The following is a 72,089-nucleotide window of genomic DNA, read 5'->3' as shown; positions in this document are numbered from 1 at the left end:
ATATAAATCCTAATTTCATTTTAAACTAGTGCTTATGCAACTTATTTGTGGAGCATGGCTTTTCAATTTTAGTAGCATCAAAACTCTATTTAGGGCTAATCAATGGAATTAAGATAATTAGCAAATAATTATAATATTTATCTTTATAACAGTTAGAAGACCCCAATCCAATATGATTCCTCTGTTAGTTTAAGGTGTAAACTAAAGTCTTAGAAATAATTAGGCACAAGTTTTAATGGTTAAAGTCTACCCAGCAGCTTTTTGATTTAATAATAGATAGTAAGGGATTTCTTTGCTGAAATCTTATAAGAGTTTGAAAAGTCTTGGCATCCCACTCATCTGCACACTCCTATTATTTTATATATCTTCACGTGTGCATGCATAGAATAACAAACCAATTAGAATTAAGTCATATATCTTCAAATGTGCAAGCATAGAATAACAAAAATATTAGAATTAAGTCAAATCACGGTCACATACTCCAATACATAAGCCAACTCTCTATCACACATGATTTGATTGAGATAAAAACAAAAGGGTAGTACAAATCAAATGAATCTTTTGGTTGAGATAGAACTTATCTTTTACTTTAGCCACCCCTGTATAAGGCTCATGTATTCCAAGCGTATACCCACAGAAATTTCAGAAAGCTTTTACTTAAAAAAAATAGATAGTCAAGTTAGAGAGAATGAAGCATTAAAGAGGGGTTTTCACGTGCATTTTTTTGGTCCATTACAACTTTTCAAATCAACGAGGTAAGATATTTTAAGTGCTAGTGTTTTTGTTTCTTTATGCGTTTATGTTCAATTAACGAGGTAAGATATATGTATACATATATGTATGTATGTATATATATATATATACATACATATATGTATACATATATGTATATATATATATATACATACATATATGTATGTATATATATATATATATATATATATATATATATATATATATATATATATATATATATATATATATATATATATATATATATATATATATATATATATATATATATATATATATATATATATATATATATATATGTATATATATATATATATATATATACATGTATATACATGTATATATATATATATATATACATACATACATATATGTATACATGTATATACATGTATGTATATATATATATATACATACATACATATATGTATACATGTATATACATGTATATACATGTATACATATATGTATACATATATGTATACATATATGTATGTATATATATATATATATATATATTTTATTTTTTTTTAAGACATGTTTAGTGTTATTTTTCAGATATAATTGCTATGTTTATTTTAAATTTATGAATGTCGCAGTTATTATTTATTAAAGAATTTTATTTTTATCTTTTCGCATGTAAAGTAAGCAAAAAAATGAATTTTTTGTAACACTCTAATTTTATGAAAATTTGGGGCTTTACAACTTGGTATCAGGACACCGTTTTGACTTTTCTATAGACTTATTTTGAAAAAATAATAATAATTTCGAAACAGTTCAGGTGAACAGTAAAAAAATTAAAAAAATGTTTTAAAAAAAGAGAGTAGAGAAATGTGAACAGTGTTTTTTACTGTTCACGTGAACAGTACACACACAAAAACTAAAAAAAAATTAAACTTTATGTGTACATATTTTTGTTTCTTTTCTCTTATTTTTTTTGAAAGTTAAATGCTTTTGTTTAAGTCAATTTTGAATTATAGTAGTTTAGAATTTAAATTGTTATGGTTTTATGACTATGGTTCAAATTTCACATGTGATAAAATTTTGCGCTTTTAACTTTAGCCATTGGGGATGTTTTAAAAATGGACCAACTTGAAAATTCATATTTTTAAGAGATTTCATGTTTGATTTATTGTTTGAGTTTTGTTGATTTGCATTATTGCAAAATTGAAAGGCTTGGTCGAAAAGACCTTTTAGTTGGGTGTTTTATATGTGTGTGTGTGTGAGGGGTCTATTTTTTTGGAAATTTTATTTTGAGAAGATCCTATAAAAAAGGGGGACTATTTTAGAAAACTTTTATATATACATGAATTATTATTATAGTTGTTTTTTTTAAACATTGGAAAAAAAAGAAATAAGTAAATAAAAATTAATTAATTAATTAAAGCCTTAGACGTTTATGAGTTAAGAATCATTGGCACGCTACGTTCACTACTTGACCACTCTCCAATTGATCCGATGTATGAAATGTAATGACATATTTATAGCGTGATTCATATTATGAAATGTATAAGCATATTCGCCTCGCATAATAAATTTGTCATTCTTTTTTTACATTTTACTAGAATATTGTTCATGCACTGAGAATAAAATAATATTGATAATGCAAGATTAAGCATAATTGAAATTATACTTGTCACGAGATTAGGATGACTAGGAATAGCCAAACAAACCTCCAGTGCCCTGAAATGGCCAGTGAGAACTACATAAATTATGAAGTAAGATGGGAGCGAACTTTTGTTGAACATGTTGAAGATATCCTTTCTAAGTGGGAACGAGCAAGATCATTTGGATATAATGAGGGGATAGACCTCTAGATATACCACTTTATAAGCACTATGCGACCTCAATGGAGAGACGTGGCTTACTTTGTGAGGGATATGTATTATGAGTTATATTTGGAAAAAGAATGGGATAAATTTGATTTCAAAGGATACTGCGAAGTTATCATAATTCTATGGAATCACAGATAACAAGCACCAGTGCCGAAACTCGAACCCAAACCCGAACCTGAACCCCAACCCGATCCCTAAAAGGACTCGGAGGAAGATATCGAACCAGAGCCGAAAGACCCTAAGCAAGAAATCCACCCACAAAATCTCATTGATTTGGTTGCAGATTTCAAGCAAGAATCATGCATTACTTCAGATGATGAGATGCCATAAAAAAAGGAGATTTTTTTTAAGACTCACAGGGATTTGAAATAAGTGTTTTTTATTTATTTAGGAAAAGTATAATTGTTTATTTATTTGATTTTAAGAACAAGTTACTATATGTAAGGATTTGGAAATTTATATTTCTTCGTTATTACAAAGATTATTAATAATACTAGATTGTTTTATCAAAGGTTCCTAAATTAAAATTTTATGTGTTAATAAAATGTCAAGACAACAACAAAACCAAGCTATGATCATCAGGGATTTGTTAAGGGCAGTACAAGATTTGTGTAGGCAACAAGCACAGGTTGTCCCCACAGTGCAAACGCTAACACCACCAGCTCAATTTGTGGAACAATTCTGTCGCTACAAACCCCTTACCTTCGATGGCAAGGCAGACCCACTAGCAGCTGAAGAATGGATAAGAGGAATGGAGTGAATCTTCAAACATCTATCTTGCACTGATGCTCAAAAGGTGTTATGTGCAGAATTTATGTTGATTGACGCTGCAAGCCACTGGTGGGAGTCAGCATCTCGCACTAGAACAGGAGCACAACAAGGTGCTCTAAATTGGACACAATTTAATGAGGAAGTGATGGGAAAATACTTTCCACAAGCCTTAAGAGATCAAAAGGAGGCAGAGTTCCTTCAACTTAAGCAAGGAAAGATGAAGCTTGAAGAATATGAGAGAAAATTTGAACAACTCTCAAGGTATGCATCACATCTAGTGGATACTAAAGCAAAGAAAGCAAGGAGGTTCAAACTAGGATTGCGTCCTAAAATTGGTGGAATAATGGCATCCCACCAATTCACCACCTATAGTCGAGTTATGCAAACTACCCAACCAATCTCAAATCGGTTGGAAATGGACCAAATTCCCCAGCAAAGGGCCGAGTCATCAGGAAAGAGGAAGTAGCACGGGTCTAATAACGAGAAAGGAGTAATTTCAAATCAACTTTTGGACAAGTCATTCCACCCTGTCCAAAGTGCAAAAAAATGCATAATGGTGAATGTCTGCTTGGGAAGTATGTGTGCTATCGATGTGGTAAAACATGTTACATTTCCAAAAATTGCAAAAAAAGACCCCTTGAAGAAGAATGATGAGCAAGAAAAGAAGGGAAACACCCGAGTTTTTGCTTTAGCACAGGAACAGACAATAGAGGACCCGAACGTAGGTAATTTTGAGGATGAAATTTTTAAGGAGGGGAGATTGTAACATCTCAAAAAAAAAAATTATATAAAAATTTATTTGTAGATATCATATTTGATTATATTTTGAACTATTATATTTTTGGGTCAAATAATTGGATTTTGATAGAGTGATGATAAGTATATCAATTTTTGAATAACTCGTATTTAATTATATATTTTAGGCTTGAATAAAGTTAATTTAGATAAGCTAGGCACAAGATATTATAGTTTAAGAATGTAAGTTTGTTATTAATTAAGTAGGTAAGTGATACAAATTTAAGCTTATTGCGGCCACGTGTAGACCATATTTATATGGGTTTAACAGTGATCTTAATTTGAATATGATATAATTTAATATAAATCCTAATTTCATTTTAAACTAGTGCTTATCCAACTTATTTGTGAAACATGGTTTTCAATTTTAGTAGCATCAAAACTCTATTTACGGTTAATCAATGGAATTAAGATAATTAGCAAATAATTATAATATTTATCTTTATAACAGTTCGAAGACTCCAATCCAATATGATTCCTCGGTTAGTTTAAGGTGCAAACTAAAGTCTTAGAAATAATTAGGCACAAGTTTTAATGGTTAAAGTCTATCCAGCAGCTTTTTGATTTAATAATAGATAATAAAGGATTTCTTTGCTGAAATCTTATAAGAGTTTGAAAAGTCTTGGCATCCCGCTCACCTGCACACTCCTATTATTTTATATATCGTGTACATGCATAGAATAACAAACCAATTAGGATTAAGTCGAATAATGGTCACATACTTTAATACATAAACCAACTCTCTATCACACGTGATTTGTTTGAGATAAAAACAAAAGGTTAGTACAAATCAAATAAATCTTTTGGTTGAGATAGGACTTATATTTTACTCTAGCCACCCCTATATAAGGCTCATGTATTCCAAGCATATACCCGCAGAAATTTCAAAAAGCTTTTACCTAAAGAAAATAGATAGTCAAGTCAGAGAGAATGAAGCATTAAAAAGGGGTTTTCACATGCATTTTTCTGGTCCATTACAATTTTTCAAATTAACAAGGTAAGATACTTTAAGTGTAAGTATTTTTGTTTCCTTATGCGTTTATGTTAGTAGACATTCCTTTTTTTAAAAGCAATATGAAATTCTACAGGATTATAAGAGAACCTAAGATAGGTGTAGCGCTTGGTCACCGATATACTCTATAAGATCAGATGGTATGAAATGTAATTTTTATTGTTATATAGATGTTTATGCAAACTGCACGTATTTTACTGGGTGTTCTTGAATACTCACTCTTACAAATTTTTACAAGTTGGTTTGGGTCAATTGGATTTGTGGTAGGGCGATTATGCGGGCTGCCAAGAGGATCGTAGTAAAACAGAATAAATTTTTTATTAAGTTTTTCTACCTTCATAATTATTTGTTAATTTATTTTGAGACATGTTTAGTATTATTTTTCAGATACAATTGCTATGTTTATTTTAAATTTATGAATGCCTCAGGTATTATTTATTAAAGAATTTTATTTTGATCTTTTCATATGTACAGTAAACAAAAAAAAGAATTTTTTGTAACGTTCCAGTGTTATGAAAATTTGGGGCATTACAAATTCAATCATTATTTTTTCTATTTTGGAATTAAACTAAATGTTGAATTTCGATTTGAATCAACTTTATTGGTAGATTATTTACTACTTTATGCTTTGTGTATATGGTCGATTCATAATCTTAGTCCAATAAGCATGTGTGGAAATGGTTTACAAAATCTAGATCCTAGGATTACAATTGAAATTTGATTGATCTTCATTGTTAAATCTTACAATTAGAGAGTTGGAATGAAAACCTCTAATTGAGTAAAAAGCCATGAATTATTGATGTTGATGATCCAATCCAATTGAAGGAATTCGGATGCTTCACATATTGATAATTAAATCTCATTCCAATCGTCAAATTATTTTCACATAATTCACAAAATCCTTGTTCGATAAATCTTTTAAACAATTCGTCCATCTCCCTGTAGAATCAACACCCCAAAGCTGGGCTACAATTATCGCGTTATTCTTTAGGCGTAATCATGGACCTATTAGTACTCAGGCTAGGAGAGAATATGAGTACTTCATCACCTTTACAAATGATTACTCTAGATTTGAATACATATATCTTATGTCTCACAAATCTGAAGTTTCGAAGAAATTCAAAGAGTTTCAGATGGAGATTGAGAAACAACTGGGTAAGAGTAGTAAGGCCCTTCGACTCGATCAAGGTGGCAACTATCTATCTAAGAATTTAAGGTCTACTTATTGGATAGTGGGATATCATACCGAGTATACCAAGAACTCCCCAATAGAATGGTATCTTGGAAAGAAAAAATAAAACTCTTTTAGATATGGTAACATCAATGATGAGTTATTCCTCATTACCTATTTTCTTTTGGGGATATGTACCACAAACAACCATTTATATCTTGAATTTAGTGCCATCTAAGTTAGTTCTCAAGATGCCTCTTGAATTGTGGAATGGACGCAAGCCTAATTTGCACAACATTCGAATATGGAGATGTTCGGCACACATGTTAAAGGGAAAGATAGATAAGATATAATAAAGATCAAAGGTTTATTTCTTTATAGGATATCCAAAAGGAATGAAAGGTTATTACTTCTATAGTCATCTTGATAAGAAGGTATTTGTTAGTACAAATGTAACCTCTTAGAGGACAAGTATATAGAAGAACACTAGTCTACTAGTAAGATTATATTGGAAGAGGTGTTAGAACATGGTTCAAACAGCCCAGTTCCAGATTTTTGCATAGAATCAAATAGTGATGATTTGGAACCTCCTACAGAACCAATGGTTGCTGATGATATAAGTGAGCAATTGATGCCCACTGACCCTCATGGACAAACAGAACTAGAGGTAGTAGAGAATGAGACACCCATTGTTGTACCTCCACATGCCCTTCTCAATGGGGATAATGAGGATTTTTATCTTAACCAAAGACAAGACCAAGCAGTGGAAGGAAAGGAAGGACATTTGGTCAGACTAGACAATCAGACACCTTCAACCATTACTCCTAGTGGGAAGGTTGTGAGACCACATTCTAGGTACTTGCTTTATGGAGAGTCCTATAAAGCCATCTCTACTGAGCAAGAAGAATATTCTACTCTGTTTAAGGAAGCAATGGAGGATGTAGACTTTGAATAATAGAAATCTACCATAAACTTAAAGATGGAATCTATATATTCCAACAAAGTTTGGGATCTTGTAGATATACCTAATAGGATAAAATCTATAGGGTGCAAGTAGGTCTATAAGAGAAAAAGAGGTATAGATGGAAAGGTTGAAACCTTCAAAGTAAGGCTAGTGGCCAAGGGTTTTACCCAAAGAAAAAATATCGACTATGAAGAAACCTTCTCATAGGTTGCCATCCTCAAATCTATTTGAATTCTTTTATCCATTGATGCTCATTATGATTATGAGGTTTGGCAAATAGACATCAAGAAAATGTTTTTAAATGAAAGTCTAGAGAAGATTATCTATATTTTTAAATGGACATCTTGAGGAGATTATATACATGATGTAAGGTGAAAGGTTTGTGAAAGAAGGTCATGAAAAGAAAGTTTGCAAGTTGTAGAGGTCCATTTATGGACTCAAGTAAGCATTCAGATCTTGGAATATAAGATTCGATCAAACTATTAAGACCTATAGTTTTGACCAAAATCTGAATGAACACTGTGTGTATAAGTCAATACAAGGGAAAAAAGTAGTTTTTTTTTATTCTTTATGTAGATGACATTTTACTCATTGGAAGTGATGTAGGGACATTGACATCTGCAAAGAAATGATTGTCACAACAGTTTGATATGAAGGACTTGGGAGAAGCCATATATGTTTTGGGAATCCAAATCTTATGAGATAGAAAAAACATAAGGATTCCATTATCCCAAACTTCATATTTTGACAAAATATTGTCTAGATTTGCAATGCAAAATTCCAAAAGGGGATAACTTACTTTTAGACATGGAATTCATCTATATAAGGAGCATTCTCCCAAGATTTTAACGGAGATAGATTACATAAGGAAGGTTCCTTATGCTTCTATTGTGGGAAGCCTCATGTATGATGTGCCTCGCACTAGATCGAATATTTGTTATGCTGTGGGTATTGTTAATTGTTATCAGTCTAATCTAGGACTAGAACATTAGGTAGCGGTGAATTGGAGAACAAGAGATTATATGCTTGTCTATTTAGGACATGATTTGAATCCTATTACAAACATTGATTCCAATTTTCAATCCAATCGTGACTCTAGGAAGTATACGTTGGGCTCAGTATTTACACTGAGAGGTAGAGCTGTGGTATAGAGAAGTATCAAGTAATCTTGCATTACTGATTCCACTATGGAGGCAGAATGCATCTGCTAAAGAAGTCGTTAGTTCAAGAAGTTTCTTTTGGATCTTAACATAATACCTTTGGCAATGGGACCTATAACACTTTATTGTGATAATAATTGAGCGGTTGCCAATGATAAAGAACTAAGGAGTCATCAGCATGGCAAGCACATCGAAAGGAAATATCAACTTTTTAGAGAGATTGTTCATCGGGAAGACGTGACAGTTAGGAAGATTGCATTAGTAGATAATCTTGTAGGTCCATTCACCAAGACCTTTTCAGATAAGGATTTTGGTGGGCATCTTGAGGGAATGGGTGTTCTTGTATGTCGCACATACTCCAAAAATGGTAAGTGCAAGATTGTTAGTTTAATACCCTTCTTTGAGTAGTATTTTGTATAAAGACATTATAAATTGATGTTTGTTTATTTGCTTGTTATAATTTGAAACAATTATCTAAAGTTCCACAATTATATAGGATGTCACAAATTGTATACTTGATGATTCGGGTATAGTAAGACATAATTCGTGATGTGATGATGCTTTATGTTAATAAGATTGCATTGTTCTTATTAAGATTTATCTAGATTTTGGAATAAGAACAATAATGTATTTCGATGCACATTGAACGGGACCGCATAGATGACTCATTTGTGACTGCTTGAAATGAGACTTTACTCGATTATCAAATAAGTCACCTAAATCCTAAGCGAGTAATGTACATTTGATTACTAGTTCAAGTTCTTTGAGATATCATTGAGTGAATTCTTTAATAAAATAATCTCGATGCTTTGGGTATCAGGCTGAATCAATTAGAGATCATATACTTGCGATAGTGGAATCCATTAATCAATAAAATGAGACGATCGTCACTTTAAGGTATTTTCCATAGGCAAATTGAACTTGAGCTCAGTATTTTGATGATGAGATCTTCGAACTTTATATTATGATTTGATCACAACAAATTTGCCATATGAAAATAGAACTTAGAAGGTAATACATGTTGAAGGGCAAAACGGTCATTTTGCCAATTTTAACATTTTGATGGTCAAATGGGGGTTAACTTGTAGAACGACAATAAGATGATATTGTTATTAGATCATAATTTGCTTCTATGACTATCACTCAACTCAAGAATGCAATTTCGATTTTTTGGTAGAATGAGCCGGGATTAACAGATGTATCTCAATTGATCAAGAGTTGATCCAATTAGAAATATCTATTGGAGCTTGAGTCACATGAGTCTGGTTGGGTCCCTCTCTTGGCTCCGATAAAGATGTGTGACTTAATTAGTCTACTACAATAAAGTCCAAGAAAATTTGTGTGATTTCCAAATCCTAATTGAGTATTATAAATATGCCACTCATGGTCACATTTTCATATGCTTTTAGGGTTAGCTACTTTTTTATTTCCCAAAAAGAGGGAGGCACCTAAAGGAGAACAAGGGAGAAAATCTAAGGGAGGAAGTATTTGACATCTTCCCTTTCATGTGTGAGAATTTAAAACATTTAATAATCTCATCTTTATTTAACATCTGTATTCGTATGGATTTAATCTTCAAAGGAAAATTAATTTTTGATTTTGATGATTAAATCCAGTAACCAACGTCCAACGGTAATCTTTTGATTACCATCAATAATTAATGATGATCATACTCACTTTTGGGGAAGGAAAAAAATCTCTCTCTCTCTCTCTCTCTCTCTCTCTCTCTCTCCCCCCTCTCTCTCTCTCTACTTGTTAATTGTCACTTCTTTTTTATGTGTTTATTTGTTTGAGTTCCCGACCACACACATTTTCCAACTAGATAAATCTCATGTTTGATGTGCCCAAAAATAAGATTTTTAGTAAATTTTTATAAAAATTGATGAAATATATGATTAAATAAAGTTGTTAGTTCTATAAAATGTGTGATTGAAAATGAATTTGAAATTAAAAATTTAAATGATGCCAAATAGGAGTATATTATATTTCTCTACAATATTATATACTATTGATGCTAATCACATGGAAAGATATGAGTGATAATTGGCGTATAGGGGTGCATTCACAAGGGACATACAAGTCAGAAAAAATGGGGTTTGTGGTTTAATTTTTGGCATTTTTTTATTCAGGTGGGGCCCACCTTTGTGAGTTATCTTGCCAAGTTCACAGCACATGAGGAAAATTCCGAAAGATATTAGGCCAAGCAAATTAGGCTCTTGCTTGGTGGGCAATGAAATAATTTTTTTAGTAGATTTTCTTACAAGTCGATAAAATCTTTATTTGCATCTCATTCTTTGGGAAAAATAGATTTTGGAATAGTGATCTTTTTAGAGAATATATGATTGAAAAGTAAGAAAAAGTTTTAGGATTTACATGTAATATTAATTTATTAAGAGAATATGTAGTTGAAAATGAGTTTGGAGAAAAATGTATTAATGAAAAGTGAGGTTCAAACAAGGGCGAATATATTGTTAAAAAGTCGTGGGTCTTATAGAATATGTAGTTTGTTGACTTTAATTTTGATAGAAATCTATATTTTAGTCCTCACCAAACAAGGGCTAAAACTTATTCCGGGTTAGAGGAATTCTATACCTCGAAATTAATAAAAAAATAACTTCTCTTCTACATGATAAAAAAAATTAATAAAAAATGGTGCAACTCTTTCGCATTTTTTTATGGCATAACAATTTCTTTACCTTCCTCAACGTCGTAATATCCCTTTCAAGTATCTTAATGGAAAGAAGCCATTAAGTTTAACAATGTCATGTGTAAGCTAGATTTCCGTGCATTAGGCTCATGTTTATAAACTATTTTAAATACGCAATTCACTTGTTATCCACGCTTGAATCACACGCAAGTATCACTCACTTATCCACCACTCATTTTTGTTTATTAACTATTTAAATTGTTTGTGAACATTTCCTAAACATTCTTTTTGTCATTGATCTAATTATGTTTGGCGAAGCTAAACTCCATTTAGGATCGACTAAAATGCTTAACTTCCGATTGTCAAAAAGCGAAAGTTAATTTAAGTTTTTAGTAAAATTAAGAACTTTGCATCATCTAATGACAAACATTGAAAACAAGCAAAACAGTCAAGAGTCTACTTTTAACTTCTCCGATTATCAATAACTAAAATACCAAGTTTAACACCAATTAATAAAATTTATTCTTTTTTTTTTTCCTACTATATAAACTATGCTTTTGTTTTGTAATTTAATAAATTTTGAGATTTACTAGATGTTAAATTTATTATTTTTTTTGTCATTTTAAAATAACACTGGTAAACACATTATATATTTTTAAAACGATAAAAATAAATTTTGTAATACTACCAAATATAATAATACAAATAGATATCATCTAATTGATATCCATTATATTAATTATATACAATTTCAACAATAAACCACTTCCGTTTAACAAAAGTTAAAATGTTGATTTTGAAACATACAACATTTCTGGACTAGAATAAAAGTTTACATTCTTTGTACAGTCATTTATTTGTCACAACAAAAGCTAAATCTCTTAAAATCACAACATGACAAAATTAAGCCTAACACGGGTGTAATGATCTTAAAATCTTTAATATGATAAATATGCTTGATGATTTTAGAATTATCCCTCAAGGTTAAAACCTATGAATTATATAGATTTTGGATCTTGCTCCAATGAGAAATCATTCTATTAGTCTCCATTTCATTGCATTTCTTGCAAGTTAATCCCCAGACTTTAAAAATGAACAAATTGATCACCATCATTTCATTGCTATTACACTTTAAGTTCTTACGGACATAAAATGTCCATTAAAACCCAGTACATATATGTTCCTAGCAGAATTTTGCAATATGATTCAACCTTGTGCATACATTCTATAACATGAGGAAGGATATTAACTTACCATATTCTTCAAGAACATGCATCATCTACACTGCATGCACCTTCAATTTAATATTTGGATTGTTTACATTAAGACAATTGTGGACGGAGATGAAAAAAGATCTTAGCGAGCCCAAAGTAAGCTTAATTGTATCACCCAGAACTAAAATCCAAATATGCTTAATTTGCTGTTTTCCGACTGAAGTACCAATCACCTATATTCTCTGCAATTGTCTGTTTTCCAAACAAGAATTAAATAGTTAATTCCTTTTACAGTAACAATAGGAGATAAGAGAACATAATAGTGGAGTTCTAATGTCGTGTTTAAATTTTGAATTTGCTTGATAATTCATAAAAAGTTCATGAGTAATTCAACTAAAACTAATTCTTTACTTATTATATGCTTGATCGATGTTTGTATGTACGGAGTCAATCTAATCATCATGAAAGCTTTGGTCAACTAATGATTTTTGGATGGAAACCATCCATTGGTTCTTTCTCCACAATTTTGAAAGCTTTGGATCCTTCACTACTGAAATTTAAAGATTTGGGTCTAATATGGACATTTTTTTAAAAATTTGGGACCTCCGATACAATTATCTCTAATATATTTGGGTAATAAGCACAACTTGTTGTAGTACTTTGGGTGAAGTTTCATTTTAATTATCAAACTTTAGGTATCAATAATAATTTTTCCTTAATAGAAATGTTTAACGAAACTTGATGATATTGTGAATTGGCTATTGACAATAGTTTGAATAATATAAAATCCCATTGATAGAAAATATATGAACATGGCTTTTAGGGGTGGTTATTAAGTTGTCTAATAGGAACTAATCAGGTGACGTAATTGAAACACATTCAAAATAGAATTACCATTTTAAAACTAAAAAAAAAACTTTGATGATTGATGTGAAATTTCTCTTAAACTGCACTGTCCAACTATGTTTCACCCATATATTAGTGTGAACAAGTTTGACTTTTGAATGTAAAAATCATCAACTTTAGGTGGTTTTCAATTTTTTGTACTTAAAATTTCAAATCGTGAGTGTATCAATCATCTTCCGCTTAATCTATGACATGGCAAACACATAGATTTTATATGAAAAAATCATTATTATATTGTGATTCATTCAATTAAACAAATTTTAAATTTAAACTCAAAAAAGAAAAAAAAGAAAAAAAAAAGGTCTATATAGGATCCTCTTCCAAATGAGCATAAAATTGCTAGTTTCAGAATCTTCTTGTTGCATAGGACTTCTTTGTATAATTGATTAAGAGCTCTTCTCTATCATAATCTCTCTTTTGGCTTTTAGTTTCTCTTTTATTTTGGTATTATCTTTAATTGTATTAGGAGTTCAATTGACAAACTAACATGAATAATGACTTTAAAAAAGCAATTAATTTTGAAAAAGAAATAAAAAGAGTATATTTTAATTGACACGCTTGCTACAATAAGTTTTAACTTTTTCTGTATAGAATCAATTGAACGTTTCATTTTCATTGTCAAGGTTTGATAAATTTTGTTAAAATTATTAAAATTAAACAAAACAAGCAAAATAGGCTTCCTCAAATTAGTACCTTTTTTTTTTTTAAGACTGTAAACATATAGTGATACAAAATAAAGAGGAAATTAAAGAAGTTTTTTATTTTTTCCATAGAAGGAATAAAACTTAATCCAACGGTGAAATTTCGCAATGGCTTGGAATTTGATTGGAAGCTCCCTAAAATCTGAACCGTTTATTTGTTCTTAATCCAACGATGTAATATGAAATTTACAAAAATAAGACTGTTATGTAGAACCTACTACAACCCCTAATTCTTCAAAGGGAGACTTGGGGTTTCTCGGCCAAGAGTGAGGCTTGGGGTTTCTCGGTCAAAAAGAACTAGACAAGGATTTCTGAAGATGGATTCCAGTACGATAATCATGTTCTTTATTCACGCATAGAAGAAGTCTCGAAGGATAGTTTCAGGGTTCTGTTCTTTGGTCCAACTGATGATCAAAATTTGGGTCACTGGTTTGTTTTTGTGAATTTCTCTTAGGGTTCTCATTTTATATGTGTTTATTTCAGAAATTATGTTCTCGGAGTGGCAATTTTCGCTCTCGTTTCTATAATTTCTTTATCTTTACAATAACATTTTTTGTTGGTTCATTATGATAATTAAAGAGATGATAAAATTGTGAATTCTCTTTTCTTTTCTTTATCTTGTGGGATTTTTTTCTGGATCAAAGTGATGATCAAAACTGTGAATTCTCTTTCTTTTCATTTTATGTATGGCACCGAGAATGATTTTTCCTGTAAACTCGAATTGATCATTTTCCTTCTGAGAAGTCGCAGAAATTTGAAACCCCAAAGCAGTGATTGATCATTAATGGTTGTGTTCGGTGTTCCCTTTACATTTGGATGGATGTTGATTAATTGTCTTTTGGAGTGATAGTTCATCTTGGGTTTTGCTGTATTTGTTTTCGTTCTGTGAATTCTATATGGGCTAAATCTTTAATTAAATTTTTGTTTGGTTTCAATATTAATAAGTTGTGTTTTGTTTTGTTTTTTTTTTCATTTTATTTACAGTTATTGCACCTATTACATTTCTAAGTGTGATAATGTTCTCTTTATTTATGTAATTGCCCTGTCTTCCTAGTCGCTTTCTTTTTGGTGCATTAAATGATGAATATTGAAGGACTTCTGGGGGTCTGCTCTCTGGATAATGATGAATATTGAATTTCACTGGATTTATTGATGTTACATTCTCCGTGGGTTGAACCTTTAATGTAATTCGTGTTTTTTTGTATTGGGTTTGTGGTTCCTTTTTCATTTTAAATATGTTTATTTTAGGATTTGTTCGTAGAGTATTTTTTTGTCTTTTTCATATATTTATTTTCTTTATAATCACATATTTTTTGGTGCATTTGGACGAATTTTGAAGGATCATTTTTCTTGACTTTGTTCTTTGGAGTGATGATCAATATTGAGTTTCTCTGGATTTGTTTTTCTGAATTTTTCTGTGATTGACTGTGCTTTTGTGTTATATTTGTGGTTCCTTTTCCAATTTATTTATGATTATGTTCTCAGAGTTTTCTCTGTTTCTATGTCTGTCATTTCACTGTTATGTTACATTCTTTGTCTTGGGATGATTATAGAAGATCTTTTCTAGGTTTCATTTTGGTCTAACTGATCATGAACTTGAGTTTCATCAGATTTGTTTCTGTAAACACTCTATGGTTTTTTCTGATCTTTGATGGAATATGTGCTTTTTATGTTTGATTTAAATCACCATAAGTTGTGTTTTCTTTTCAATTAAGTGATTTGTCATTCTCTTTTGCTTCAGTCAAATCTTGAATATCCATTATAATGCACGTGAGAAAAATCAGCTTTTAGTATCGAGTGACACTAGGTATTTTTTTTTTTTTGGGTCAGTATGAATTGATATGAAATCACTACTTGGTAGCTATGATTGATTTTGGTGTCAATAGCCATCTTGTTTAAACCATTTCTTAGTAGCCATTTCATTAATGAATTTTTGACTTTGTTTATTTAGTTTTCTATTTTTCTAATTCTGTAAAATTAGTAGTTTCTGTACATCTAAAAAGTTATATATGCAGAACCCTAATTCTATTTCCAAGTCTTGTATTCCTTCCCTATTTCAGAAGGGAGATGATTAACCCTTTCCAACAGGACTAGACAAGGATTTCTGAAGATGAATTCCAGTGCGATAATCACATTCTTTATTCATGCATAGAAGGAATCTTGAAGGACAGTTTTGGGGTTTTGTTCTTTGGTCCTACTGATGATCGAAATTTGGGTTCATTGGTTTGTAATTGCGAATTCTCTTAGGATTCTCATTTTATGTTTGTTTATTTCAGAAATTGTGTCTCAGAGAAACAATTTTCTCTCTTGTTTCTATAATTTCCTCTTTACAATAATGTTCTTTTGTTGGCTCATTAGGATGATTACAGAGATGATCAAAATTGAGAATTTTCTTTTCTTTTAATTATCTTAGGCAATTTTCAAAGCGAATATCATAATTGTGAATTCTCTTTTCTTTTCATTTTATGTATGGCACCGAGAATGGTTTTTCCTGTAGACATGAATAGATCATTTCACTTCTGAGAAGTCACATAAATTTGAAACCCCAAAGCAGTGATTTATCATTAATGATTGTGTTAATTAATTATTCACTACCCTAGGAGACTTCTGAGACTGATGTTTTTTAACCCTTTTTTGTGTATCATTGAATGGGTTTTTATGGAAATCAGATGAGTCCCTGCAAACACCTTTGTAGTTCTCTGGTTTCTTTAATCAAATAATACGAATCATTTCCTTCTAATTAGTAGGATTGTGTTAATACCCAGCATAAGCATTGAGAATTAAGAGCTGGAAGATTGCTGCTATATCTATTTCTCGTGAATGTCGTTGGGGAGACAAACTACTCGGTATGACAATTGAAGCCTATGTGTTGATATTTTTAGTTATATGCTAACAAAGACATTATGTGCTTTCCCAAATAAAAGGGTTCTGAGTACTGCTTCTCTCTTCACTACAATTATATGTATAAATTTAAAACAGTCTGGTGCTGTTTATTTATTTTTTGCTCCTAATTGTCATCCTCTTCCCTATGTTTTGTTTTTGCTCATAAGACTATATTAATTTTCTCTAAAATCAAATGTTTGAGACAATTCATTGACATTTGGTGGTGATAAACACCCATTTTTTTATACTTTATATGTCCCGATACTAACCTTCTTCAATGTTACATGTATGTAAATTAATGGACGCTTTATATACAAGTGGTGCTTGAAGTATTTGGAACGTGGTATTTCTGTAATATAAAGGAATTCACTGAAATGATGGATGTAGTATTAAACTTTTCACTTACACTTGAAGCCTTGGATACCATCATTTCATGCTTCAGTAAATTTTTTTATCCTGTTCAAGATCTCATTTAGAGTTCTATGGAAAGCTAGCACCAACAGAAGACACATGCCCGGTCAGATCATTTTCTTTTATTTTTTATATTTACATTAAAGTTGTTAGCAAGTATAAAGGTTTCTATATTGCTGTTACTAACTCAGCAGCAATTCGCATCTGATGTCTTCTTACTTGTGTTCAGTAAACTGAGTGAGTCTTCCTGTTTGCAGCTAATTTTTCAATATTAACTTGTAATGCTTTCAGTATTTAATTTTTGGGTGTCATAAGGCATCTGATTCCGCTCACTTCCAGTTAGTGTTTTGTCAATAGGGTCAGCAGATATGGGTTGTAGGGGAGTTGCTATACTGACATATCTATTATAAAATTCACTTATGGCAAGTGATTATTGATTGCCGTAGGAGACTTCGTTGGATCCATAAATTACATAGGACATTACGGACGGACTCCCAATTGGCTGGTGTGGCATTGACATCTAATTGATTAGGCCTATTTTAATTAAACAATTACATTTTGGGCTTGGCTCATTAATCACTCGGCCCATTTACATTTTTCTATATATATGTGATTTCATTTCATACGAAGGTATGTTTTCTAACCCTTACCATTTCCCTCTTCCTCTCTTGCATTCATATTATCTTTTGTTCGGCCATTGACTTGACCATAGGAGTGCAGATGGTCGTCGCACTTTTTTCTCGACCGACAGCCTTTGCCTTCTAATAACGTGTCCAGTGTTCACGTGATGTACCATTGCGAAAGGAGCCTTTCTTGACCTGGTTTTGCGAGATGTTTATTCCTCCCCACTTACTATCATCGAGCGTAGTTATAAGACATCGTCTATTTGAGGCTGCTTATTAGACTCCGATGGTTCAATGTTATTCCCCGTTAGATGCTCATTCCTCACTTTGCGAGATATTAGTTCTCACCTCTCACTACCGTCAAGCCTAGCTATAAGACCTCGTTATTCCGAGGCAAGTTTATAAGATGTATCACCATATGAGTTGTTGCATTATAGATGCCTCACCATGTGCCTCATCTTGCCTCTACATCAGCTTAGCAAAAGCTGCTTATATACTCAGAGCCATGTTTCTTCATTAGCAATAACATAGCTATATCTATATTCAGATAGCTCATCACGCCTCTGCATTACTTCTACATATCTTTCAGAACTTTGCCTCTACTTCAGTTATGTCACATTTGCATATTACCTATGAAGATTGCCTTCTATGGATGGATTTCACCATAGAGGAAGCCCTTGAATAGAAGACCTACCTCCTTGCAAGGAGGTAATAATTAAAAAAAAAAAAAATCCTCGACAAGGACAAGTGTGAAGCCTCTCACATGGAGCCACATTTTGCTACCTTAGAGGTCAACCCCTTCCATGGCTGGACTAAACACCATGAGGAAACCCTAGACCATGGATGCGCTTCCTCCATGTAAAGATGTCAGCATATCATAGCTATTTATGTCCAAATCATCACCTCTAGTACTCAATACATTCAGAACATCGCCTTTTCTACTTATATATCTAGAGTATCGCCTCTGCTACTTACATTCAGAGCATTATCTTTGCTACTCATATTTGAAGTCTCTCTGCATCAACTTTATCACTATGGCTTATATGTTAAGTCAAACTTGCATATAAATATCAAAAATTTATATCTATTATCACTAATCTTAGTATCATTACATTATTCTTAATAGCATTATATTATCGTTGCTAAGTACGCAGGAAACATTATTGCTAATGTATGCTAGTTATCTACATTATAAACATGTTACTTGCTTCACATTAGCAATAATGTTATCCTGAGCTGTGCAAGCATATGATTTACTATTATGCATGATCCCTTTGCATATTATATTTTGGAGAAATTTAAAGTACCACTATTTTTCTTCATTGTTATTATTTGGATGGGGCTAATGGACCCCAAATTTAAAAGTATATGTGCAGTACATATATTGTATTGTAATACAACTTTGTTTAGTCCATATTATAGAGGAGATGTCGAAATTTTGACAAATTATATGCGACATATTTCGAGGCAAATTCAGCCTAGCATAGATATTTTCAAGGTAGTTCATAAGTCCTCATTTATTGAATCGACTTATATTTTTAAGGTAGTTCGTAAATCCTTGCTGATTGGAGCTAGTCATATTTTGAGACGGTCTGTAAGACCTCACTTGACTGACTACTTATATTCCAAAATCTAACCTGCACATGAATGTACTACTCAAACTTCGGGGACTATTGTTATATCCATAAACTACATGGCATGCGCATGATGGAGGGAGTACCACATTGGCTGACGTGGCATGGACATCTAATTGATTGAGCCTATTTTAATTAAAAATTGCGTCTTGGGCTCGACCTATTAATCACTCAGCCGATTTAGATTTTCTTACATAAATTACGTGGCATGCACATGATGGAAGGAGTATCACATTGGTTGACATGGCATCAACATCCAATTGATTGGGCCTATTCTAATTAAAAATTGCATCTTGCACTCGACCGATTTAGATTTTCCTATATATATTCATTTCAAACGAAGGTATGTTTTCTAACTCTGACCAAACTCCTCTTCATCTTTTGCACTCATATTATCTTTCATCCCGTTGTTGACTCTCAACGGACCTTTTTCTCGACCCCGCGACCTTTGCTTTCCAATGAGGTGTTCAGTGTGCAGGTGATGTCTACATAGAGGGGACGATGTTGAGATTTTATTGGCTCATTTTTTAGGATAAACAATTCTAACCACCAAAGATTTTTTTCAACCCTTTCTGTGCTTATCTGCATTTACTCAATTCTAACTCATGGCAATTATGTCAATTTTCTGTTGCATTTTTTGATCTCTTATTTCTTTAATAAAATATAGTGGAAGCAGCCTGCATGTTCCAATTTCATTTTTAACGCTACTCCTATCAATCTAAAAGTGACTTTGTATGTCAAGAATTTATTAATTTCGATTTGGGTGAAAATCGTTGTGAATCAAAACTATATGTTTAACTCCATATAGTTATTTTGTTTATTAGAAGGTACCTACTATTACTACTTTTTGTGAATGTCATGGAGAGACAAAGTACTCTGACAATTAATTTTTTCATTTTCAAGCCTTTGAGTAGTTATTCTTAAATAATTTTTTGAATAACAAAGACCGTGTGATTCATATTTGTATTTGTTAGAGCTTCAAACAAGTAATAAAATTTTAAAAACATCATCTGTCGATTTCACTGACATTAAGGAGATGACCATGTCTCCCCAAAAAATAGGGATTTAGTAAATGTTAACTTGGTTTTCATAATGTGCAGTGTGAATACAGTGCATTCTAATTCTCTTTTCACTACAGTTATATTACAAAGAACACCGACTGATGCTCTCTACTATCTTTTTTTTTTTTTTCCTAATCATCATCCTCTTCCATCCCATTCATTTTGGTTCATAAGACTTTGTTTGTTAATTTCATCTCAAAATAAAATTTTGGAGACAGTTCATCTTTGACAAAAAGTATTTCACTTTTAGTTTCGAAAAAGTGGAGATTATGAACTTGGTTAATTGGAATGGTTTGTGTAGGAAATGTAATGCAACATATTGTGTATATAAATGTTGATACTCCTCGAGCCCATGGGAGGGATTGTTCAAACAGCATTCTAGACTTGCTTTTGCTCGACTCGACCTTAGAGGAAAAATTATGCTTGAACAAAGTTGAGAGTCTGGGATGCTTGGCTCTATAATTAGTATTAGTGTCGCCCAAGCAAGATCAAGACTTACTTAGACTTGACTTGACATTAAGTTTATACTTGAATGAGGTCAAGAGTCACTAGGGATCTACTCAACCTTTGCGAGGCAATATGCTTAGCTTGGGTTGATACTGAGTTGACTTATGTTTGAGCTGGATCAAGATTCCCTTTGGCTTGACTTAATCCATAAGATGAAATCTTTGACAATGTGCCTTTAAATGAAATTAAATCATAGTTGGTCAAATGAGGTGGTAACTAGCTCGGTCTACTTGGGGTAAATTTTAGATAATTACAATCAAGACTCACTTGGGCACAACTTGATTCTTTGATGGAATTTTGCTCAGAAGAGGTTGAGTTGACCGCCAACATATATATGGTTAGGAAGTTGAGGGCACCGTATATTTTGAGAGGATCTACGTTATGTAATAGTTTTCGCTTGTGGTAAGTGAATATTGGCTAGCATATGAGACTTTTGAAAGACATATAAACTAACTTTTTTCTGTTTATTTAGCATTTACTTACTCCTAGATCTCGTTGTCTTAATTCTTGTGGCAATCCAACAAGTTATTGATGCTTCTTCAATCTTTGGTTTCTTTCATCTAGTATAAAATATTTTCCTAGTTGCTCCAGTGTCATTAGACACAACTCCATTTGGAAACGTACTGCTATATTTGGTGAGTTTACCATCTTGTACTTTATCTTTTACCATCATTTTGGTGCACAATACTAATTAATAGTGACACTATCTCAAGATTTAGTTAAATTGTAAAATACTTTCAGAAACTTCTAAAAAGCTATGGATATTGCATATCAGTCTGATAATATGTGGGAAGAGACTTTGTATCTCAAGAAGTTAGAAGTGAAAAAAGTAGCAGCTATCACTTACAAGAGCTAGTTGTTGCTATTGGTGCTTAATGTGTGCAAGGAGTGATAGACAAATTACTCAAGTATGTCTTGTCAATTGTACAAAATGATATTCACGTATGTATTGTTCTTTTTTATAGTCTATTACAGAGGTCTATAAGAAAAGAAATGAACATATACAATTGGAATGAAATCTTGAATTCCCTGATTTATTTATTTTTTGATTTAGCAAGACTTATTTACGGAAACTAAATAAATCTCTAATACCCTCCCTCAAATTGATGTTGGCAAGGACACAAGCACCAATTTGCTGACAATAGAATCATGGTGAAGGTGAGTCAGGGATTTGGTGAAAATATCCGCGACCTGTTGAGTAATGAAAACATGGGGAGGAACGATGATCCTGGAATCATAGGCATCTCGAATATAATGATAGTCCACCTTAATATGTTTGTTACATTCATGGTAGGATTATCCACAATCTTCATAGCACTAGTGTTGTCACCATGGAAAGTTGTAGGGTGTGAATGGAAAAAAATCGAGTTAGTTAGAAAACCACATAGCCATACAACCTCAGAACAAGCAGATGACATAGCGCAGTATTTAGCCTTAGTAAAGGACTTAGAAACACAATCTTATCTCTTACATTTTCAAGAAATGAGAGCATCACCCAGAAAGAAGAGACCATGATAAGGAGTCCCAATAATATAGTAAATAATGCGGAGGACAGCTACCAAATGAAGATGATGGGGAGCATCCATAAATTTTCTTATAGTATCCGAGCATATAATAGTGAGATTGTAACAATTTAATCAATTAAAAGAAAAGTCAAACCCAAAAAAAAATTTAAAAAGAAAAAGAAAATGGCAGGCAGTGGAACAAATTCATTCCATTTAAATATATATACACAGAATCCACATCCATAATAAAACACACACAACACACACTCAAAAGAATACGAGCCAGAGAGAAACAGGAAGAGGAAAAAGAGAAAACGAAGGGGAAAAAAATGAAAATTTCGCCAACGTGTTAGGAATTAAGTGGTTTATACTATTAGACTTGAATTCTTCAATTTTGAAAGGTAAGTAAAAAGTTATTTATTGTCAAGTTATGTTTAATTTTATAGTTGTTAGATTAAATTCAATTTTATTGAAGGGGTTAAGTATAATAAACTATGAAATTGAGTAAAATGAAAAAAAAAATTAGTTTTGGTGATTAAAAATACTTTAGAAATCGCTTAAACGTGAAATAATTAAGGTTGGGTATTTCCTATTTAATTATTGAAATTACTTAAAATAGTTAATTGTTGATTTAAAAATTATATTATATTTCAGGCGACGATATAGACATTGGGACAGGGTACCATCCGAGTTGATTTTGGTGTACATAGTTTTGTGAGTGAAAAATATAAATATTTTTAAAATATTTATAAATTAAGTATAGTGTTAAAGTATGTGCAATTATATGCAATCATGTGTTCGACTATATGATTATTATGAAAATCTCTTTTATTATGATACATGTGAAAATTCAAAGATTATTTATCGTACATTTATCACTTGGTATGTGAGACATATGTAATATTGAGATCGGCCAAAAAAGAACCCCTAATTATATATTTCTTCTAGTTCACTGAGGGGACTTGGTCGTGTTCTATACTACACGAATGGGTTTTGGACCAGGGATGAAGGGGTCTCGACTATGTACATATAATTCACTGAGGGGGCCAAAGGCCCATGGTGAAAGTTCTTAGCCCGAGAGGCGGATTACATATTTTAGTCAGAGAGTATATTTTTGGTGGATCATATGTGATGTGATGAGATGATGGCATAGATATGAGCTGATGACTATATCATGATTATGAGATGATATTTATAGTGTTATGAGAATGTCTTACTTTTTGTCTATAATTGTATGAGGCTATCATGTGAAATATTTAATGATACGAACTTGACGTTTGATAAAAATGTTTAAAGGAGAAAGTATGATTATTTTTGAAGTCTTCTACTCACTGAGCTATCAACTCATATTTTTCTAAAATTATTTTTACAAGTAATATGGGTCCTTGATCGCTTGAGGAGCCTGGTGATTTCAAAGTTAGAACCACCGTTGAAGGATATGAGTCAATTTGATTAAACCACGAAGTAAAGTTTTGGGCCCATCGCATTATGTTCTATAGCATTGGTGATAGATTTGACATCTAGTCAGCATCTATCATCGACGTACGTCGCGTTTCAGGTGGTCTTGAAAAAAAAAATTAGTTCATGCATTAACAAATCATGCATAATCAGTGTGTATGGTTACTTGTTATGGTGGCAGCTATCACAGGCTCTCAAGCTTTTGCTACTGTAATGCTTGCAGTCTAAAATGGTGGAAGAATACTTTTAATGGATTCGAAAATGAGTAGTATGTAAGTACATCAATTATCTGATGATTGAAATTGTTATTAGTTGTTGGGTTGGAATGATAGTGAATGTAGCTTTTTAAGAGTTGAACAAATTCTTAATTTGAAGGTATTGCTGGTTATTTACTGTACCATTTAAGTACTAATCTTTGTGTAGAATTTTGTGGTTTTTAATATAAACTTGGGAAATCCCTAGCTCTAGTTTGTACTATAGTAACAGTGAAAATGATATTATATGTGTAAATGGTGATAATCAGGTAAGGAATTTTAATTATTTTGGAAAACTAAATGATTACTGGCGTTATCAAAATTTTGTGGTGATTTGTGGCCACTTATATGGGATGATAATAAAAACTATAATGGTGTATATTTATGCTATATGATAAGAAATTGTGGAAGACAAATGATGATTTGTTGATTGATAGATAACAATGTGTCATTGTGTATTTTAGGCATCGAGGAAATTAACGATAATTCCAATTATTTCGATTATTTATGACTTGTTAGATTATAAGGAATGTGAGAATAATAGGGATGAACTTCGTAATGATTAGTTATTATGAGGTGATTTGTTGTTCTAAAAATAGAATTAAATGGATATATGCATTTAAGTATGTTTATGTGAAAAGTAAATTTAGAGAACGGTAGAGTTGAAATTTATTGAGATGGGGAAAATTAACATGTGACATATTGATGTGTGAAATGTTCACGTGATAAATATAAAGATTATTTAGTGATATTTTCGAAATTGATTTAATTAAATATTTTAGGTCATACGATATGACGATAAATGCCAAGATTATATGATCATAACATAATATGGTGAATAGCATGTAAATGAATATAATGATTGTCCTATAGCAAAATAATGTGATGATAAATTTGGGTTATTAAGTTAATTAATTTTGTTTAAGGCCATTCGTTGGATTATTGTGTTACATTCCATACAATTTGAAAGCGTTGAGTTAAATTTTGAAGTTAAAATGAATTTATTGAAATTTTAGTGATGTAATTTTTGGGCTATTTTCAATTGTATGGATCACCAACAAAGTATTTCATTTTCATCAAAATATATTTGTTAAGGAATATAAGTAGGACATGTTGGATTTTGATATTTCTAAAGTTTAAGATGATCATCAAAAATAGATTTTACTCATTGTGAAATAATAGCTTTAGATTACATTATCTCAATTAAAGGTCTTTATGCGATATACAAGAAGGATTATGCATTGATGATAGATCAACGACCCATTTATGGAATAAGAGTACAGATTTTCACGGATTAAATGTTATTATTGTCTCTTCATATAAAGAAAGAAAAAAATTTATATGGGTATAGAAATGTCAAAAGTTTTGCTATCAGAAAATTCTGAGAAAATATTTGTTCTTATCTCTAAAGATGATAAGTGAGTGATTCATGATAATGATTTATGTTATGGTTTAGAAAATGTTCTTCAAGTGGAATGATAAAATATGGATTATGTTGTAGATTTATAAAGAGATATGATTAAATCATGATATATGGTTGGTTATATTGGGATTGACATTTAGGAATTGTAGCGTTATCTCATGCTGGAAAGATCAATACTTACTGACTACAAGAGGTTAAGGTATATTTGTATTCGAAAAGGAGCTGAACTTGAAGCTGTGTATATATTATCATTGAGTGATATAGAATTAAGAGAAAAGAACATCATATTGAGCTATCTCAACGGTGGTTGGAGATAACTAGAATTTTAGAAAATCATGAATAATTGAATTTTTGCCGATATTGTCAATTTAGAATTGGAATAGTTACTTTCAAATGTTTTTCATTTTGGGTTCCAAGTACAAAGAATGGAGACAATGGTGTTTGAATCGTTGTTCACAAATCGATAAAGGTTATAAGATTCTTTTCAAATGATATAGCCAATTCATTATATATAAATTTATATAGTGAAGTTTTGAGTATTTATCCTTAGCTTAGTTGTAGGGAGTTACAAAAATAAATTATATTTGTGCAGTTTCTTTTATTGAAATGCCAGATAATATGAAGACAAGTTTAAAAATATGCTATTTAACTTTTGGGTAACTATTTAAATGAGATTGAGATAGTTATTTATCTTTCCTGAAGTTGGCGTATAAGAATTAGATACAAATAACACTTTTTGAGGTTATATATGATACTAGAATATTTAAGGACTTATCTATTGAGATGAAAGTTGCTAAAGAAAGTTATCAAATCTTAATATATAACCATTGTTACAGAAAACGGATTTATTTGAGAATAATTCAACTCATGATGTAAGGTGCAGTTTGGAGAACCTCAAAGGTAGCATCTTGAAATACAAATTGGAAAAGTCGAGGAAGATGTAAGACATAAAAGAATGCACCACATATATCAAAACTAATGTGAGACTTAAAGTCTTATGGGTGAATCATACAATAGAAGAGCCAACATAGGAAAGTGAAGATCAAATACATTCTCAGTATCTCCAACTTTTTGGTACTTAGTTGATTGAATTTTGAGGACAAAATTCTTTTAAGGGTGTGAGTTTTGTAACACTTTAATTAATTAAAGAAAAGTCAAACCTGAAAAAAAAAAAGGGCATGCGGTGGAACAAGTCCATTCCATTTAAATATATATACACACAATCCACATCCATAATAAAACACACAACACACACACTCAAAAGAATACGAGCTAGAGAGAAACAGGAAGAGAAAAGAGAAAGCAAAAAGAAAGAAAAGGAAAAAGAGGAAAAAAAAGAAGGGGAAAAAAAATTCGCCAACGTGTTAGAAATTAAGTGGGTTATACTATTAGACTTGAATTCCTCAATTTTGAAAGGTAAGTAAAAAGTTACTTATTGTCAAGTTATGTTTAATTTTATAGTTGTTAGATTGTTAGATTAAATTCAATTTTATTGAAGGGGTTAAGTATAATAAACTATGAAATTGAGTAAAATGAAAAAAAAAATAGTTTTAATGATTAAAAATACTTTATAAATTGCTTAAATGTGAAATAATTAAGGTTGGGTATCGCCTATTTAATTATTAAAATCACTTAAAATAGTTAATTATTGATTTAAAAATTATATTATATTTCAGGCGTCGATACGGACATTAGGACAGGGTACCATCCGAGTTGATTTTGGTGTACATAGTTTTGTGAGTGAAAAAATATAAATATTTTCAAAATATTTATAAATTAAGTATATTTTTAATGTGCAATTATGTGTTCGACTATATGATTATTATGAAAATCTCTTTTATTATGATACATGTGGAAATTCAAAGATTATTTGTGGTATATTTATCACTTGGTATGTGAGACATATGTAATATTGAGATCGGCCAGAAAGTATCCCCGATTATATATTTTTTTTAGTTCACTAAGGGGCCTTGGCTGTGTTCTATACTACACTGATGGGTCTTGAACCGGGGATGAAGGGGTCTCGACCGTGTACATATAATTCACTGAGGGGCCTTGACTGTGTTTTAAAATTAATTACCAGAGGTCTTTGAGACCGGTTTTCCTTCACAGAGGGGGCTAAAGGCCTGTGGTGAAAGTTCTTAGTCCGAGGGGCAGATTACGTATTCTAGTCAGATGGTACATTTTTTGTGGATCACATGTGATGTGATGAGATGCTGGCATAGATATCAGCTGATGACTATATCATGATTATGAGATGATATTTACAGTGTTATGAGAATGTCTCACTTTTTGTCTATGATTGTATGAGGCTATCATGTGAAGTATTTAATGATACGAACTTGACGTTTGATAAAAATGTTTAAAGGAGAAAGTATGATTATTTTTGAAGTCTTCCACTCACTGAGCTATCAACTCATATTTTTCTAAAATTATTTTTACATGTAATATTGGTCCTTGATAGCTTGAGAAGCCTAGTGATTTCAAAGTTAGGGCCACCCGAAACATTTAAGGATATGAGTCAATTTGATTAAACCACAAAGTAATGTTTTGGGCCCATCGCATTATGTTCTACATAAGCATTTGATTTTGACACGTTTTTTGAAGTAACTCATAGTTAGCCTTGGTGATAAATTTGACATCTAGTCAGCATCTATCATCGGTGCACGTCACATTTCGAGTCTACTAGGGTGATTTGGGATGGGTCATGTTAGAGATAAATGAGACTACCTACCCATTTTCAATATAGGATCAGAAAGTATATCACCTTTGTCTTTTCGATATTTGACATTAATCTCCAATGGAGTATTAACAGAGGAGGAGTCAAATAAATTACCCAACTGAATCAAGTATTGAATATATTTAAGTTGATTCAAGAAAATACCATATGGTGTAGTATAAACCTTTAAACCAAGAAAGTAAGTCAAATGACCAAGGTCTTTTATATGAAAACTGAGTGAAGATATTGCTAAAGCTTATGAATAAAGGCGTGATCTGATCCAAAGATAATAATATCGTCCACATAGACCAACAAGAGAACAACGCCAACAGTACTCTTTTGAAGAAACAAAGATGCATCATATTGACTCTGATCAAAGGAGAAATCCAAGGTAGTATGGAGAAACTTGTTAAACCAAACTTGAGGAGCTTGCTTAAGACCATGCATAGAATGTTTTTGCTTATATACAAAGTCAGTTGAGGAAAGAGGCATACCAGATAGAGCTTCAAATTAATGTCTTCTTTTAGGTCACCATGTAAGAATGTTTTCTTTATATCAATTTGATGTAGAGACTAAAACTGAGAAGTGGCAAAAGATAACAATCGATGAACGATGGTCATTTTAGCTACAGCTACAGGAGCAAATGTCTTACATAATTGATTTCATATACTTGACGATTACCCAAGGCGACTAGTCGAGCCTTATAGTGCTCAAGAGAACCATCAGAATGAAACTTGACTAAACATACCCATTTACTTCCAATGGGTTTCATAGCATGTGGATAAGGTACAACATCCCAAGTTTGGTCGGTCTCAAGAACCTCAAGTTTTGCATTTATTACCTATTGCTAACACTCAGCACTTGTTCCATAGCCTATCTATAGGAAGGGATAGAAACTTCGTTAAGGATAACAGACACTGAGCTATGGGAGTAAAAATCATACCTATCTAGTGGACAAGAGACACGAGAACTATGACAAAAAGTGGGCAAGAGGCAAATAATCATCTGGTGAATAATCTGATGTCGTGGATGGAGGATCAAGAAGGCTTGGAAGGATAGTCATTCGATGAATAACCTCAGGATCAATGATCAGTGTAGCATTCATGTGAATGTAAATAAGAAATGGCTTGTATTGAGAGAACAATGTAGGAAAATCAGGTAAGACGGAGAACATGGGAGGGGAAATGATCGTTTGATTTCTCGCAAATGGTCGGGATCATGAACAAGTAATAAAGTAGTGAATAGAGTGTCAAACCCACAAGGACTATGTATTTGATCGAGTTTAAATCCATAACAACCTTAAATAGCTACAAATTTTGAGTTTTCTACACTAATATCTAAATTATCAATTAAACTAGGAAGCGATTTAATGGGTTTTTTTAAATATGTGAAAGTATTACTAAGATATCGAATCCCATTTGTTACTCCATTTTTAGTGTAACAATTAAACTGATAATTTGAAATCATTCATGTCGATCAATGTTCCTAGTTTAATGGAAAGCCTCTCTCGATGGCAATCAAATCTATTCCCCTCATGTGACCCTTTTTATTTCTTGATGAAAGATGCAAACATGATAAATACATTAACAAGTGTTAGAACACCTATGAAAATCATATAAAGGGGGTGTTTGATAGGTATTTTTATGTAAAAATGCATTTTAGAATAGTAAATTGATGTGAAATGTGTGGTTGAGAAATAAGGAAAAGTTTTTGATTTACATGTAATATTATTTTAATGAGAACGTGTGGTTGAAAAAAAGAGAAAGAGAAATATATTTTGAAAAAAATGGCTACCAAACGAGGCCAAAGTATAGAAGTATATCTCTATCATCTATCGAAAAAAATTCACTAACAATTTCAATTGGTGTTGAAGCAATTGAAAATAACGATAAAAGGAAACATCCACAAATCAAAACAAACTAAAGTCAAAATAATTAATTAAAAACCAAAAATATCACAACAACGGTTTATCTCATCCTAACAATGTATAAAACTGGCCTAACATATTGAAATACAAGAAATCATATTTAAGTGAAATGACATAACCCAAATTTTTTTAAATTGAAAAGATGAAGATAAATCTTGAAATGTTGAATCTCTTCAATGGTTACTTAATGAATCTCCACTTGCACCCTCTCTTCTTTTCCTAAAAATCAAGTTTGAATCTTTACTTAATTGAATTCTTGCACGTCTCCTTCAATTCTCTCACAAAAACAATGAATTTTCTTCTTTTGATGATAATAATTGATGAGTATTGGGGAATGACATGTATACGAGAGAGGAGTTGGAGAGAGTTTTTTATTGGCTACCCATGTTTTGTATTTATAGAGGTGAAATTAGGTCAAAAATCATGCAACGAAATAGTTTCAATGTAAAATTTGGAATGAAAAGGAAAATAGGTTGCAAACTGAGATTTTGGCTTGGGCAGTTACCCAGTAGGAATTGGGGCACTCACCCAAGCTAAGCTTGAAGTCACTATTTTTTATTTCTTACATTGGGCGATTGCCTCAATTTATAATTGGGCAGTTGCCCAGTTATACAATCTTTCAAACTTTGCATTTTGGTCCCTAAATTCGTTTCTTAATTCTTTTAAGCCATTTTCTCTTGCAATTTTAGTCCTTTAACTTCTAATTGTATCCAATTGAGCCTGTAGAATCTTCAATCTTCACTTCATGGTCCAAATCAACTATTGAAATGTTACAATTGAGTCCTTATATTTTGGATTTAACCTTTTTTCACAAATTTTCACTTAGGCCATATTTGATAACACAAAAATTTCCATGGAAAATGGAAAACAAATTCCATTTCCCACTTTTGGCTTGTTTGATGGCCAAAATTTTCTAGGCAATTGGTTTTCCACCTTTGCCTCAACGTGCACCAATTCTTTGTTTTTGGGGAATTCATTTTCCCATGAGGTAGGTGATTTTACATTTTTCACCCTTTTTTTTTATTTTTTTTTTTATTTTTGGCAATGGGACCGAATTCTAGGAATAATTATAAAAGAAAATATCCCTAAAATTGACATTTTTTATGTAAAACAAAGACAAACAAACGCCAAAATATAGATGATTTTTGAAATTTTTTTTGACAATAGAAACATATTATATCCCTTTAGTTTATAATTTTCATGTAAAACAAAGTCAAACGAACACCAAAAAATACTTTTATTTCAACAATAATTGACAATTCCTAGTAAAATAATTTCTAGGTAATTCAATTCCCTGAAACTCATTTTCTTTCTATCCAAATTGCATCTTTGCAATCAAACAGACCCTTATTTCTTTCAATTCCTCATTTGACCATTAAGTTTTACCTATATGACATAAAATAGAACATTTAGGATATATTTTGTCAAAGGAACTAGCAAATATCCCTATTTTAGGCTCTGAATAAGTGTATAATATACACTTATCAAACACCCCTAACCATAAACATTTGTTTGTCCTCAAACAAAACAATAACCTAAATAACAACAAACACATAATCATGCAGAAATATTTTGTCAGGCAATCTAGCTTTTTACCTCAGGATTCAAGATCTCATAGTTAATTCCGTGAACATGCTTCAAAGTTACAACACCAAACTAATATCCACTCTTTCTACGCAAAATCGATGTGAGTGTGAAAAATTAAGTAATAAATCATGAATACACAAGTTGTTTCAATTCCCAATCCTCTACGATCAAATGTATCCTTACATTTCTCGTATGATTTACACACCACCAATTTTCTTCTTTTTACTCGTTCGCAATGTGTAATCTAAGGTTTAATTTTTCATTGTTATCCCTACGAGCCCTCTCAAGTTCAAGTAGACGTCACTAATTGCAAATCAACACATCAATGAACAAAAATTCTCCATTTATTTGATTGCTTCGACCACCAAGGCTCGAGTAGGCTAATTGTCTTTCATCAAAAGTCACGTTCTTTTAAGCAAGTGTAGGGCATAACTAAGGCAATGCTCTTCCTCCAAAACCTTCTTGGTAGTCTCTTTCAAAGTGCTTTTGCCATTTGTCCCATCTAATTTTCCAAGTTCTTGATGGCAGCTCCCTAAATTTGCAAGGTTTTATCTATTCTTTGCATGTGCTGGGTAGATATATCCCCTAATTTAGTAACAAGATCTTTTAACAAAAAATTATTTTCAATCTATTGAAAACCTAGTGGTACAATATGCTGTGGTCTTATTTGAGCCTCCTGATTATTACTCCATTGAAAGCCTCGATAACTTTTTCAGCCTGGGTAGTATGTGTTAGGACTTGAATTGTGTTGTTGTTTTTGAAAATTCTAAGTGTAGTTCACATCCTCCACTGTCTGAACAAAATTAGATCCTAAATTACAATCAACACTTTCATGGTCCCCTCTACAATGTTTGCATCTTGATCCTACTGTCTGGTTTGCATTCATCTGATCCACTTTATGCGCCAATGATGACAACTGTGCTGAAAATGCAGTTAGAGAATCAATTTTGAATACCCCAGCAGGTTTCTTTCCACTTGTCCTTTTAGTAGGCCAAAGCACACTAGTCAATTCTAAATGTTCCATGATTCGGTAATCTTGATCTGCGGTTCTTTTTGTAATAAAACCATAGCACGGAAAGTCCACATTAGCCCTGATAAAGGCCAATGTAGAAGTATTGTACTTAAAGTCGCTTCGGCAATCCATGTTGTTGACATTGATTAAATAAACCTTTATATTGTTTCCAAGCCTCTAAATAGCATTCTGAGTTCAGTTGTTGAAAGGTAGTAATCTCATCTCTTAGCTTTGCAATCCTTTTCGGCAAGAAATATTTGTTAAGAAATTTCTAACTCAGTTCTATGTAGTGATGCTCTACGGTGAACGAGTGGCTAACCACTCCCTTGCTGAGTCTCTCAATGTGTATGGAAAGAGCCTCAGTCTAATTGCTTTGTTTAACACCCCAGGATACCCAATAGTTACACTTATGTCCAGAAATCTTAATACACGAGCTTTGGAATTATCCGTAGCTTTTCTAAATAATTGTAGAGCATTTTGGAACATGTTGATAACAACTGCAGTGGAACCATATACTTTCCCATAAGAATTGTGTTTTTGTTAGCTGCAACCACATTCGATTATGCTGCTTCTAGATTAGTCCCCATGGCTATTTGATTTGAAATTTCATTTTCCATGTCTTACTCTTTCTATTTTTGGTGTGTTTTCAACTATTGTCCTCTTCGAAGGTAGAATGTTCATTCTATCTCTGGGTCAAATTGAGCAAGATCATCGATTCTCGAACTTTGCATAGAAGGTCCTGAAAAAGAAAGCAAGAAACATTGTGGAATTTTTCTAATATAATAAACAACAAAAAAACAATAAAATTCAGATTAAGGCTAAAATTAACTAAAACTAGTAAAAGCAATAGTTCTCCCAGAAACGACGCCAAAATCTTGATCGTTTGATTTCCTCCAAGTGAACGAGATCGTGAACAAGTAATAAAGTAGTGAATAGAGTGTCGAAACTAATTGAATAGTTACGAGTTTTAAGTTTTCTATATTAATGTCTAAATTATCAATTAAACAAGGAAGTGATTTAATGGGTTTTTTCAAATATGTGAAAGTATTGCTAAGATGTTGAATTCCCATTGTTATTCCATTTTTAGTGTAATGATTAAACTTATAGTTTGAAATCATTCATATTAGTCAATGTTTCTAATTTAATCAAAAGTCTCTCTCAATAGCGATCAAATCTATTGCCCTCATGTGATCCTTCTATCTCTTATGAAATATGCAAACATGATAAATGCATTAACAAGTACTAGAACACCTATTGAAAACCATATAAAGCATATAGGTACATCTTCATCCTCTATCGAACCTTACAATATTTATTATATTGTACTTAAACCCTATTGTCTCTCTCGATAACAATAAAATCCACTAACAATTTCAATTGGTGATCAAGCAACTGAAAAGAACGATAAAAATGATAATAAACGTCCACAAATCAAACTAAACTATAGTCAATATAATTAATTAAAAACTAAACACATTATGTCATCCTAGCAATGTATAAAGCTAGCACAATATATTGAAATCATAAGAAATCATATTTAAGTGAAAAACATAACTCAGACTTTTGATTAATTGTGAAGATGAATATGAATCTTGAAATTTTGAATATCTTCAATGGTTTCTTGATGAATCTCGATTCGCCCCCTTTATTTTTTCCCCGAAAATCAAATTTGAATCTTCGTTTGATTGAATTCTTGCAAGTCTCCTTCAATTCTTTCACAAAACTATGAATTTTCTTCTTTTGATGGTAATAATTGATGAATATTGAAAGGTGAGATGTATATGAGAGGTGTTGGAAAGGTTTTTTGTTGGTTGTCCATGTTTTGTATTTATATAGGTGAAATCAGGTCAAAAATCATGCATGGAAGTGGTTTCCATGTAGAATTTGGCATTAAAAAGGAAATTGGTTACGAACCGAGATTTTGGCCTGGGCTGTCGCTCAGTAGGAAATGGGGCACTCGCCTAAGCAAAGTTTGAAGTCATCATTTTTATTCGTAAGTAGGGCAGTTGCCCGAATTTATAACTGGGCAGTCACCTAATTATACGATCTTTCAAACTTTCAGTTTTAGTCCCCAAATTTGATTCTTGATTATTTTAAGACATTTTCTCTAGCAATTTTTGCCCTTTAACTTCTAATAGCATCCAATTGTACCCGTAATATCTTCAATCTTCATTTCGTGGTCCAAATCAACTATTGAAATGTTGCAATTTAGTCCCCATAATTTAGATTTCACCATTTTTCACTAGTTTTTGCTTCTTTCTTTCAATTCCTCGTTCAACCATTTAGTTTTACCTATATGAAATCAAATCCAACAATTTATATTTTGTCAAAGGAACTAGCAAATATCGATATTTTAGATTCTGAATATTGTTATTTTAAACACTTATCAGGGAACATCAGTTTCTGAAGTGGAGAAAAAATATTTTTCAAAGAAAACAATGTTATGAAAAATTCTAATTCACTGTGTCTTAGGGTGATAAGAGATAAATCCTTTTTGAGTCCCACCATATACTAGAAAGGCACATTTGACGGATTGCGAAGTGAGTTTTGTCCTTTCATGAGGCTGTAAATGAACAAAATACACACCAAAATGACGAAGATGATAATATGTAGGATGATGGCCAATGAGCTTATAAAATGGAGAAACATTATTAAGTGTGGGAGAAGGTGACAGATTTATGAGATGCACAGTGGTAGACAATGCTTCACACCAGAAACAAGAGGAAATAGAAGACTCAATTAGAAGACCTCTAAAAATGTTGAGAAGGTGACGATTTTTCCATTCTACTACCCAATTTTGATGAGGAGTAAAAGGGCAAGAACATTGAGAAATAATAAATTTGGTTTGTAAGAAAGATTGAAACGCATTAAACATATATTCACCTCCCGAATTAGATCTCAAAATTTTGAACGAGGACAAATTTGGTTATCTATAAGATCAAGGAAAGCCTGAAAGGCACCTCACTTTTTGTGCAAAGAAAGTAAACCCATGTGAAATGACTATAATTATCGATAAAAGTAACAAAATATTTGTAATGAGCATCAGATACTACAGGTGTAATCCCTCATACATCACTATGAACAATATCAAAAATATGGGAAGCATAAGAACCATCAGATGGAAATTGTAAAATCTTACTCTTAACCAATTTACACGAAACACAATCCAGAGATAGAACAAAACCTAGGTAGAATTATTATTACCGAGAAAACTAGAATTAAACAAATGTTGTAATACATTAGAATTGGGATGTCTAAATTTCTTATGCCAATCCAAAATATTAAACGTAACAGAAGCCCTTTCATGATCGTCCTCTCGAACAACTAATCATGCACATGACAACCAGAAGAAGAAAAAGACACAATGCAATTGTTATCAACAATTTGGCCAACATGATGTGATCCAGGAGCCGCAAGTGACCAAATCAAGTCCAACGTCAAGCCCGGGGAAAGATCCGTTGAAAGTCGAAGGTGGACATATGACATGAACGAGGACAAAGCGAGTAAAAGAGGTGATGGGATTACTCGTCAAGACAACCATCGATAAAATCATGTTCGAGACTTAAAATGGGATAAGTTTTGTGTTCGGGTCGAAGGTCGAAACCAATTGGATCAACACGATACAAGCAACCGAAGAGGAAGATGGAACTGGAGAGAAGAACCATGCGACCGCATGGCTAAAACTGTCCTGCAGTCGCATAGAGTGAGGCAAGGAATTATTTGGAATTTTTGAATGTTCCATGCGATCACATGATTTTACACCATGCGACTGCATGGTTAAAATTTCAGGCGTTTTTTTTTATTTTTTCGCAAATTTTCTTTTTTTGATAGAATTTGATGTTTAGTAGATTTCTTACCATATTTGAAATATTAGGCACATTTTTACCTAGTTTTTTAGGCCTAGTATAAATAATATTTTATTTTCAATTGTAAGAACCTTTTGACATTATTCGTAATTTGAGGGGCTATATTGCTTTCAACTCTTGTTCTACAATTGAACAATTCAAGAACTTATCAAGATTTCAATCTTGTTCGTGGGTTTCGTAGCGTTTGCCTATGCAGGTTCACATCAATTGGTATCAGAACTTAGTTCCAATCCAAGGTTATATCCCTTTTAATTTGTGTTGAGTCAGTTATTCCTTTTTCTTATTGTTCTTCGTGTTCTTCGAGTCAGTTGTTATTTTTTAGCCTTTAATCCAAAAAAAAAATTCCAAAAAAACTTCAAAAGTTGTTTTTGGATTCAATTTGCATCCAAATCAACTTTCGTTTGTTGCTTCGGTCTTGCTTTTGATTTTTCAATCCCAAGCGTAAAAAAAAAATTATTGTTCATCTGTACGATACTGTTCATCCGTATGTAATAAAAAAAATTCAAGTTAAAAAAAAAGTTTACTGTTGGTATGCAGTAAAAAAAAAATTATTATTATTATTATTATTATTATTATTATTATTATTATTATTATTATTATTATTATTATTATTATTATTGATCTTGGGGAAAATTTACCGACTGTCTTTAGTTCCATTTATTATTTTGTGTTTAATTTAAAAGTCAGTCAGTAATTCTTTTCTTATTTCATGTTTTTGAGTCAGTCTTTAATTGTTTAGTCCGAATTGCTAGTCAGAACTAAATTTCTTGATTTTGTAGTCTCACTCACACCTGTTTGAATTCCACGTGATTAATTTTTTTTATTGAGTTCTGAAATTATTCTTTTGGAGATTTGGTGAAAGCAATGAGTGGAAAAAGGCAGAGTGGTGAGAGCAATAGAGGGAAAAAGCCATATTGAGTGAAATTTCGAGTGAAAACTTGTGAGGCAGAAAATATTTTAGATTTAGGATGTCTGACAGGTAAGGATCAAATTCAGGAAGGGTTAATGATCGGGTTTCCATGCTAGAGGACTCGGTGCAGAGGATTGAGCGATTATATGTAGATATGAGAGATCGGATGGATAGACAGGATGCACGGGGAGAAAGGCAAAATCCATTGATGACATTCCACCGCGGCGTCACGTTAATGGCAAGGAATGTAGTGTAATAATTGATGACGGTAGTTGTACTAATGTAGCTAGCACTAACATTGTGGATAAGTTGGGCTTAACACTATTAAAACATCCTAGAACTTATAAGTTACAATGGCTGAATGAATGTGGGGAGGTCAAGGTGACAAAAAGGGTGTTGATTAATTTTTTCATTGGTAGATATCAGGATAAGGTAATGTGTGACATTGTACCAATGCATGCGGGGGATATTTCGTTGGGAAGGCCATGGCAGTACGATAGGAAAGCAATACATGATGGGTACAGAAATAAGTACAGCTTCATAAAAGATGGGAGGTCTATCTCTCTTGTGCCATTAACACTGGCACAAGTATATGAGGACCAAGTTCAACTGAAAAATGAAGAAAAGGCGAGAGTGAAAGAGTTTAAGAAATAGAGAGAAAAGAGTGAGGTCGCCAATAGAGAGAAAAAAAGAGTGGAGTCACATGAGAGAAAAGAACGAGAGTATTTTGAGAGAAGAGAAAAGCAGAAACAAAATTTCTTTGTGAGAGGGAGTGAGTTGAAAAAGGCAATAGTTGAGAAACAACAAATGATATTGTTTGTTTACAAGGAGTCACTCCTCAATTTTGAGGAGCATAACACATCCCTCCCTAATTTGACTAGTTCTTTGTTGCAGGAATTTGACGATATATTTTCGAAGGACTTGCCTAGTGGGTTATCACCCATTAGAGGAATTGAAGATCAAATTGATTTCATACCTGGCGCTGTCATTTCGAACCGACCAGCTTATCGAAGTAATCTAGAGGAGACAAAGGAGCTTTAGAGGCAAGTTGAGGAATTGATGAGCAAGGGATATGTAAGGGAAAGTATGAGTCCATGTATAGTGCCTGTGTTGCTGGTGCCAAAGAAAGATGGGTCTTGGAAAATGTGCGTGGATTGCAGAGCCATCCACAACATCACGGTAAAGTATTGTCACCCAATTCCTAGGGTAGATGATATGTTAGATGAGTTACATGGTGCATATTTGTTTAGTAAAATTGGTCTTAAAAGTGGATATCATCAAATTCGCATAAGGGAGGGTGATGAATGGAAAACGGCTTTTAAAACTAAATATGGGTTGTATGAATGGTTAGTCATGCCGTTTGGACTCACAAATGCACCAAGTACTTTTATGCGATTAATGAATCATGTTTTGCGTACTTTCATTGGAAATTTTGTTGTAGTTTATTTTAATAACATTTTAATCTATAGCAAGAGTCGTGATGAGCATGTGGAATATCTAAAATATTTGGTTGTAGTTTTAAGAAAGGAACAACTTTATGCCAATTTTAAAAAATGTACATTTTGCATGGATAGGGTTGTATTCTTAGGCTTTGTGATTAGTACTACTGGTGTAGAGGTAGATGAAGAAAAAATAAAAGCTATTAAGGATTGTCAAACAACTAAAAACATAACCGAGGTTCGAAGTTTTCATGGATTGGCTAGTTTTTATAGGTTTTGCTAGAGTTTTTAGCACAATCACCACACCCTTAGCTGAAATTGTCAAGAAAAATGTAGGATTTCATTGGGGGTTAGAACAAGAACATGCATTCAACACTATCAAATATTGTTTGTGTAAAGCACCGATTTTAGTACTTCCTAACTTTGACAAAACTTTCGAGATTGAGTATGATGCATCAGGAATAGGTATAGGAGCAGTCTTAATGTAGGATAAGAGACCTATAGCATTCTTTAGTGAAAAGCTTAGTGGTGCGGCTCTCAATTATCCTACATACAACAAGGAACTCTATTCACTTGTTCGAGCTTTGGACGCATTACCTATGGCCGAAGGAGTTTGTAATTCATTCAGATCATGAGTCACTGAAACATTTGCGGGGTCAAGGTAAGTTGAACAAACAACATGCACACTGGATGGAATTCATCGAAACTTTTTCATATGTCATCCATTACAAACAAGGTAAGGAAAATGTAGTAGCAGATGCATTGTCGCGCAGGTATGTGCTTCTAACTACTTTAAGTGCAAAATTGCTTGATTTTGAGTATATTAAGGACATGTATGTTACTGATTCTAATTTTTTCGACATTTACAATTCATGTCACAAGGCGCCTATAGATAAGTTCTTTAAGCATGAGGGATACTTATTTCGGGAGAGTATATTATGCATTCCTAATTGCTCTATGCGTGAACTATTGGTTAGGGAAGCACATAGTGGGGGACTTATGGGTCACTTTGGGGTAGCAAAGACCTTAGAGAAATTGACTGAACATTTCTATTGGCCTAAAATGAAAGTTAATGTAGAAAGGGTTTGTAGTCGATGCATAAAATATAAACAGGCCAAATCTAAGGTCTTACCTCATGGACTATATACACTTTTGCCAGTACCTAGTGAACCTTGGGTAGATATTTCAATGGACTTTGTGTTAGGTTTGCCTGGGACTAAAAAGAGACGAGATTCAATTTTTGTAGTGGTAGATAGCTTTAGTAAAATGGTACATTTCATCCCATGTCACAAAACTGATGACGCCACTAACATTACAAATTTGTTTTTTAAAGAAATTGTGCGCTTAGATGGGATACCTAAAAGCATAGTGTCAGATAGGGATGTTAAGTTCCTTAGTTACTTTTGGAGAGTCCTGTGGGGTAAGTTAGACACAAAACTACTATTTTCTACAACTTGTCATCCACAAATAGATGGCCAAACCGAAGTAGTGAATGGGACTATGACACAACTTTTGCGCACTGTAGTTAAGAAGAATTTGAAGAATTGGGAAGAGTGCTTACCTTTCATCGAATTTGCATATAATAGGGTCACACACTCCACTACATCGTTTTCTCCTTTTGAAATTGTTTACGGTTTTAATCCTATAACACCTATGGATTTAATACCTTTGCCTGTTAATGAACAAGGTAGCTTAGATGGAAAAAGGAAGGTCGAGTTGGTGAAGTCACTCGATGAAAAGGTACGAGAGGAAATTGAGAAGAAAAGCAAGCACTATGCAGAGCAAGCAAATAAGGGCAGAAAAATTGTCACATTCGAACTAGGAGACTGGGTTTGGGTGCACTTCAAAAAAGAGCGGTTCCCAGAGCAAAGAAAATCAAAGTTGTTACCATGGGTAGATGGATCATTCCAAGTAGTTGAGAAGATCAATGACAACGCATACAAATTGGATCTTCTAGATGAGTATAAAGTTTCGACAACTTTTAATGTATCTGATCTTTCTCTCTTTGATACAGGTTCAAATATGAGGATGAAGCTGCAAGCAACCAAATCAAGTCCAATGTCAAGCTCGAGGGAAGATTCGTTGAAAGTCAAAGGTGGACCTATGACACGAGCGAGGACAAAGCGAGTGAAAGATGCGATGGGATTACTCTTCAAGACAACCATCGATGAAATCATGTTCGGGACTCAAAATGGGACAAGTTTCGTGTTCGGGTCGAAGGCCGAAACCAATTGGATCAACACGATACAAGCAGCCGAAGTGAAGATGGAGCTGGAGAGAAGAACCATGCGACCGCATGGTTAAAACCGTCCTGTGATCGCACAGAGTGAGGCAAGGAATTATTCGAGATTTTTGAATGTTCCATGTAACCGCATGATTTTACACCATGCGACTGCATGGTTGAAATTTCACGTGTTTTTTTATTTTTTCGCGAATTTCCTATTTTTGATAGAATTTGATACTTAGTAGATTTCTTACTATATTTGAAATATTAGTCACGTATTTACCTAGTTTTTTAGACCTAGTATAAATACTATTTTATTTTCAATTATAAGAACCTTTTGACATTATTTGTAATTTGAGAGGCTATATTGCTTTCAACTCTTGTTCTACAATTGACCAATTCAAGAACTTATCAAGATTTAATCTTGTGGTGTTCAAATCAATCGAGTGAGATTCCGTATTTTTGTGTAATCAAGAAGTCTGGACATCGTCGGCGATTCAGGTTGCTTGGTTCCAGATCTATTGAATTTAATCCAAAACCTTGCTTTGGATTTCTTGGGAAGATTTCAATCTTGTTCGTGGGTTTTGTAGTGCTTGCCTACGCGGATTCACATCACAACAAATATAAGGTTAGTTGACAAATTAGGAGAGACTAAAACATTAGATAAATTTGGTGATATATCACCCATGGCTATGATAGGAAGAGTGTTATCATCGGCAGCATGTATATTGAGTTGACAGTATATGGTTTGAGGTTAATAAGTAACAAAGGATCATCATCGACAGTATGTATATTGAGCGGACGAATATATGGTCTAAAGTTACTAATTAACAAAGGATCATGAGTCATATGATTAAAGGAACCAGAGTCTAATAGCCAGGAGGGAGAAGCGATCGATGGATTACCTGAGATGTCTTGGGTAGATAATGTAGAAATAACCATTTGTTGGATTATATATGGAGTGTTGGAGTTTGAGGAAGGATTCAGAGAGGTTGGAGCTGGAATAGAGGGAACTGGCGTTGCAGAATTAGAGGCTAGAGTTGTAGCATAACATAACTTGGTCCAATCTTATGTGGAGGACGAATAGGACACTTCTTAATTACATGTCCAGACTTCTTTCAATAATTGCATACCTTTTTCGGACACAGAGACATGTGACCAAACCCTTTAAAATTGTAACACTGCACACTGGACATATCTCAATGTCTGAATTTCCCTGGAGTAGCATATGCAACAAGAATTGGTGCTATTTGATTATGTTGTTGCTCCAAAGAAGTACGAGTGATAAGTCGTTACTCTTCTTTTAATAGCTCACCCAAACAACCATCCAACATTGGAATAGATTCGCAAGTCATAAGACTGGATCGATTAGATTCAAATTTAGGATGCAATTTCATGAGAAATTGATCTATCTTGGTGACTTTATGCATTACCTTGTACAACCTCTAAACCCCCAGGTGAAACTGATGCATGAATAATTTTTGTGTGTCCAAAGGTTAGAAAAATGAGAATAAAAGCTTTTCATTGGAGAGAGAGTTTTGAGAAAAAAATTGCCAATTTAAATTCTAACTAAAGTTGTCTAGTATTGTTGTTTTGAGTGTAGAATTTCTTTAAAAATTCCTACATAGCATGAGCAAACTTTTAAGGCTTGAGATTAAGAACAATCTGAACATCAAGAAATCCGATGATCCAAGCCATAATTCGAGAAGATTTGGTTCTCTAAGCAAGGTACTTCTCCTCTTCCTTCTCTTAATCAGGAGGTGGAAGACCTTCATCAATATATTCCTACATATCACTTTTCCCTTCAATTAAAAACTGTACCTCTCAAGACTCAAAGGAGTCAAACAATGTCCCAATCACGTTTTTCAAATTGGCAAGACTACAGTGGCACGGTGATAACTGAATCAATCAACATGAATAAAATATCACCAGCAAATAATGTTAGGAAATTTCTTTTTCTTTTTTCTTTTCTTACTTTCCCTTTTCTTTTTTCTTTTTTTAGTTTTTCTTCTCTCTCTTTTTTTCCCACTGTAAGCCAATAGAACCAAGGTTGAAATACAACTCAAATGCTGATACCAATCAGAGAGACCAGATGAAGGTTCTAGTGAGATTGACAGTAGCGGCCAGCGGTGAAAGGTGATTTGGTTTTTAGTGGAGGCAATATATTTGGCAATGGTGGGCAGAGGCGAGATATATGGTTGGGGATTTGGTATGGGTTAGGTGTTTTGGTGTATTACAGTTGCTGTAGGGCGGGTCAATGATTTGGAACAATTAGAGTTGTTGTTCGTTGGGAGTAGCGAAAGTGACATGGTGTTGACATCGACGAGAGTAAGCCGGTTGGACTTAGGGCATGAAGGAAGAGTGGGATCAGATTTGGATCAGTTCATAGGATTTTGGGTGAATGTGCTAGTTTAGGAGTTATACGGGCTAATTAATTTTGTTGGCAATTGGGCTTGGGTTGGGCAGCGTTATTTGCGTCTATCGGATTTTTTTGTTTTTTGATATAGGCTTGGGTATACTATTGTTTTTATTGGGTTATGTGTTGTCAGGATTTGTTTAACATTGTTGACTTTATACGAAATTTGGGCTGGGTAAATTGGATAATGAGTTATAAGCTAGAGTATGTTTTGGACTATATATGGGGTTGGTTTGTAGATATGGCTAGTATAGGTTGAATGTTTGGAGTGTGTATACTGGGGTTTTGTTAAACTGCACAGCAAGTAATGCAGCAATAATTCGGTGATGGCAAATTAAACCTCCATTTTTTTTCCTTCAAATCGAAAACATCATCTACATAATAGGTGAACTACCTGCTTTTTTTTTGGGACTTTTTTTTTCCAACTGCTAAAACTATTCACGAGAAAAAGACAGCTACTGTGCAGCCCTTTTTTGGTAGTTTAGTAGGTTTTGAATTTTTTTTTACTCTTCCAATGAAATGGGATTTGTTGGTTGTTATTGTTCAATTCTTGAAGGTTGAAATGGTTAGTTGAAGTGTGGAGGTCGAATTTATTGGTCGAAGGAAAAGAATTGAACTCTAAGAATTATAGGAGAATGAGAAGAGGGAGAGATGAAGATAAATGAGGGTGAAAAGAGAAAAGAATGGGGAGAGAATAGAAAGAGATGAGGGGAGAATATCAATTCATTTCATAATCAAAAGGTTGTATTATAACGTAAAAGACTCATTTATATAGGTTTAACTAGTCCTAATTAAAGTAGGAAATTATTATAAAATCTACGAAATCAAATCATTAATTATGTTTCCAAGAATAAATTTAAAAATTGGAAACTAAATATAATAATACCTCTTGAATATTGCATTAGTATCTCAGGAATTCGTTAGTTTGGATTTGCATGAAAGATTAATATGAATCAAAGATGGGTATCATTTTCTTCCGATTTGTATTGTGTCATAGCCAACATATGGATCGTTGGGGAAGTAGTAGCTGCTATAGGTAAAAGAGCTGGAAGGTTGTTGCTGTTTTTGTTTTCTCCTAAATGTCGTGGGGAGCAAACTACTCGTCCTTCGATACGACAATTAACATCTTTCACTTTCACTCTAATGTGTAAATATTTTTAGTATATTTATATGCTAAGATAAGAACATCCGTGAACACGAAATATAATTTGTCAAAACATCATATTTCTGTTTTATTGACATTGAGGAGTTTTTATTGTATGTGATTTTTCAAATTAATAGGCTATTAACTCAACATTCTACTTCTCTTTTATCATTGTTTTTGCTCATAAACATCATCCTCCTCTACCCTCTCTGTGTTTGCCAAAACTAATTTTTTTCTCATAATCAAATGTTTGTGATAGTTCTTTTACATTGTTTGATAATCCCCAGTGGTGATAATTTGTAAGTTCTGATAATGACACTTCCTTTGACAATGTTATATGCATGATTATGTCGTAATTAAGTAAAGAATGTGTTTATTTGCAAGTGGTGCTTGAATAATATGGTGTGCAGTATTTCTCTAACAAACAACTGATGGAATTTTCTTTTCGGCTACCATTTGAATCTTATTGCTAGAAAGTACACTTACTTGAAGATTTGGATATGATCATTTCATGGTTCTTGGTCGAAGTGAGAAAACTCGACAATCGATGTGCATGAAATATTATCTTAATTTCCATGATTTTCTAGGTCTATATCCCACTAATTTTCTCAATCTTATCATTGTCTATAATCTAGTATGTAAATATTTTCTTTTGAGTTCATTGATTTCACTTCTCTTTTGCTCAGTGGTGTGACAGTTTTTCAAGTGGAAAGGAGTGTTCTAAAGCTCCTTCAATCAGGGGTTGGTTTGCTCTTTTAATTATAGGTGTCTTTGCTCGTGCATTAAACTCAATGTTTACTATAACTACACTAGAATGAACTTTCCTTACTGAGCATGCAAAGAAACTTATTAAGTCATATCGTTTCAAAACACAAGAAATCATTTTACATGTGGAATACGAACAATAATATTATTGAGAAAAAGACAAATAATACAAGTTTTATCCAACTAGTGCTCGTACTTAAAATACAAATAGATCTTCCTCCTACATATGTAAAGACAAAGGCTCAAAAGGAAAACCTTCACTAAAGAATTATTTCTACAAATACTCACAGGCAATGGAGTTCTCAGTTGTCATATAGAGTAGAAAAGCTTCGCTTTTCATAGCATTCTTTTTCTGCTTCGCCAGGTAATATAAGCATCAATTAATTCATCAATTGCCTATAGTAAGAAATAGATATATGTCATTGAGCACAACATAAATAAGTTTCAAAATTGATTTAAACTCATCCTTTTTTCCTCTATTTCTCTTTTTTTATTCGTTTGGGGATGGATAGCATAACAACCCAGATAATAAAACTAAAAAGAAAATGACAACATACTGTGAAATATATATTTACCTACTTGTTATTAAAATACCCCTTCAAACTAACCTACACAATATGAAATCCTGGTGAACAAAATATTTTAATCTCCATTGAAACAATAAAATTGTTCGAAACTACACAATATAACAATATTATAGATGAATAAAATCTTTAATTGCTTATTGCCCAATCAAATACCAGGTTTTAATTTTCCATCCATAATCCCGTTTGTGTTTAAATAGTCCATGGCTTGAGCAATGTGAAGAGCAAAATTTAACACCACGTGCAGGTACAATTGCTTTTTGATGCATGCTGGATATTTCAGGTTAGGATTACCAATCTTGCCATACAAAGATGTTTCAAATAGTAGGCCTCCAACGCTTATGTGAGAAATTAATCCAATTAGTTGTAAGGCAGATTTATTCATAGAGTTACAGAGCTCCTCAACTTTACAGAGCTTCAACTCTCCTGATGCGTAGTCCCATGTGGGTCATCGCCTCGGTCAAATTATTACGAAAGCTTTACAAAACTTCAGGCCATCTCCTAGGTGTCATCCCCCTATGGGTCATCACCTCAGTTGAAGAGTAGTCTCATGTGGATCAATACCTCGATTGAAGAGTTGCGAAAGCCTTTTCTATCGTCGTATCCAACCATCTTCCTCGCGACACATCATTCAAGTCTCCATGCTACACCTTTTGGATCACAACTCAGCTTTACAGAGTTTCAATCCTCCTGATGTGTAATCCCTTGTAGATCAACGCCATAGTTAAGTCATCTCCTAGGCATTGTCCCCCTGTGGATCAACACCTCGGTCGAAGCATTGCAAAAGCTTTACAAAGTGTCATCTCTATGGTGACACTCCTCAGTCAAAGCTTTACAAAGCATTGTCCCTTGCGATGACACCCCTCGGTCGAATATGTACTCCTCAGCTTTACAGAGCTTCAACCTTCCTAATGCATAGTCCCGTGTGGTTGAAGTGTTACCTCGGTCGAAGATGTGAAGCTTTTGAGCCTTAGAACAACAACCACAACTCGAACTTGGGGAGACCAGTTTACGCCCGAACTAACCACGTGCTTATGAGGCACAGGTACTACCTAAGCGATACTATCTGAGGCATCCTTTGACATTGAATTCTGAAGAGATGAGGCATCACACGGTGAAGGAGTGCAGAGGCCCCTCTGCCACCAGTTTCAGAGATGTATCCCTGTGTCAGGATTCCCTTATCTATATGAATTGATTGATGCAACATCGCAGCCTTATATCAACTCACAAGTCAGAAGATTTAATTACCTACCCCCTTAGGATGCTGCTAATGACCTCATATCGTTAGATGCATTTACGTGTCCTACATCCAGTAGTACCCTTTGCCTATAAACACCAAAGGCTTGACAAGAGATAAGGGTAATCTTCTCTACTTCATACCGTCTACTGACTTTGACCATCAAAGTGTGCACCCTCACTGGTATTGGTCGTATATGTCCGACCGCTCGTTATTGTGCATAGGGAGGAACACATGGAGTGGCTCTCGATTGATCACATGGAGAGTTCAATTTGCGAGGTCAACGGTAGCTATAGTATATAGCTTGGAAATGGGAAATTTTGCTTGCAAACTCAAATACAACCACAATCAGGCGTCACGGTTGACTCCGTGACTTAATTCTTGTCGTGCCGAACAAGTACATTAGTCTAGAAATTAGAACATTAAATCATCTTCTAACATGGCTGGAGAATGTTGTGTTTGAGGCCCCCAAGAAGCTAAGAAAATTGAAACATAAAGGTATCATTCATGACTACTTCAAAGAGTTCACAACCTTTATGCTTCAAATCCCAAGCATGTCGAAAAATGTCTTGCTATTCTATTTCATGGATGGTTGTGCAACATGGGTGTGGCAAGAATTACAACATCGCAACATCAAAGATGTAGATAAGGCAATTACGATTGTCGAATCTTTGACGAATTCCAAAAGAGTACGAAGACGCAAGCAAAGGACCTTCAAACCAACCAAATGAAATTTTGGTAAAGACAGGGCGTGGCATAAGCCGAATTGGAGACCAAATCCCAAAGTCATTATGAGCCCAATGGCAACAAAAAACTAATTGGAGAAAGGTTTATGATGACAAAAATGTAATTTTGCTCCTAGTGGTTGATTCAAATATGCATAGGGCCGCATCTCATGCGGGATTGTCCTAATCTATGATCATTGGCGTCCATCTCGAGGAGCAAAACTGGAGGTCATAGATAGCCATGATGTGGATGAAGTTCAGATGAATTCATTCCAATTGTTTAATATAAGGACGTGATGCCAACAGATTTGTCGAGGGAACTACCACAAAGGAGAGAAAGTGATAATGTTCAAAGCATGCACAGTAGCTTCTTGCTATAGGAAGCACAGGTAGGAAAAACTAGGTAGCATAGATAGTGCACCACAACTAAGCAGAACTACCTGTGGTAGGGATCGTAATTTGAGAAAACACAAGAACTATGGAAGGGGACACAGGCAGGACCAGCATAGTCATTATAGTAGGGAGACGTGGAAAGGAAAAAAATTCAAGCAGATTGGGCAGGCACTGCAGCTCAGGAATGTAAGTAGCAACATAGACAGATTAAATAAACAAAACACAAGCAAAAATTGCAATCGGGCTAGGTAGGCAGGACATAGGCAAATTGAACAAATAGAAAACAAGCAGATGGGGAAAAACGTTGGCAAAGGACGCAGGGACAGAAGTTATGTTTTTGAAAATCACTATTATGAAAGGCTGTAAACTATGGCTGGTGATTTTGGATGCAAGTGGATGCCGAGTCCAAGTTTATACCAACTTGTACAACTTGTGCAGTGAGGAAGCCAAGCTTGACGGAAGAAGCAAAGTCCATGATAGGGACACATCCACTTGCACAATAAGTTGTAGAGATTGTCCATTTCCATGGAAAGGGACATGCCAATTAGCATAAGGTTGGAAAGGGATACGGCCTTGCAACATGACAACTTATAAGCGTAGAGACACGCAATGGCTACCAATGAGAACCCTTGAGTTTGTTGGGTTTGTCTATAAATAAAAGTGAGGTTGAGTAATATTTTAGCAGAGAGAAAATACTTGAGAGGAAGTTTTCCACCATAGTTAACATATAATTTATCCTCATTAGTTAAAGTTTAAAGCTATCTAGTGGGAGATGGGAGCTGTGAAGCATTGAGGCCGTATGGTGCTAGTGTAGTTAGGAAGTGGCGAAACTAGGCCCGTGACATATTGCTGCTTACCTCCCTGAGATATAAAGTTTCTTTCTCCCACTGACATGCATCTCCATAGCTCTTTAGAAAAATTTTAAAGTGTTTTGCGATGTTGATCTCAAGATAGTTTGCTAATTAATACTATGTAGAAAACTAATGATAAAACATAATACAAAAGATATTAAACTCACCCTATTCAGAACCCTTCCAGATGGAATAGTGTCACATTGCACCATGCCTAATATCATTTTTTATTTGATGAAAAGAAACCAAAGATAAAGGCAACAATGCTGATATGATTGCCACGCAACAAGTTAGGCAGCTAAGGATTAAGTCTAACGCAGGTGAATCTCAATCGTGATCGATCATTATTATTTTTTAGCACAATTGAGTTTCGACATTAACTAATTATGATTTATCATAAGGGCATCCGAGTCTTGCTCAGGTTTCAACCTCATTATGAACATTTCATTTATGGCTTGAAACAATCTCAAGCGAGTCTCAACCTAGTTCGCATATAAGTCCAAATGAGTCTCAACTTAGTTTGAGCATATTCCCTCACAAAGGCCGAGTTCAGCCTTAGTTATTCTTAACCTAATCGAGTATAATCCTAGAGCTAAGTTGAGTAAAAGTAACTCTTGGCACAAGCAAGTTTTGAACACCATTTGAGAATAATCCTCTTCAGGATGAAGTCAAGATCGAGAAGTCTCAATCTTCTCAATTAGTCCTAAAGTACTTGATATGCTTAATTATTTGTTTTCTTATCACACGGATTTACCAAGTTGGACTAGGAAATCAAATCAGAATTAATCTAAATGCTTTCATTAAGAAAGAAATTATTTAATGAGTTGAGAGAAAGATAATATAAAAATAAATTAAAATGATCTTACTAGAGAGAGATGCGTTGGTGCAAAGAGAAGTTGCTTCAAGTTCAATGATGTTGTTTGGTGTTGATGCTTTCTATAGAAATCTAATTGAGTTTTTGAATAGGTAAAGTATAGTAGAAAAAAATTGTTGAAGCATGAAATGATCCTCCACGAAAGGGTAGCGACTGTGGGTTCCCCCTCATCAAAAAAATAAATAAATAAATAAAAATAAATAAAAAAAATAAAGGTGTACTTTCCCACAACATTTTTCATGTAGTGTGTGAAAAGATTAAAGATTATGCACCATACCTTCATTCATTCCAGTGAGTTCTATATTCATATTTGTTATGCATTCCTTAATTTTGATGTAATCTGCACACATTTTACATTGCAGAAGGTTAATATTGGCACATATAAAGTATCAAAACAAGTTTTTATTCCAAAATCGAAATGAAATGTCACATAGATTTGGTTGAGGCTATTTTAAAACAAAGTCTTAGATGAGTAAAACAAAAGGGAGTGGAAAAGGATGATGATTATAAGCAAAAACAACCATAAAGGGCACCAGACTGCTTTCGTTGCATGTAGAAGCAGTGAAAAGAGACGTAGAATGCAGAATTTTTTTAGCATGCAAATTATGGAAATCAAAAGCTCCTCAATGTTTTTGACATTATTTTTTTGGAAAAGCACACTTCATTAAGCTCCTTGAAGTTTTTGAGCTCTAATAAACAAAAACATCGTCTTTTCAGTATATAAATGTACTAAAAAATAATGATAGTGAAGGCAGAAAGGCAAAAAATAATAATCGTGGGTAAACAAGGACAGCTACTCAATCAAGAATGTGTCTAAACAAAACTTAGAACTTTTTGCAGCTTTTCTATATAACATTTTCAATTGAGAATGTGTCCATATCCATTAATGCATCACAGATGTTCCTTTGCCTTTCAAAAGATTAATCCAATTCATATGCATCACAGATGTTCCTCTTTAACAGCTTGATTTACGTTATTTACGAATTATGTCACTTCAGAAATAGAAATATGAAAATTAACATCTTAAAAGAACTATGAGATAAGAACTATCGTAATAGGAAAAATCCTAACCTTTAACAAGAAGTTTATACTGTGTTTTAATCTCTTTAGCTGGAATTTAGCTAATGGATGACCCACATCAGGGATGGGCAAAAGTGCAAAACTTCTGCTGATCCTGAAAGCTGTTTCAAATTTCAGAATGTGAAAAGATACTGATTGAAAAGTAAACGGAAACATTTTTGGGAAACTCATGAATTCGCCTCATCGTGGGATGAAGAAACAGTTACCCTGGAAGTATCAGCCTTTTGTCCGAAGGGCAAGAGTATATAGTATCACTTGTTGAAATGTCATGCACTTTCAATATTAAAAAGTGCAAACTAACCATGATTGAGGTAATTTAGAATGCTCATACAACTTGAATAACCAAAAATCAATTAACCTGCAATTAAACCTATCCAGAGATACCCAAATTTGAATGCTCTGTCCAGAGATACCTAAATTAGAGTGCCGACTGAATAGGAAAATTAGTTACAATGGTCCCCAATCCATTATAATGTTTATCTGAGGAAAGGGAATGGAGAATAATATGTCACCAGGGCTGCCATAACTCCAGCAGCCAATGATTCAAAGTTCAAGAGTTGAAGCAGAATATAATATGCTGATGTTATCGCTAATCAATTCAATGAACCATTATGTCTTTAGGCCTCGAGAATCCTAAATCATTTGAGATCGAAGGCGTCCATCACGACTTGTGTCAAGAAGAAATGAATTGGAATCTCAAGGAGATGCAGCAAGATACAAGAAAAAAGTGGAGAAGAAAAGAATCTATAAATTTCTTCTAGGGCTCAATAAAAACCTAGATGAGGTACGTGGAAGAATCCAAGCAACAAATCCTCTTCCTGATATCCATGAAACACAAATAGAATAAAGAATGTGTTTCTACATCACAACTTTAAAACGAACATAAAGAGCAAAAATTCAAATTTGGTTGGCCGTGTTGTTTCAGACCACGTTCCTACCCCCATTTGAGAGTGGAAATGAGTTCTTTCTCCAGTCAAAAACGAATAACAAAAACATAACACAAAAGCACATATTACATTGAAGATTCAACTAAGAGGAAACTCACATAAAAAATCCAATGAAACCCAATATTGATTATCACTCCAAAGAACAAAATCCAAAAAAGATCCTTCAAAATTCATCCAAATGCAACATCGAAGAATGTAATCATAAAGACAAGGGAATTATAGAAACAAAGACTATAGAAAAAAGAACATATTGTAATAGAAAAAAGAGAGAACATAATTGCTGAATCCCAAAATTTAGAGATTCTATGAAAACCCTCAGAGAATTCACAAAAACAGAATCAACTGAAACTTGATTTATCATCATATAGCTAAAGAAATTATAGAAACTATCGTGAAAATAGACTGACCCGTTTTTTAAATATCTTATTATTAACTTACCTTTGTGTTGATCTGGAACAGCACTTGAATTAAAATCCTTGTCTAGTTCTTCTTATTAACAGGAGACAACGGTTAGGAAAGGAAAAAAAAGAAAAAAAGATGAAGCCTTCAAAAATTCACAAAAACAAATCCCGATGTTTCACCCAAATTGATCATCAGTTGGAGCAAAGAACGAAAACCCTGAATTTAAGCTATCCTTCAAGATTCATTCTATGCATGAATAAAAAACATGATAATCATATAGCAAAAGAAATTATAGAAATTATCTTTAAAAAGTGAGTCACCTATTTTTCTTGGTACAGTACTTGGATCCATCTTCAAAAATACTTGTCTAGTTCTTCATGATAGAAAACCCCTAAGACTCATCGCTCTAAAAGCTGATAGAAATACCCCGAAGACTAACTGCCTTTATTTGATGAGCAAGGGGGTTATAAAGGGGTACTTTTAAGTTTGACTCAGTGGACCTAAATTCCATTTTGACTTCCAAAATCATGAATATTATGACATTGGTCTCTTGTATGGTAAAAGACAAAGATACCCTTAAATGTTTTGTATAATTACAAAACAATATATTGTTGAAAGGACTATACTACCCTTTTAGTTAATAATTAAAAATCAAACACTTCCCCACTTATGAAAACTTCAAAACAAGCTTCCAACACAGGAAAAACTCTCATCTTTTCATCTGCTTGAAATTCAAAATCTAGAAAAACTTTGAAACGTTGAAGCCGGAAATTTTTTTCATATCAATTACTTCAAATTGGTAAGTACATTTAAACATGTTTAATTTCGTTTTCAGTAAATTAGTATACGTTTGAATAGAGAAAATTTATGTAGACATAGTAGTTAGCATAGATTTTTTTTAACAGATCTTACCTATAAAAAAAATTGAACAGATGTATAACTTTAGAACCATATTCTCCTGCACAAAAACAACCAAACTGGCTGTTTTGGCTTAACAAATAGCCAAACAGTCGGAAACATCCGACTGTTTGGTTGTTATTAACCGACTCTGCACTGATTTTTGTTGGCATTTTTCTTATAATTAATAAATGAAGTTGATTAAAACCATTTCATCATGCAGATATGATAATCCCCGTGTGTTATTTCGGTGATTTCGAATTGAATGAAAATAATCGGTGGGAATGGAGATGGATGAGTGACATACGTGGTTGTATTGCAATTCCCATAATAGAGAGTACACCATACTTAGAAATGTACCCCGATTTGCAAAATAAGCTGAATGTCGATCAATCTCAATACGATATGCAATTGAGATATCTATTCAACGGTTATGGGGATTCATCCATTTCGATGCCACCGGTATTCGTTGCTAATGATGCTGAATTGAATTATCTATTAGAATTGAATAAAATGCATCGGACTACGACTGTTCTTGGTGTGACTTTAATTACGAAAGATGTTATAGAAGGTGAACGTGAAGACTCAGATAGGGTGGATAACAATGATCAAGGTTTTTGGGAGACAGTGGAGATAGTTTATGCGGATGATGTGGGTATTCCTGAGACAGTTGCTTCTGATTGTGATGTCACTATTACGCGCATAATTCCGTCGACAGTTGAAGACAATGAGAATATAAACGAGTTTACAAATGAAAATTTGATTGCTTTATCCCGACAGAGACACGAGCCGCATGGGAGCTCACAGGTTGTAACCAGTGGACCGTCCTCCAATTCTTTCCATGTGGCTCCCGATGATGAGGACTTGCAGGTCGAGCAACTGTTTGAAACCAAGAAAGATTTGCAGGAAGCTGTACACCGACTGGCATTAAAATATAACTTTGAGTTCAAGGTAAAGAAATTAAACAAGTCATTGTTGACAGTTGCTTGCGTCAAAGACAGTTGCAATTGGCGCTTGAGAGCAGCTAAGATGGATACAAATGAGTGCTTCGTAATTCGCAAATATTCACGGGAACATACTTACGAAGTGGGAATTCTTCAAAACGATCACAGGCAAGCTGCAGCATGGTTTATTGGTTGACAGATAATGCACAAGTATCAGGATCCACGGACAATCTACAGACCTTCGGACATCATTAACGACGTCCGTCGAGAGTACGGAGTGGTCATGAACTACCAGAAAGCGTGGAAGGCCAAAGAATGTGCGTTGGAGGATTTAATGGGATCGACTGAAGATAGTTATGCTAAATTGGCTAGGTATTGCCATAACATGGGGATAACTAATCCTGGTACGGTATTTTTTATTGAGATGGGAGGCGATAATTGTTTTAAGTATTTCTTCATGGCTCTTAGACAATGTATTTGGGGTTTTCAAAATGCAATGCGACCCGTAATTCTAGTTGATGGTACAACTCTGAAAGCTAAATATCAAGGCAAATTAATTATTACTACAAGTCAAGATGCCAACATCCAAATTTACCATATTGCATTCGACATAGTCGACAGCGAGAATGACTGTCCATGCGTTGGTTCTTTTCTAAACCGAGGGAAGTGATCGGGAAAGTCGAAGACCTTGCCTTTGTAACCGATCGGGGACAGTCTATAATAAACGGTATCGCTGAAGTTTTTCCCAGGGTACATCACGGGTATTACATGTACCATATATAAGGTAATTTGAAGACTTGGTATCGGGGCACAAGCATCGTTTCATTGTTTAGGAGAGCAGCCGAAGCTTACAATGCTGAAGAGTGTAATAAGTTCATGCTCGAGATAGGAAGTAAATCATTACCGGCGTTGGAGTATCTGACGAAGATGGGGATCGAACATTGGGCTCGGTCATACTTTCCAGGACGTCGATACAACATGATGACGTCGAATAACGCGAAGTCTCTCAATGCATTGTTTAAGAAGGATCGAGAGTTACCAATTCTCGCAATGATTGAGAACATTCGTAACAAGCTACAACAGTGGTTTCATAACCGACGTGCGACATCACAAAGTTGCACTAGCGTGTTGGCCCCAGCTCAAGAGGAGAAACTGTTTAAGGCGGTAGAGGTTGTGAGGAAGTTGAATGTCGAAGCACTAGATGAGTTTCGCTTCTCTATGCAATGTGCACGTAATACGGCATATATGGTGGACTTGACTGATAACATATGCACTTGTACAAGATTTCAGTTGGAGAGTTTTCCATGTGAGCATGCAGTTGCGGTGGCCATGTATCGAGGCTTTGCTGCGAGAACGTTATGCTCTTTGTATTATACGACTGAGTCTTGGAGAACAGCATATGCTGACACTATATTTCCTCTGCCGAATGAAGCCGAGTAGGAAGTTCCCTAGCACATTTTCCCATTTCATAATTTGTTACCACCAGCAGTTGAACCACGTGGTCCTGGACGTCCAAGTACATCTAGAATACCATCTACCAGAGAGTTTCCTCGATCGTGTAGGTTGGCCGGTGCAGAGCCGTAGGGCATACTCGACAATTTTGTACTAGTCAAATTCCCCTAAATTACGACTAGACAGGTTCATGAAATGAATAATATTTCCTTTTACTTTACACTGTTCAATATTTGTTATTTATAAATCTTCCATATTCAATATTTATTCTTGATAAATAGTATTTATAATTATTCATATGAAAAAAATAGTTCCATACTCGGCATACGTGTAAAATAACAAAAAATAATTAAATTTTCAATTTGAATGTTATATACATTGAACACAAATTTACAATTATTTCATAATTACAAAAATAATTAAATTTACAATTGAAATGTTACATATATATAAATGAAATTTACGGGTCAGCATTAAATTCGAACAAATCACATGCTAGCTTCTTTCTCCAATTCTGTATCCACGACTGGTTGATTCCATCAACCTTATGTCCTATATTTAAAAATTCAACGTACTTAATGGCAAATATGCCACAGTCATCGCTGCAATTGAACAAGAATGAATCAGTTCAGTACTGTGTAAATAAAAGCTAAATCTGAAAGATGAAAACAACAAAGTTCAAACACTTACCTTACGGACTATCGTGCTGTCGTCGTGTTCCGAATGATCCGCAATCTGTCCTGTACATTTATCCCCGCTCGTCTAGCCATCATAGGAACAATTACAGCCACGGACTCCAGGTTTTGCTCCAACTGGCCTTGTGTCAAACATGAATGATCTGGGTCGTACACATATATAGTCGAGTCAGCAAAAATGATCTTCAGCGTAACATAGTGTTTATTGATGCACGCTGGAATGTACATATGTGTACAACCCTCCCATGATTTTCCCTCGACACTCGGTGACAGTCCTATCACCCACTCGAGCATTTATTCTGGCACCGTGTACTCGTTACCCATATGTTCGAGCGACTGATACTCTATGATAACGGCACCCAGGAACTCGGTGTTTAATATGACTCGACCATGGACATCAAATGATTTTGGATGTCTTTGAGCTCGATCTCGTAGCAAGTCCATGGCCAGGTCGATGTGCTGTAGCAGGAAACACCAAAAAAGTATGAGTTATTCATTTAATAAACACAAGGTCACATATATATAAAAAACACGAAATGAACAGTTCACTTACATCATTAGCGAGCCAAGCTCCCGCAGTGGTGATATCGTGGAACCATTTGTAAGGGTCCGAGACTGTCCTTTAACCCATTGTGCGGCTAACTCTGTAAAAAATAGGGAAATGTTAAAATAAGGGTAGACGAGTTAGCGTACAGTGCTTTATTAAAATCATACAATACTTACTCAGGGATAATTCTCCTCCACTCTGTCTCGAACGCTTTCCACTTGACATTGCCCACCTCTCTGAATAAGTTCGGGTACGTCCCATCAATGAACGTCCTCCTCTTGGCCTCAGCCATGAAGGGGAAACAACATACTGTGACGGCACTCTCAACCTCTTGCCGACCACCTGCTCCATCTCGTCAACAACATGTCTCTTACCCTCAATCACACCGGGTGTCCTCTCGACCTCCGGGGCCACCTCCTCCACCCCCCATCGAGGCCTCCCCCTCCGTCACTAGCACCTCTGCCCCTCCCGTCGGGGCCTCCCCCTCCATCGCCACCTCCTCCGTCCCTCCTGTTGAGGCCATCCCTCCGTAGTCTCCTCGTCCATCCCCATCGGGGCCACCCCCTCCATAGACAACTACAATGACTCCAATGTCTCATCACACCAAAAATGTGGGTGACCCCCCTCTCCATCACCATTTCTGCCACCCTCTCGATCATGATCTCCGCCATCCCCTCTGCCCCCCATCGTTTGCCGGCTAAATCTCCTCTAAGCACCGCTATTGTATCCTGAAGGTTGACAATGGAAGACTGTAGTATTCCAACATCATGGGATAGATCGTCAACCCTCCCTGTCAACTCTCGTCCCATATCGTCGACCCTCCCTGTCAGATAGTCAACCCTCCCTGCCAGATCATCGACCCTCCCAGTCAACTCTCGTCCCAGATCATCAACCCTCTCTGTCAAATCTCGTCGTAGCGCGCCGACCTCCTCCGCTATAAATCCAGTCAAACGGGCATACAAATCATCACTGTGCCTCGGAGACACACAGGGGAGGTGTCTGGACGGAGGTGATGCTAATGGAGGCGGCGATGGCCCTGGTGGAGGTGATGCCACTAGCGGCGGTGATGCCCTCGACGGAGGTGATGTCAATGGCGAGGACGATACTATCAGCAGAGGTGATGCCAATGGTGGCGGTGATGCCCTCGACGGAGGTGATCGTCGATCAGCTGGACTGTCCTCCTACATAAATAAAATGAAAAATTATTAAATAAATTTATACGTCGACGATATTCAATAAATTATATTTCATTCACATACCCAATCTCGGTCCAAGCTCGGATCAGACATCTCCTCGTCTGGGGTGTGCGGAATGCCTAAATCCCACACAAGACCCCGAGCCTCCTCTTCCATCGACGACGTCAACTCAGATATGACTTCAAACTGACATATTGACATTTCAACTACTTAACGATCATGTAAACAAAATTTTAAACTACGTATAATATAAATCACAAATGCAAAATACTTACCTGAGGATCGTCGAGGAGGGCCGATAACTGCTTCCTAGTGGGACATCCCTCCGCTCGCGATGATCTCCAATGATGTATCCAAGGGCAACGTGTCTCCCCTTGCTGCGCAAAGCGGGCCCCCAGTACAGGAACTGTCTCATACACCCAAATCTGTAACACATACACTTATTAAGCATCAATGTAATACACTAAAACTTTAACTTTGATTATATTAAACATTTACCTGCACCGCTAAGGGCAATCCATATGTATCGTATTTACGCATTGACCCCCTGGGCCTCGAGTGAGATCTGGTGAACACATGTACGGTGTCTTCGTTGCATTTTTGGCCCCATGGATAGTTGTTGAACGCATCAATGTCATCAACAACTTGCAAATGAAAAATGTCGATGACAGTCTTCTTGTGATGACACCTCATCAGACCAGCCCAAGCTTCAATCTATCTAGCATATGGTCGCACCCCCTGATCGCAACCATCAAGTCGGGTAGAAACACCAACCCATGTCCCTGGAAGTATGTCTCATACAGCCTATCGCTTCTCTCCATGGCTGCATCGTCGCCCATAATCCTCAGTCCAGTGATCAATGTAAACTCAAACATCGAGAAACTGACGACCTTGCCCGAGGTCGAACTGGAGGGAATGGCCGTCGACTGGCCTCAGAAGCTGACATAGAAGTGCATCAATGATCTGTCCTGAGTACTGCACCTCTCGCAACTGGTACAGTGGCCACAAGAAGGACTGTCGTAGCATATCTCTGTACTGATCATCGAGCAGCTCCAACACAGCAGTAAAACTCTCAAAGCTACTGTTCCAAGTAGCTTTCCCCAGCATCCGTCTCAACTCTGCATCTAAATGATACTCCATCCTGCAAAAATTCAAATGTTATAGCATTAAACAAGAGATAACAAAAGAAAGCATAATCTCACAAAATCAAGGGAATCGAACTCTAACTACCATACAATCACAAATATTACATTTGAAATATATATTTACAAAAAATAAAAAATCAAATTAAATGTATTGTCAAAAAAATTAAAGAACATAAATATTATTTAAATAAATTGAAAAAAATCAAAGATTTTCATAAAAGAACAATAAAAGGAACAAAACAAATTGTTAATTTCGAACAATATTATGTATTCAATTATTAAATTACATAAAAAAGGAAATTATAAAAATTAAATAATTAAATAAAATAATTATTATTTGGAAAATATATTTACAAACAAAAAATTTCAAATTAAATACATTTTCGAAAAATGTAAAGACCATTTATATTATTTAAATAAATTTGAAAAAATGAATTAAAGATTATTTCATAATAAAAAAAGGAACAACACAAAATTGTTAATTTTAGAATATTTCAATTATTAAATTATATAAAAGACAAATATAAAAATTAAATAAATAATTACTTTACATTTTCAAAAAATGTAAAGTCCATTTATATTATTTAAATAAATTTGAAAAAATAAATTAAAGATTATTTCATAAAAAAAAAAGAATCAACATTATTAATTTTACAATATTTCAATTATTAAATTATATAAAAGACAAGTATAAAAATTAAATAAATAATTACTTTACATTTTTTTAAAATGTAAAGACTATTCATATTATTTAAATAATTTGAAAAAATAAATTAAAGATAATTTCATAAAAAAAAAAGAATCAACATTGTTAATTTTACAATATTTCAATTATTATATTATATTGACAATGATAAAAATTAAATAAATAAATAACATAATTACTATTTAATCAAATAAAAAATTTAATTAATTACAAAATTTATAAAAAAAATTTAAAATTAAATAGTTAACGGCCCAGACTGTTAACAGTCGGTTACTGTTAACGGCTGGGAGCCGGGAGTCGGCCGAAAATCGTCATTCCCGACGACTGAGCTCCAAAAAAAGCTAAAAATCCACATTTTTCACACTCCCAGCATGCCCACAATCTAACTACTCATGTCCATAACTCTAATTAAATCGAAATTAGTAAGGAAAATGCTAATTTTACTTATTCAATAAATTTTCTACTAAAACAAAAAGTGATGAAAATTAACCGGTTATTTTATTTTCAGTGTAGATGATGGTCATTGACTGCGACGTTGGTGTAGTTGTCGGTGGTTGATCGGTCAAATTTCTGGAGTCGGTCGGTCGGTCAGAATTTTTCAAACAGTCTGAAGGGTAAAATCGTATTTTACTGTGAAGTTTTTTTTAACTTTATTTGTTTGTTTTTTTAATTTATTTAATGGGTCAAAGGGCAATGTCAAATTTTGCTACAGTGGAAGGGCCATTTTCGTGTATTTTCTCGATTATAAATCATGTCTGCATAACGATTGTATTTTCATCAATTTCATATCTACCATTGGATTAAGAATTAATAAATAGTTCAGATTTTAGGATTTTGCGAGTTGTAAATTACATGCCCATTGCCAAATTTTGTTTCGAAAATACAAAATTGGTTAATTTCTTTTCTTTATTTTGTGTCAATTATAATATGCATAAACTCCAAAAATAATAATTTGTTGAAAAGTATCATTGTTATTGGAAATCAGTAGCCTATTTTGCTCAATTTTAATAATATTTTTAATAAAATTCACTAAAACTTGACGGTGAAAATGAAGTATAACTATATTTTCAAATTAATCAATTTATAATATTATAGAACTATTTTTGTTTCTAGGGTTTAGATTTTGAATTGCACAATAATATATTAATATTGCATTTTTACTTTTTAAGGTATTGAGTATTGTCTCTATCACGAACATCTTTAATTACAGAGGAAATTGTCCATGAAGATCTTGTTCAAATAGAAAATATGCAAAATATATACGACTTAAATAATGTAGTTTATTAGAATTGAAATTGATAAGAAAAGATTGAATTTTTGAAATTAATTCAACTGTATTCCATGTGGAAAATGTTAAACCTTGTTTTTAACTACAGTGGGCAAATTTGACCAAGTTAAAGTTATTAAATGTCCTCTTTTAGTTTCTTGTAATCCTTTAAAAAGTTGCTTTTAATTTCTATGCTTGTAGTCTTTTAAAAATGTGTCTTCAATGTCCAAAACATCAATAAAATTCGTGCACAAGCAAATTGCCGAAATTACCTTAGTCTAAAAAAGTTCCAGCAAGATGATCCTCGAGCCTCCCACAATCGCCTTTAACTATTGATTTTCACCTCATACTTCCATCTCTTGATCCACAAGTCTTAATTCTCCATTAAACTGCCCCGTCCACCTCCCAAAAATGATGAAAAGAACGAAAATTCAATATAAAAATGAGAAATAAACTAACATTTATACAAGTAAATGACTATAAATAAGTGTAGGAATTATACTTATAAACACCACCAAACATTCTATGTTAGTCAAGCAAAACCAAGCTAAACTACATAAGTCAAAATGACAAGGAAATATAACTCGATAGAATATCATAGTTTTGAGATTTATCAGTCATAGGATTGCCATTGGATACAGATGTATGAACATCCTTGAATAAAGTCAATCAATAGAATCTCGATTGAAGAATATATGAGGCAATTTTCATGACACATAAATGACCCTAGTATGGCGATCAATTGACTAATCTAACACACATCATCAAACTATGTGACATGTTATGTTCAGATAAAATATAAGGTAAAAGTTAATAAAAGTTGAGGAATCTCATTAAATGTGATTAAAATTGTAGTATGATCAATTAAAAAGTGATAAAAATTTTAAATTTTATCAAATAAGCACAAAATTACTCAACAATTTGTTTTCATAACCATTTATGTTAATCTGCAGTTTCTGTTAAAAGAACGAAGGGTTGATGTTTTCTTGGAGAAGACGATTTCATAGATTCCAATGGCCTTATTCTAAACATGCGTGTCAATCAAATAATCTGAAAAATATAATAGAATATTTGCAATTCGTTTTTAGCTGAATGTCACACTTGCCACTCTTCTTTCTTTCAAAAGTTCCAAACTTACCCATTATATACATTTTTATTGTCTAAAATAGGGATGGACAAAATGATCAAATCAAATCAAAACAAAACTAAATCGAAGGGTTGGGTTCGACAATAATAATAATAATAATAATAATAATAATAATAATAATAATAATAATAATAATAATAATAGTTTTGGTTTTGGTTCAATTCTATATGTATATATACATACACACAAAATTAGTGCTTCACAATTCACACAGAAAATTAAAAATTCAATTGAAAATCGGGACAAAAATGTCAGGTTACCTTTGGTTTCTAATTGTGGAGACTAGAGATCCTAATTCATTTAAGAAACTCATACCCTAATTCACTTATCATTTTCTCTCATTTTCAATTTATACATCAACTCTCACATAGAAACTAATAAATGTTGCATGTCTTCTACCATTGCACTCAATCACCACTACCAATGAAATTCTAAAATAAAAGCATCAATCTTCGATTCTTCTTCCTCAAATGTTTTTCTCTTTTTTTTTTTTTAATTAGTATTGTAACTAGAACCAAATGATTTAATTCCGGTTTGGTTCCATATCTTAAAAAAAATCATTTGGTTCTATTATAAATAAAAAATAATAATTGATATGTGGTTCAGTTCGATTCGATTCTCTTGGAATTAGAACCAAATGAAATCACATCCACCCCTAATCTAAATAATACTTTTGATTCTACACATACCAAAAAAAGAGTAGTAGTAGTAGTAGTAGTAGTAGTAGTAGTAGTAGTAATAAAATATAAACGCATCCAAACTGATAATCACCAACACTGTAACGTCCAAACTACCACCAAGAACTATGGAAATCACCATCAAAATTGTCTAGAAACTACCACTATCACACATTACAACCAATGCCACCGTCTAGAATCACCACCAGGACCTCTTTTTCTCTCTCTGGTTGAGATTGATTTTTAGATATCAGGTTCACGTCTAAAATTTGATCATCGAGATGGCTCTTCCTCTACATCTTCTATTATATATTTATACTATAGATATAAAATGTGAAAGAAATAACCAATTTAGATAAAGTGTCCAAGTGGTGGAAAATGTGGCGTTTGTACGGGAGGTTGGGGGTTTGGGTCACTTCCCATTCAATAATTAAAAAATCTTTGATTGGGATCTTGGAACCTCTTGGGCTTCCTTGACTAAAATAAAGTTTATTTACTTATTTTCAAAATTATTTAATGAGTCAAACTAGTCAGTATAATATAACAAAGTCATTAAATTTTGCATATTTTTCTTGATCATGGAGGAGGCAGTTATATCCAATTTGTCTATATAAACTCACTTCTCGTTTTGACAAAACAAAATCATTAGAAACGAAATTATAATTTCTCATATTCTGAAATTTTTATATTCAAGTTTTTATATATTTTTCTGGAGTCATTTGATAGTTCTAAGAAGCCATTCGTGATTGCTGCACAAGTGGTTTTGTGATCGTTGTATTCTAAGAGTGATTGTCCATAGAGGTCACAACAATTATCGATCGACAATTTCACTTTAAGATATCGTGCTGTCACGAGACTCGATCAGTCGATAAGTTTTATTTCTGTATTTTAATGTTCTTCAAGTTATTGTAACTAATTATTTTTCCAACATCTTCCAGTTCATTTTCGGTGTGTCTCTCTTTGTGTCATGACCACTACCTCGAATTTTTCCTCTGTCATTTCATTTTAATTAATGTTATCCATAGATGTTTTTGGTTCATTCTTCCTCCACTATTAAGATATGTGTGTGTATATTCTTAATTATGGTGGTGGTGGTAGCTTTGGATTTTTATTGTCGGTAGTTGAGTTGGTTGGAATATTATAAAGGCGATAATATTTTATTGGTCCGAGGAGATGGTGGTGGTGTTGGCCTTTGATTTGACTAGTAGTGGTGGTGGTGGTGGTTCTTGGTTTGGAAGGTGGTCGTTATTGGTGATGGTGGTGATAATGTAACATGGTATGTTACAAGTGTTAGTGGCCATATTGTCAAGAAGATTAACTGTTACAAATGCAATAGAATTTTATATAATTAATGCCGACAGTGATAGTAATGGAGAGAACATGTTGTCTAATAATATAACATACTGTGTTACAAAATGTATGTAAAAAATATTTATAAAAAATATAAAAATAGCATTTTGAGAATTTAAAAGGTTTAAAAGTAACTTTGAAATTAATAATTTTTTTATGTATTTATGAATTGTATCTTATAAATTATGCCTTTAATTTAGGCAGACAACATAAAAATTCGAAAAATAAAATTTGGACTCAAAACTTAGAAACTAAAAAAAATTCATCAAAGGATCGGTTCATCGCTCACCTTTCCCACAAAGAAATAAAATTATGCAATCACTTTACCCCTAGGATCCATGGAAAAGGTCGAGATTGTGAGATTGAATCAAACTTAATATTGTAGACTGAGACTCGACTCGACTCGACTCAAGTTTAAAGATATAAATTTCAAATGAACATTTAGCTCTAACATGAATACACTTTGCAAAAAGTATGGTATTATTATTATTATTATTATTATTGTTGTTGTTGTTGTTGTTGTTATTATTATTTTGGATCGAGTTGCAATTAAGTGTCACTATAAAATCTTAAACTAGCAACTTAAGGAAATATTTTGAAGAAACCGAAAAATTATACTTAATTTGATTTTTTCTTTATAGGAAGAGTATATTAGGTAAGTGCTACTGTTAATTTCATCAATTAATTGATGTAAGCTTTTGATTTCCATCAATAAATAATGTTGATCATACTTACTTTTGGAAGGGAGGAAAAAAAAACCTTTCTACTATTATGAAAGGAGAGAAAAGATAAGAAAATATGAAGAAGTCAATAGATTTGTGTGTGTTATATGAAAAATCGAAGCCCTCTATTTATAGGGCAGAATAAGGGATACAACGATAATAATTTCTAGGACTGTAGGGATATAATTGTCATTCATCAATAAACTCTAATGAACTCTCCCTTTAACGACACGCCCCCTTGAATGACACATTATAAAATATCTCTCTCATTGAAACATTAGTTGGAAAAACCCCCTTTGGAACAAAAAAGCCAACAAAAAGAATAAAAATAATTTGGAGTAATAAGATGCTGCCTCGTTAAAACCTTGTCAAGAAAACCCAGTGGGACAAAACTTGATTGAAGGAAAAATAGTACAACTACTCCCCTAATTTCAATTCTTGTATCAATTTATCGTTGCCTTGTACGTGACTATCTTCAATATTGCAACTTTGGTGAAATGGCTCATGTTGTCTTGTACAATCTTCAAATAAAAAAGTCTTCGTAAGTGATACTTTATCATTCTTTGATAACTGTAATAACATGATAATTCGAAAAATAGCTCATGTTGATCTCTTCAAGAGTCTCATGCATATAATGTGTTATTTTGAGGTAAATGTCTTAAATGTTATAGATATTAATTACACGAAGAATATGCCTCATTAAAACCTCATTAGAAAAAACCTTGTGGAAAAAATCCTAATGAAGGAAAAAAGAGTACACTATTCTTTTAAATATGCTATAAAAATTGCCTCATTAAAAATCTTATCAAGAAAACCAAATGGGATAAAACCTTGGTCAAGGGAAAAAAAGTACAATTCATATTTACTTCCCCTCGTGATAATATTACTTGAATTATGCTTCAGGTATATTCAATCATTCCAGAATGGTATCAAAACAATACAGGATAAATTATCTATAATTACATATATTATAGGCACATCAAAGTTCATGCATTATCACACTAACAAGGTAAATACCTGTGGTTACATCTACCACATGATAACTAATCTATTTATACAAGTGTTCGCGAAATTCATTATGTAAAAAGTCATACATTTCACATTACGACTTTACTTTTTCTACTTTCATTTCACACAAGCATACACCTCTTGGTATTTGAACTGTATATCCAGAAACTTCAGGTTTCTCTAATAAGTTCAATTTTATTAGGATTGCAGCCATTTTATTTGGCCAATCATTATTTCGATTGATATATTTTAACGAATTTATTTCGATTCCTCGCTATATGATGCAGCATATCATGTGTAAAGCTGTTGTCAACAACATTTTCTTTTCTTGTTTGATTCCAATTTTTTCTCCATCATGATATAACTTATTGAGATATCTCAATATTCAATATATCAAGTACCTAAACCTCTTCTGGGGTTTTATAATATTTAATGTCTAAATACTCATAAGAGTGTATGCCTCTTCAATGAGACCATCTTTGCTAATTGCTACATTTGCAGATTTTATTTTATTATTATTATTATTATTATTATTATTATTATTATTATTTTTGTATTATAATAGAATATCATCAAGTTTCAGGCCTACCATCAAATATCATATTAACTAATTGTCCTCTGTGACATTAATTCAAGTTGTAGCATTTGAAGATGATGTCTAAGATATTATAGATCCATTTGATCAGTAAATGCATCTAAATAAATTATATTTCAAACTTCTGGTTCGAGTGATCTTTTGAGAGAATTTAGATAATAATGCATTTATAAATTAGTTTCAACTTTTTAATTCCGACCCCTAATGCTAAGATAATTGTCAAATTAAATTGATAAATATTTTTACTGCATTATAAATATCACCATTTGTAATAAGGGTTCATACTACGCATTTATTCTCATCATTTTACTTTCTATCTCAGTGCATTGTGGTGGATCAATTTTATACATACTGCACTATCAAAATAATTAAATGAAAAATTTAGGCTCTGACCATGAGTCAATTTTAATATGGAGACTGTGACATTGACAAGATGCATAATAACATTCCCTAAATGAAAATGGGAAATATATTTTTCTCAATTAAATTAATTGGAGGCGTTTAACAAATAAGCTTGTTAAATAATTTATCGACATCTCAAAATCACTCATTAAAATGTTGAGATTTATACCCACTAGTATTAACAAGACACGATTTTGATTACTTAATCTGAAAATTATGTTCATACTTTAAAATTTGAGCAATAATTTCGCAAATTTTAGATTGCGAATACCGTGCAATCATCTAGTATTTGTATCAAATTTACTATATACAAATAATATTTAGATGATCAACATTGTGGGTGACGGGGCCCCATATATCACCCTAATTAATTTTCAGATATATAGGAGATTCAATCCCAATTTTATCTAGTGGCCTTTAATGATCAATTGTCGATAATGAGAACATATGATACATATAAATTTATTGGATTGAAGAATATTCTAGTTCTTCATTTTGATTTCGCATCATTGTTGATCCAGTGATGGTCCAGTTGGTCATGCTAATCAAATTAAACATCTGGTTCAATATAAGATATAATCCAATTATTTAATTTCGAAGAATATGATTAAATATTATGTAATCTTATAATGATCAATGTCCACATGACATAAGTCGTATGTTTTCCTCCAGGAATAAACACAAATTCAAAATCATATATTCTTCAAAAATGTGCTACTTCGAGAGCATATTAACATTGATTATTGCTTCTTCAAGAGCAATACATAAATATTTTTCTGAAATATTGATATATACCTAGTTATGATTATTTAAAAGTGATAGAATAATATTCTTCCGGAATATTGACACATTTAAATTAATCATAACATTTTTCTAAAATATTAATATGCATAAATTTGTACTTCTTTAGGAACACAATACTGTATTCTTCAAGAATACTAGTATATATTATTTTTACTTCTTTTGGAACAATATATAAATATTTTTCTTAAAAATATTGAAATTATAACGACGTGTACTCCAATAGCATATCATTCTTTGAGAATATTGAAACATCAAATAGTATGCTCTTCTAGAGCGATAAATCAATATTCTTCTCGAATATTAATAAAATAAGGAAATTGTTTTCCTTTTAAAAATTACAGCTAGTATTGAATTATTTGTGTTTATTTAAGAACCCAATGAGATATAATTCTTCAAAATGTGTGCTACCTCAATGGCATGTCGTGTTTTATTATTACTTCTTTAAAAGTAATATATCAATATTCTTCTAAAATATTGAAAGTTATACAAGAATTTACTTTTCAGGAGTAAAAACACAATTTTCTAATTATACTCTTCGGGAGCAAGTAAAACATAACTAGAACATTAATAGTGATGTGCTGATTCAAGAGCAAAAATATTTTATAGTAAACAAATATACGAGTATTAAAATCATGTATTATAAGGGTAAGAACGAGATAATTAATTAAACGATAAACAATAGTAATGGACATTTAGCGATGGACCTAATTTAATATATGGTACTTACACAATAACAAACCGCAATAATTAAGTGCCCACTTTGTTTAATATAAACTTAAAATTTTTCACCAAAATTTAACTAGATACTATGACATAATTATGCATACATATACGCGTAAAATTAATATTACCTTCTATCGAATATGAAAATGAATTGCAAACTTACGCAGATAATATTGCCTCAAAACCTCCATAAATGGTACAGGAAGGAATTGATGATAAATTTGGGTGACTGCAACCTTGGATATCAATCTTTAACCACGAAAGAGAATTGAACATGTCACATATCTTGGGAATGGTCAGATACATAATTTAGATGAATACGTCTATTAGTAATATCATGCTCTTCTGGAGCAATTAATATTCGTTTGGAATATTTTTATAACGTGGGTTGTGTTTCTTTGAGAATATCAACACTATATTCATTTAAAATAAATATAATTTAAGTTATACTTCTTCAGAAACATTGAGTTAATATTCTTCTGGAATATTGAAATTGTAATATAATGCTCTTCTGGAGCAATTAATATTCTTTTAGAATATTAATAATATCGTGCTACTTCAGGAGCATCAACAAACTCTTGTTTAAAAATATTAACTCTATGGGAGTATGTTATCATTATAAGATATTTATCTTTATGAAGATCTGCTCTTCAGGAGCAATAAACATAATATTCTTTTGGAATATTAATAATAATGTTGTGCTATTTCAGAGCAACAACAAAATATTTGTAACAAACATATTTATGATTAATATTCTTCTGGGATTAAAAAAAATTGTTCATGTAATGTTGTGCTATTTCAGAAGCAACAACAAGATATTCATCTATGATATCGATCTAAGAAATTTATCAAATCAGGAAATAAACTGAATTTTATAAAATTTGCATTTTGAGAGAGAGTAATATTCTACCCAGAATATTACCATCTTATGAAATTTAATAACCATGAATTTTGGATTCTTCAGGAATAACAAAATATTCTTCATGACCAATATGTCAATATTGTGCTACTTCAGGAGTAACAATAAAATATTTGTAGTAGACAGATCTACAAATAATATTGTCAACAATTAATCTGTATTTGTAAAGCTTCACTATTTTTAATTTATATGAAGTACATGAAAATCGAACAAACCTTTTTATCTATATAAATTCCAAATATTATATCTTACCATATAGACATGATATGAATTTATATAGAAAAATTAATTACCAAATATGTATTAGGAAAAAGAATCTCCATACATAGAAGTTAACAAAACTGGCTACATCTTTTATTGGCTTTTTTTTTATTTTTTTTTACCAACATGCAAAAAATACTAAACATGCATGTGAATTTCACATATATAGAAATTAAATGTAGAACTAATGTGTAACGGATTCAAAAGACAGCATTAATACTGAATAATACATGAAAAATGAATTAGTATGAATCAAAAGACATGAACTAATATGTGTACATATTACACATACAAATGTGAATTAAAATTAATATGTATACCAATAAAAAGTAAAGGAAAATGAACAACCTTATTATGATGTACATGTATATCGAAAGAATTCACATAACACCAAATTAATTTTGGTACATATGATAAATATTTATACTTATAAAAAAATTACTAAATTTACTAAACTTTGAAAAATTAAGCTATCGTGCTGATAACATGTTATGAAAGGAGAGAAAAGGTAAGAAAATAGGAAGAAGTCAATAGACTTGTGTGTGGTTTATTAAGAACCAAAGCCCTCTATTTATAGAGCAGAATCAGGGATACAACGGTAATAATATCTAGGGCTGTAAGGGCATAATTGTCATTCACCAATAAATCTTAATGAACTTTCCTTTTTACAATATCTACGCGTTAATTTTCACCTCTTTTTCATATTCAAAATGTGAATTGTGTTTATTGGGTTAAAAATAAGATTTTTAGTAATTTTTTATAAATAAATTTATAAATATATGATTGAAAAGTTGATACAAATTGTGAATCCCATAAATGTATGATAGAAAATAAATTTTAAAAAATTGAGGTCAAAGAGGAACACAATAAATTTCTCTATAACACTAAATACTATTGGCATTAATCACATGGAAAAATATTAGGCCAACCAAAATAATTCCTTTTTTTTTATGTGGTGATTAAAATTAGATTTTTGGTAGATTCTAATAAAAGTTGATGGAACGTGTAATTGAAAAATTGTGACTTTCACAAATATGCAGTTAAAATTAATTATTGATTTTGACTTGAATAAAAATTTAAATTCTAATTCCTACCAAAAACAGGTTAAAGTTTATTCCCAAATAGAAATTTTAATTTTAAAAAAAAATACTCTATATAGCTCTTTCTCATTTTATATGACTTTTATAACCATCTCTTGACCTTCTTCAAAACTCTAATATTCTCTTCAAGTATTTTAAACGAAAGAAAAAAGGTTGATGCTTGAAAGAAGCCAATAAGTTCAACAATGTGATGAGTAAGCTAATTTCGCCTACATTTACTTATGCCCCTATTTGATTTCCATTCTTTCAAAAAAATACATTTTTAAACAGAATTTTGATATCATTTCAACTGCACATTCTTCAATAAAATAATATTACACGCAAATTCAAAACTTTTCCTTATTTTTTAACCACACATTTTCCATCAATACACTATTCAAAAATTCATTTTTATCAAAAGAACACGACTCAAACAAGGTCTATGTTTATAAACTGCAACAAAGCCCTTTATGGCGCACATAAGAATGTCGTGTAAAGTCATGCTGTAAAAAAAATGTAAAAAGATAATTTTGCCTGCGTTTGGCTCATATTTATAAACTAATCATAAATACTCAAGTTGCTTTTTACCTATGCTTTTCGAATGACTCACAAATATTATTCACTTATCAACAATTCATTTTTATTTCTTTGTAAATTGAACTGTTTATGAATACTCTCCAATTTTTATTTTTTATTTTTTATTTTGTGTGTGTGTGTGTGTGTGTGTGTGTTGATCTAATTATGTTTGGCCATGTTAAGCCCC

The 72,089-nt window shown here is 32.9% G+C and overlaps 2 long non-coding RNA genes across 4 annotated transcripts; one reads left to right on the top strand and one right to left on the bottom strand.

Moving 5' to 3' along the window:
- Nucleotides 1-14,030: 14,030 nt before the first annotated feature.
- Nucleotides 14,031-16,333, top strand: LOC111403419. The gene is made up of 2 exons (XR_002704453.1): nt 14,031-14,358; nt 16,018-16,333. It is a non-coding gene; the product is annotated as an uncharacterized LOC111403419 (long non-coding RNA).
- A 16,972-nt stretch (nt 16,334-33,305) lies between these two features.
- On the bottom strand, nt 33,306-53,255 carry LOC111403418. Of its 3 annotated transcripts, XR_002704451.1 has the most exons (4): nt 51,433-53,255; nt 50,639-50,701; nt 50,354-50,514; nt 45,775-46,093 (listed from the first exon to the last, which is right to left on the bottom strand). It is a non-coding gene; the product is annotated as an uncharacterized LOC111403418 (long non-coding RNA). The 3 variants fall into 3 exon arrangements; XR_002704452.1 differs by lacking the exons at nt 45,775-46,093; nt 50,354-50,514 and adding an exon at nt 33,306-33,672; XR_002704450.1 differs by lacking the exon at nt 50,354-50,514.
- Nucleotides 53,256-72,089: the final 18,834 nt, after the last annotated feature.

Source organism: Olea europaea, chromosome 11 (genome assembly GCF_002742605.1).
Source record: "Olea europaea var. sylvestris chromosome 11, O_europaea_v1, whole genome shotgun sequence".
Lineage (NCBI taxonomy): Eukaryota > Viridiplantae > Streptophyta > Magnoliopsida > Lamiales > Oleaceae > Olea > Olea europaea.
Note: the sequence above shows the minus strand (reverse complement) of the source record. Positions and strands in the feature narration are given on the sequence as shown.